The sequence below is a fragment of the Rattus rattus genome, chromosome 5 (assembly GCF_011064425.1).
Source record: "Rattus rattus isolate New Zealand chromosome 5, Rrattus_CSIRO_v1, whole genome shotgun sequence".
NCBI classification, from domain to species: domain Eukaryota; kingdom Metazoa; phylum Chordata; class Mammalia; order Rodentia; family Muridae; genus Rattus; species Rattus rattus.
In genome coordinates, this window is record NC_046158.1 from 100,851,455 (window position 1) to 100,923,543 (window position 72,089).

The following is a 72,089-nucleotide window of genomic DNA, read 5'->3' on the forward strand; positions in this document are numbered from 1 at the left end:
CCAGCCACAGACCTCCAAACACCCTGCAAGGGAACCGCCCTTGAGTCCTTCACAGGACCCAGGGCTTCTCGGAGAAGAAGAATAGTGTGAATTGGTTTGGAAATATGTGTGTGTGGAGTTTTATTTTTGTCAAAAATTTGGGCTACAATTGTTGGCCTTTAGAGGGTGGAAATCAAGGTTATGTTCAGTACCATAAACAGTTAACTGTCCTGAGGCCTGAACGATTCTCCCGGTGCCCCGCCCCTTGTTTCAACTTTCAAGAATGTGAAACATTTTATTGATAAAATAAATTCACTTTTAGGAGAGAGTGTGGCAAACATTAAGGATTTTTTAAAACAATACTCTTAAAACGCTGTTTCCAGCGTTTTTATTTGGTTTTGTTTCCAAGGTTGTTTACCTGTCCCTGCACAAAACCAGAAAGTCACAAGGGAGGCAGGGCTGCAGGTGCAGGTGTCAGCAAGTGCCACCAGGGCTACCATCAAACACATAATTGGTTCTTTTTTTTTTTTTTTTTTTTTTTTCCTTCGGAGCTGGGGACCGAACCCAGGGCCTTGCGCTTCCTAGGCAAGGGCTCTACCACTGAGCTAAATCCCCAACCCCGTCATCAAACACATAATTGTTCTAGCTATGTCACCAAGCGATTTTACCACACATGCTTCAGAGTGAAGGCAGAAGGTTTGAAATTAGAGACTCAGAAACTATTAAAACGCACATATCAAACAAGTGCAAAAGAAACTGTTTTTACACTTAAAAAAAGCATTTGCGTGCTCTCTGAGGTTTTTTTCTTTTAAAGATGAGACCTTAGCAACTTTTAGGGACCGTATTTGCTTTAACGAATGGTGCCGCGGTCCCTGTCTTGTGCCTTCAAAATGTCAGTCCACTTTAGAAGGGGCGGAAGGGTGACTTGACAGGTACCCAAAGAACAACCCCCAAGAGCCAGCAGGTTCCAGGGGAAGGTGGCCCTGTCTTCACCCTAGGCATAAGAAAAGCGTCTAGGCTGCGTCGGGACAGTCGCGGGGCACGGGGACTGCCCCTCGGTGCGTCCCTCGCTCGAGTTCGGTGTTGGGCAGCGCCCGGGGCGGCCTTTCCTGGGCGGGGAGTCGGGGTGGTAGTGGTGGTGGCTGTCCCCGCCCCTGGCCTCTGCTCCTCCGCCCCGGCGGCCAGGCGGGGCTCTGCGAGGCCAGCGCTCCAGCGCCACTGTAGTTTCTGCTGCGCCAGCGCTGGGGCCCACGGTGTCGCTCAGCCGGGTAAGACGCATCCCACAACGTTGTCACCCTTCCACAGCCTCTCGCTGTCACCCGTCCTGTCTCCGCGCTCTCGGCCGCCCCTCTTCCTCTCCAACACATGCAGCTTCGACTGCTTTGGTCTGGGACTCGGTGGACTCTAGAGCTTTCTCTGGAGTGGCCGAGCCTCAGCGATGCCGGGAGGATGGCCCTGGCACCTTCCCCACCCACACAGCTTGGATCTGTGGTCTCGGTGCGTGGGAATTTCAGAAGCGTTAGTTCCACTTGTTGGCTGTCACTCAGCACCTTGCCCTGCCTGCCGGGTGGGTTGAGACTGGCATTGGTCCTAGAGTCTGAGAAGGTGCCCACGGTGCTGGGGGGTGGGGTGGGGGCGGTCAGCGGAGGAGCACTGGCCGGGTTGATTGGCAACTGGTGCAAGGGAGAAAAGGTTTTTTGGTGGAACTTTTTTAACCATTCTTTGGCTTATGTGAGAGCCACCCCAGCTTCTAGGGCTCACAGACTCGGGCTGAGCCATCCAGTTTGCGCGCGGGGTAACCTGTAAAGACAGAGTTCTGACCCATTTTTACCTGCAGATACCTCTGGCAGTTAGTTCTGAGTTTGGGAGAAAAGTAAGGACTCTTTCTCAGGAGATTTTCCTTTCTGCTTTAAACTTTATTATTTTATTTCATGCGTATGGTTATTTCGTTTGCATGAGAGTTAAATGCTTTCATCTGGGTGCCGAGAACTGAACTCTATTCCTCAGGAAGTCCTCTGTAAGAGCTCTTAACCACTGGGCCATCGCTCCAGCCCCTCTCAAAAGACTTTTAAAAGCATAAAATTAAAGGTAGACTATGCTGAAAGCAAACAGCTGCTAAAGTAGTAAGAGAATATGTAATTTTAAAAAGCAAATAACTATTATAATTTTTGAAATACCAGAGAACATAGAATTCAAGATATAGGCATTACCTGTAAACTCATTTCTATAGTCACAAATACTGCTAATACTGCTGTGGCCAGCTGCCTACACAGTACTTGAAGACAGCGTTAAGTTTCAAGTACACACCAGTGGAAGGTGAAGGTTTTCCTTTCATTCAGATGATAGACACCGTGTTAGCAGAACGGGTGTTGCCTTATTTGCTAGGCCACTTAGCTTCTGGGTTTAACACTTCCTTGGGCTACCACTGTGCCCTCTACTCCAACCTTCTTTGGGCATCTACTTCTTCTGAGGAGGAGAAAGAGAAAAGCCCAACACTCCTACACCAAACCGAACAAGCCTAGTACTTTTTTCCCACATGTGAAAAGCATCCGGATTATACTTGATGCAGAGGGATGCAGTAGGTACCCCCCCCCTTCCAATACCTTGTCCAGGACTGGCCATCGCATTCCTAAATCTGGTACATAAAAGGTTTGCTGGATGACCTGGAGGTGGTTGCTTGTGATGGCATCCAGGAGACAGCTGGAAGCTTGGGAAATGACGGTTTAAAACGAATGGCTTCTTTTGAATCTGTCAGAGCCGATCTATAAGCATGCTGGGATATGGGAACGTGAATACTGGTGAGGGCCCTTGGGTCTGTTGTGGGCCTGGTGCCCCACCGTAGCAAAGAACCTGTCTTGAAAGGAAAGTGGGATTCCAGAGGTTTCTTTTGCCTGTGTGTATGCTTGTTAATGAGATGTGTTGTAATGCAGGAAATGTCTTGTACAGAATGGAGACAGAACTCAAGAGGAAGCATTTCTAGATACACATCTCTCTCCCTCTCTCCCTCTCTTTCTCCCTCTTCCTCTCCCTGTCTCTCTCCCCTCCCTCCCTCCCTTCCCCTCCCTCTCCCTCCTCTTTCCTATCCTTCCTCCCTGCCCCTCTGCCATCACACTTTGACTCCAGAGAGTTGATCAATAGGAGAACAGTGGGTAATTTACTAACACCTGCCCAGACTAGGCCTGCAGCCAACAGTGAGAACTTCATGGAAGTGTTGGTCTGTATTAATGTGCATATCCATATGACCAGGGAGCTGGATGAAGCTCAGCCTATTCTTCCCCTGTCTAGTTTGGATGATTACCATGGGACTTTCACCAACTCCTCAGATCTAAGCTTATTCTAAATCATAGAGAGAGAAAGGCCTTTAAGTTCAAGAGAATACCACCTCCCCTTATATTCAAATCAAACTTCTACCTTCAAAGTGACCTCACCATGGTCCTATAGTCTTCATTTTCTTGCTTATGAGAGGGAACCAACAATTCCGTGATTGTCATGAGAAATCACATATAGCACACATTACAATAACTCCCACAAATGACCCCTCCCTGCCATGTTTTCTTATACTTTGGATCATACACTTAAGGAGCTGCTTTCCAGAGAACCGTAGTGCATAATGGTACAGGAAATGGGATATCTGGTTTCTATTCTGATTATGTCGCAGGCCTAAGCATTTGACCTGGCTGTTCTTTGCCACAGATATTCTATCTGAGGAGTCAGTAGGCAAATATCGCTATTGACTGTCTGCTTGAACACCCACCTTTCCTGATCCATCTGGTGGAGTCCTTTTTCCTGCTGTGAAGAAAGAATGGCCCATACTGGTTAAAGATGAGCCCCATTTGGCACGACCTGTAATGAGGACCTGGGTGTGCCTCAGTCAAGGCTTCAGTGCAAATGGGTAACTGTGCCATTAGGTCGGACACAGGAAAGATATGAGTTGTTAGGGGACCTGACATACCTGCTACCTGTGTATATCTCCTCGTGTCCTAACCATCAAAGAACTGAATTCGGCGTCTAGGTTCAAACAAGATATATAGTCTGTAATCGAAGAGTCATTTCTCATTGAGACCTTATGGGCTGCATTCCAGGTAATGGCAAGCCAAAGTAATTGACCAGTTTGTTTACAGTGACCCTCCACCCTTCATAACTTTCTTACATGTACCTTTGAATCCCAGTGTACTTTGGTCTGATGAGTAATTTTATTGTGGCCATTTTAATGATTCAGGAAGCCAGGTGTGGCGGCTCAAACACCTATAATCCTAACATTTGGGAGATGGAAATGGAAGGATTTGGAGTTCAATATTATCTTTACTTATGTGTCAAGTTAGAGACTTTGCTGGACTCCATGACAGCCTGCCTCCTCAATCGTCTGTCTGTCTGTTCACCCAAATCGTCCATCCATCCATCCGTCCACCCATCCATCCTTCCATCCATCCATCCATCCTTCCAAAGAAACAAATACAAGATTCAAGAAATCTTGGCCTAAGCTGACCTTTGCTGTGTGACCCAGTTGATTCACTGGAGACTTCCATTTCCAGGGAGTCTGTAGCTGGGCTGACACAGGTTTGTAGAGACCTTGACAGGAAAGCTGACTAGGAGCCTACTATGCAGGAGGTAGTAGATGGGAGTCTTTTTTGTTGTTGTTGTTTATAGTGTAGTAGGCTGTGAGGAGTCAGGTTCCCCTGGCAATTAGAAAATGTGAGTAAACTTAAAACAAGGCTTGTTTATGTGTGTGTGTGAGAGAGAGAGAGAGAGAGAGAGAGAGAGAGAGAGAGAGAGAGAGAGGAGAGAGAGGAGAGAGAGAGAGGAGAGAGAGAGAGAGAGAGAGAGAGAGAGAGAGAGAGAGAGAGAGAGAGAGCCAAAACCCTTACCTTTCAGTTAAAACAATTCAACTCACTCATGTGCAATATCCTTTATTAAAGGCAAAAATCCTTCCTTAATGTAAATATAACTTTTGTTTTCTGCTTGGTGAAATAATGTTTTATCATTCTAATGCTTGTTTTGATTATAAAAGATTACTAAGTATTTAAGCTTGGAGGGACTGTCTCAGCAGCAAAGGGAGTCACTACTTCTTCTCCACAAAGTCCTCATAATAATTTTTTTCACTTTTTCTATTTATTTTCCAGATTTTAGTTGCATCACATTCCCATTTCCTTTCCTCCCGCAAGCCCTCCTATATACACCTCAGGACCTCTTTTTGTTACATGCATTGTGTGTGTGTGTGTGTGTGTGTGTGTGTGTGTGTGTGTGTGCGTGTGCGCACGCGTGCGTGCATGTGCATGTGTGTGTCTGTATGTTTATGTATATATGTATATACACACACACACATATATGAATTGTTCAGCTCATGTTTAGGCAGTCAGGTTGATGAGTCTTTATGGACATAGCTTCTGACATTAGTATAGTTTTTGACATTACTAGGGGACACTATCTTACAGCAAACTCCCTAATTCTCTAGTTCTTACAATCTTTCCGCCCCTCTTCGGAAATGTTCTCTGAACCTTTGTTTCTCTGAGTGTTTTGTAGCTTTGATTGGCTGTGATTTTTCTGTAGAGGTCTCCTTGTGTTGCAAAGAAAAGACTCTTTGATGAAGAGTGAAGACTACACTTATCTGTGGGTGTAAGGACAGTGTTTAGATTATTAGGGATTATGTCATTTTAGTCAAGTAGTGGTTGTACGTTCTCTTTCTAGATGATGTCACTACCCTAGAATAGTTGGCGAAGTTTCCACTCCCAGGCATGGTATCCATCTTTTGAGTAGGTCTTAAATCCAATTACAGGGCTGATGATGGTCACCAACATGTGTGTGCCACTACTGAAGCCTGAGGGTCCTTATGCCATGTTGGATGCTGTTCTGGTTCATAGGTATCATAACAGGGTAGGACTCTTTGCACCTACTAAAAGATAGTTCTTACAGGGCTCCCTGAAGAAACTAGGGACCCAGTGGGACTGCAGGCCTTAATAAAAAGCTGTATGAATTCATTTCTGCTTCTTGGACAGCTTAGTTTTGGTCTACAACTGGAGTTCTTGCTTCACAGATTAATATTTAAGAAATGTTTGTGTCGATTGGATTTCGAATAGAGAGGCCTATCATGACTTGCAGTCCCGAGTGAAGATTGCTTCATTTCCTTTATTTGTTCACAATATAGTAATCCAGTTCCTGAATATGTGGGCAGGCGGGGCTGGGTGCACATTACTCAAGAGGAGCTGAGCCAAAAGCCAGGGTGAGACCTGTGAGATTCCTTCTGTTTTCAAGGGGCACAGTTTTCTCCTCACACCATACTTTGGACCATTGTTTCTCTCTGAGTAATGTCATAGGGCTGCTTTTGCCTTTATTACAGCAACTGAAGATGTGGATATAATGTCAAGGTTTGATTCGTCCTCCACATCTGTTTTATTCTCACATGTGTCTCATGTTCACGTTAGTTCCTTCCTGCCTGTGTTATGAAGAGCCACTCAATGGATCATCATATTCCTGTCTCCGCTGTGAAGGTAGACGCGTTCTTCTTTTTCATCATTTCTCTGTGCTTAGCACGATGCCTGGCAGAGAGAACACACTGGAAAATGCCCAAGTTAGGCATTCCAATCCATTCTTCTCTGTCTAAATTCCATTCCATTAAGAACTTCATAAGGCTCTAACTTCCATTAGCAGGGCACAGAAGCTGAAATCCAAGCCATGGCACAACAGGTAACTTACATGGCTCGCCCAGGCTGGGTGGGGCAGTGAATTAAAACCGTTTATAGGGTGGAGATGGCCCTGGCTACACAGCTCTACATAGTGTTTCTATGTGTGGGTGTGGGCCTCCTGTGGTAAGACCATAGGATCATTTTTCTAAGGAGATACCTTCAAAATTTTCCACATTGGCAAGTAATCAAAATTTAAGAAGATGCTGTAAGCTAAACAAAACAATCTAGTCTATAAGAGTGGGCTTTGGTTACTGCTTTATGAAACGGGGTGGTTGCCAGTGGTCTGGATTGAGTTTCTATTAGCCAGGGTTCTCTAGAGTAACAGAACTTACAGAATGGATCTATCTATCTATCTATTATCTATCTATCTATCTATCTATCTATCTATCTATCTATCTATCTATCTATCTATCTATCTATTATCTATCTGTATGTATGTATGGTCTTTCACAGAATCACTTACAGGCTAATGTCCAACTAATCCTGCAATGGCTGGCTTTGGATGGAAAGTGTAAGAGTCCAGGAGCTGCCGGTCTGTAAGGGTTGCTCTCTCAGCTGGCCTTTAGTAGATTCTGGAATCCCAAAGAAGTAGGCTCTAAAGGAAGTGAAGGAATGGGCTTGTTAGTAAGGTGAGAGCAAGCAGGCAAAGAGGAAAAGCTTTCTTTTCAGTCTAGCAGAGGGTGTGGCTTAGATTAAAGGTGTGTCTTCTTACCTCAAGATCCAGGCCAAAGGTGTGTGACTTCCTGCCTCAGAGGTCCAGACTAGAAGTGAATTCACTCCAAACCAACCAACCAAACAAAAACCTCTCACAGGTGTTCCCCCTATTTCTGGATTATAGTTCATTCCAGATGTAGTCAGGTTGACAACCAAGAATAGCCACCACAGCTTTTGATCCTCTGTGTCAGAAACATAGGTCTTCTCTCTCTCTCTCTCTCCTCTCTCTCTCCCCCTCTCCCCACTGCACCCCTCCAGGGGTGCCCTCCTTTTCACCTACAGCTAGGTGATTTTCATTCCAAGAGAGTCTTTTGTGACCCTCAACCTCGCTGGTCCAAAACTAGTTTAGGAGGCCTTGATATACTTGATTATAACCTCTCTACTCTAGTTATACAATCATTTCCTCGGCTTCCTTATTTACCTCCAGAGACCATTTCCACTTCTCACCTGCTTACTCCCTCTTTATCTGAGTGTTTATTAGCATTTCAGGTCCTTATCATACACACTCATTAAGTGCAGTAGACTCCTGACAGGTTTACAGTACTGTAGCTGGGTTTATTGTTCCCCCTGATTAATTTGCCTCTTCTTGTCTGGTATAGAGATATAGTTAGTAAAACTACTCACCAATGAACTCATAGATTTTAACAAATACTTCTGAGCTCCTTCATTGTAACAGAGATTGCCAGCTTCTGGAACGAAAGCCATGGGTATAACACATCAGGCCTAACAGAGTTTATGGGAAGCGGAACACAGTATGTGTCAGCTCCCCGCTCTCTCCCTCAAGACTGTCCCACCGTCCTCAACTGCAGTCTTATTACCTCCCCCAGCCTCTTTGGGACTTGCATTTTTTTTGGTTGTTGTTGTTGACATTTTGATGCATCTCATTTCTCCAGAGGGAGTGAATTTTCTTTGTGGGTTCAGATTCCAGCTTTATGTTCCAGTATGTCAGCACCGATATTATGGAGTATCTGGGCTCTTCTTGCCAATCCCTGAGGCACTCTGGATGGTTAGGTAGACAGGCACAGAATCTGTGTTTTCTACTGAGAGAGCAACATCAAGCTTTTCAGTTATGCTTTTAGGAATAGTTGCTAGGAGATGCTGTATCTTTACTTTCAAGTGCACTTCCTCTAGACTGGCGGAAAGAGTATTGAGATTAGGTTTCTAAAGAATCTAGGTTCGCATCCTATCAAAGATTAACTAGGGAGTCATTTGGCTTCTTTCGAAGCCTAGCATCAATATCTGTAAATGGAAATAACAGCACTTACATCGTGTTGATTTGCTGTGGAGACAAGATGATGTATGTATTAGTTTTCTGAAATTGCTGTAACAAACTGCAGACTTTGTGGTTTAATGGTACTGTGATGGCTATTCCTGGTAGTCAACTGGACTACATCTGGAATAAACTATACTCCAGAAATGGCAGGCACACCTGTGGTTTAGATCTTGGGGCTGGAAGACACAAGTTTCTGACCTGGTTCTTGACATGACGATCTTGAGGCTTACTGGCCTTGAAAAGCTTTGACCCATGTAAGGTAGTGCGTGCCTTTAATCCCAGGAGACTGAGACAAGCAGATCTCTGAGTTCAAGGCCATCCTGGCACAAAGCAAGTTTTAAATCCAGGCACGGTGGTACACATCTTTAATCTGGGCCTACTTCTGGAGGCCTACTTAAGGACATTGCAAGAAGGAAGGCTCACTCTTCTTCACCTGCTTGCACTTACTTGCCAGCACCTCTCTTGGAACCTCCTTCTTCAGGATTTCAGCTTCTACAGAAGACCAGCTGAAATACCCAAGCTTGTGGGACTGAGCAACTACTAGATTCTTGGACTTTCCATTCTCAGCTGCCCATAGTTGGGTTGGACTACTGACTAAGTCATTCCAATAAATTCCCTTAATATGTAGAGATATTCCATACATCCTGTGACTCTAGAGAAACCTGACTAACACAGGCACATAACCTCCTCCCTGCTTTGTGGCACTCTGAATGATAGGTAATTGCTGTGCCAATCAGTTATGACCTCAACTCCAGCAACAGAATTTATTATGTTACAATGATCGCCTTCAAAGGTCCAGTGCAGATCTTGATAGGCTAAAATCAAGGTTCTGTTTCCTTGTCTTTCCAGCTGCTTTAAATTGTCTCCATCCTTGGTTCATGATCCCTGCCCTACATCTTCAAAGCCAGGGACCTTTCAACTTTATGACCCCTCCCATAATCTTAGCTCCCTTACTACTGGGAAAGCCTCCCCGTTTTTAAAGGATTTAGGGAGTTAAGTCGTGCAAGTGGGTAGTCTCTTGGTGATGACTTAGATATTTTCTAAGGCAAACTGTGTTCTCTGTCGTTTTCTGAGTCTTCACTAACTGAATTTTCCATTACATTTCTATCATGCTTTGAAGAGTCTTCTAGCCTCTGTCCATTGTCCAGTTTAAAATATGGCCCAGAGAAGGAACAAACCAGGGAAGGAAATCCTATCTCAATTTTGTTTTATTTCCTTTGAGATCCTGTTAACATTCCCCATTAGCCTGATCCAAACAGAAATCAGAGAAGAAGAGAGACCAAGGATAGGGCTTGGAATAGGAGGATAAGAGCTGAATGTTAGAGAGATGGTGTGTGTGTGTGTGTGTGTGTGTGTGTGTGTGTGTGTGTGTGTATAATAACTAGCAAAAGGATAAAAAAAGTAGTAAAATCATTGATATCTTATCTGACTTGTGTCTTTTGATGTTTGTTAAGTAATTTCCATCTTGCTAAGAATGACATAAACATTTGCTTCAATTTTCTTCTAGTATGTTTGTGGGTTTACTTTCAACACTTAAAAATTAAACTATTCAACATTAACAAAAGAATGCCTTTCCCCAGGGTTGGTTCCACCTTCTTCTTGGTCTGTATTATGAGCAGCTGCCTACCTCTAACCTTCTTTTAACACCTGAAGCTGATAAATTTGGTGTGGGGCCAGGACTAGAACAAGCAACCGTTCTGCTGCTCGGCCCAGATCCTCACTAACTCTAACGGGTACTCCAGCAACATTCTTGAGTAGTGGAGTAAGCATGACTGCATATTACACATACATCTCTGTTTCATCAGGATAACCTTATGCATTTAGCCAAATAAAATTTACTTAGTGCATATGCTTTTTATGCAGGGAATGGATTCTGTAAGTTAGAATACTGATTATATCATTTCCAGTCTTTCCTATTTGAAAATTCAGCTACTGCATGATTGAGATGAGTCTAGGATAGGCAAGAGCCGACTTCACCCATCATCTTCCACCTTGCAGAGAGCTGGGTCTTAAACCCCTGTAATGAGCACACCTGGCTGGCGCCACTTAGTTGTCAAGGTTAAATGGATCAAAGAGATGGGAAGAATTTCCTTGGTGGAGGAGACGCCGCTAAGTTACATTCAATAGAGTGGATGCTGGAGTGTGGTGAGGGAAGGCAATGCCAGGTGCACAGTATATTCTTTCAGACTAATTATTGCATTAAAAAGTCAAACTGTATCTTATGTTATGGAGCTGCAAAAATTGGCCCAATCACCCAGGTCATTACAACATTCTTCAGTAGTACGCAATTAAATTGCCTTTTAAATGCCACCTGACAGTTCCACACATATAAGAGGAGAAGAAACCTAACAAAACTTTGTTCAAAGAATAAGCTTTTCATCTGGTGGAGCGGTTGGCACATGCATGTTAATGTAGGTATATGGAAACACACCCAGAATTTGTTTTTTATCAAGTGCAGAAAGCACCACGGATCACGAGGGGACTGTCGAGAAGGAAGGCATTTTTATTCACAGTTCTCAAGAGACCAGCAGCACGGCATCCGTGTCGGATCCTGTGAGAAGCACCTAGGGCCTGTCGGAAGACAGAAATGGGAAGAAAAAGCCTAAGCAAGAGCCTGTGTTGTGAGGCAGGCAGAAACGCTGCCCCGGGGCGGGCCTGAGCAGTGGGGATTCTGTGCACCCTGAGTGCAGAGACTGCTTCTGGTTGTCTGGTGGTTAGCGCCAATGCGATTATACAAGTGTTATAGAATGATTATTATGTGAATTTATGTAATGATTGTATGATTGATTATGTGAATGTAAAAGCCAGGCAGATAAAGTGGCTTATAGGCTTACAAGTGAAAGGTCTGCGGGCAGGCCAGACCTTCACTGTCTGATGTTAGCTGGGCCTGAGACAGACAGTCTGTGTAGGAACTAGCCAGGCCTCAAATGTCAGTTTCTCATAAGCACAGGAAACAAATATGGTAGCTAATACAGTAGGACTCAGAATATCTCCAGGAAGGGGAAGCAGTCTGCTGTCTTGTCCGAACCACGTCTATTGCCACGAATACCTACAGTACCTCAGGAGAAATGGGGCCGTGTGAGGGAAGCAGTGCCGGGCAGCTCCTTAGTGCTCCTGCCTGCAGCGCTGTCCTCCGGGCAGTGGCATTTCCTTCTTGAGGGTGTTGAATTGGTCCTTCTCTGCCATCACATTTGGTGGCAGTCACTTATATTTGTCAGCTTTACTGAGCCATGCCGTGGGTGCCTAGATGTTTGGTCAAACTGTATTCCGCTGCGATCGTGAAGGTATTTATGGATTAAACGAAGGTTAACGTGGTAACTAGACAACTCAGATTGCCTGCCCTTCCTTGTGTGACAGGGGCTCGTCCAAACAAAAGGCTGACCCACCTTTGAGCAGGACGGAATTGCTGTCTGAGTGCTATTCTGTGGGACATTGTTCTGCCTGTGAGGCCCATTTAAAACACGGCCTTTTCTTCCTTCCTGGATGGGTCTTTGAACCAGAACTTTGTCATAGGCCAGAGGTGACTCGGTCTTTGGCTGACTAAAGAGCCTGGGGTGTGTTAGGTCCCCTGTAGTGGGTTGAAGGAGAGCGTCTCCCACAAACTCAGGAATGTGACCCTCAGTTCACAGATGGGGGTGCCACTGTGAGGTCTAGGAAGTGTGGTCTTGATGGAGGACGTGTATCACTGGGGGTGGGCTTGGAGAGGGCATAGCCTTCCCTACTTCCAGTTTACCTTCTCTGACTCATGCTTGAGTTCTTAGCTTCCTGCTTTGACTTCCATACCTGCCTGCTGCTGTGCCTTCTGCCATGTTGGGCTCTTATCCCCCTGGAATTATAAGTCCAGATAAACTCCTTTCCATAAACTTCCTTGGTCATAGCACTTTACAGAGCAACAGAAAAGCAATTAACACAGTCATATGAGCTATTTCCCAGAAGCACACGGCAGGGCATGTGGGACAGTTTTGTGTTGGATTCCTCCCTAGCTTTAAAAATCTCCTCCCTATGAATGTTGGTCTGGCTCTGAATTGGCTGTGTGACCTTGAGGATAGAACTACTTTCCTTCAGCCTCAATTCTGCCAGCTAGAAAATGGTCCTAGCGCCCACCTGAGCATCCAGCAGTGTATCTGGTGTGTAGAAGTTGTGTCTCTGTCAGTAATGAGATAGTTTTATGTTAAGGCTTGTGACCTAGTTTCGGATTGTTCAGGAAAACATGCTATGTATCTACATGCTGATGGAGGGAGTAGGAAGGGCAAAGGTCAGGACAGCTTCAGGGAACCTCTGAGCAGCAGTCGAGTAGAGTGTAGTGGAGGAGACTGTGGTCCCTAGAGACAGCTTTGCTGAGAAGTGAGTGAAATCTCTGCTTCAGAGTCTCCACCCTACACAGGGCAAGCCAGGGTGCGGGAGAGGGAAAGATGGCCTCCAGCCAGGGAGATCTCTACGTATGTATTTCTGAAAAATCACCAAACGAGATCTCCAAAGAAAAAGTGCTGGATTTCCAAGGATCTATCTGTGCATTTGTTAGAATTTATTCCCCCATTCAATGTAAATATTAAACGTTGAGTCTAAATTTATATTCTATGTTTTAGACTCCTAAACTATTTCAGTTTCACACTTGTCTTAGGGTTTTACTGCTGTGAAGAGACACCATGACCAAGGCAACCCTTATAAGGACAACATAATTGGGGCTGGCTTTCAGGTTCAGAGGTTCAGTCCATTATCATCAAGGCAGGAACATGGCAGCATCCAGGCAAGCATTGTGCAGGAGGGACTGAGAGTTCCACATCTTCATCTGAAGGCTGCTAGCAGAATACTGGCGTCCAGGCAGTTAGAATGACGGTCTTAAAGCCCACACACACAGTGACACACCTACTCCAACAGGGCTGCACCCTCTTATAGTGCCACTCCCTGGCCAAGCATATACAGACCATAACAAAGCCCATAAATACATAATCTGCCCTGCATAAAAGCTTGCCTCTGGCCTGGTATGGTGTTGCATGCCTTTAGGCTTAGCACTCTGGAGGCAGAGGTGGGTGGGTTTCTATGAGTTCAAGGCCAGCCTGATCTATTTTGTGAGTTCTAGGCCAGCTAGGGCTACATAAAAGAAACCTTGTCTCAAGAAAACAAGACAAAAATTAAAGGTTTTCTACTTTGTGAGGATATGTGTATGCATATGTGTATCTGGGTATATGTGAGTTTATGAGTGTTGTGTTTATGTGTAATGTGTACACATATATGTGTATGAGTATGTGTGCCTATATGTTTGTTTGGTCTGCATGTATGTGTGTATGAGTGTATGTATGCATGTGTGTGTGTGTGTTGTGAATGTATGTGTGTATAATTGTGTGTGTATGTGTGGTGTGAATGTGTGTGTGTATAATTGCATGTGTGAATATGCCTGTGTATGAATTTAGAATGTGTTACTCTTCTCTGCCAGGGCCTGCAGGGTGTGAGTTCTGAGTTCTGAACCTGGAGAAGTTCCAGTCTGGAATGTTTCTCTTTCTGGGTTGAACTGCTGACTGCTGCAGATACCTGCACTGTTGCTGCAGTGGACATTCAGAAAGAGTCACTCTTCATAAAGGAATCCATTCTAGATCTGGCCCTACCGCTTACACCACGGGACTAGGAAAAAATACTGCCCTCTCTGAGCCTCCACTTCTACACTAGTTCAATGTTTTTGCAACCCCAGCGTTGACTCAGTTGTGGATGTTGTGATGAACGGTTTTAAGTTGTGTTGCCAGGACTCATATCAGTATTCTCTTGCAATAACTTCAAATATGCCCAGAGTTTAACTTTTAGTGATAAAAGCCTGCCACCTCCTTGCACAGTTTTGGACTTGACCTGACTAGATGCCATGAGGGAATGAAGACGTGGCAGACACAGAGAAGCTGGGATTCGATGGGCTTTGCTCATCCTGGTGGAGTTGCAGATCCCCCAATTGACTTCACATTCTTACCTCAAGGGCCTTGCTTTCTCTCCCCTCCCCCATCAAGTCCTATCTACTGCAGTATCTTCAAGGGAATTTCAGGCCATTTCAATCATAATAATTTCAGTACTATTTCTAAGAGTCAGGGATGCTTAAAAGTTATATTAATATTGTTACTACACTTGATCTTAGCCAAAAGGTCAAGAAGCAATTATATTAATACTGTTATTTCACCTTGTTGCAACATCTAAAGCTTAGATTCTTTTTTTTTCAATGCACTTAGTAAGTTAAAATTTCATGTCACAGATCTTCCTTCAGTATTTGGAATACAATCCTGCTGCTTTCTATGAAAATAAAATTCTGCCAGTGGGCATTTTTTTAATCTGAGTTATCAGAAGAGTCAGTTTGGATGGCTCCAAGCTGGGAAGAGCTGGTGGACCTTACATCAAGAATGCTGTAGATACTACTTGCTGGGGCACCAGCTCTGTGTGAGCTCAGCTAGGCATTCTGGCTGCTCTCATCCCCGTGAGAGGTGTGTCAAGTGACATAACTCTGAGGACCTTTGGCCACGGGCAGTCTGTACTGTTTGTTCAGGAAGGGCCAGCTGTGAAAAGGTTGCCAGAAGTGATGGAAGGAAGGACGTCCAGGCAGCTGTTGGCCAACAATGCCTCGGCCAGCAGGCCACATGTCTAGTTCCATCTTTAGAAGGAGGAACTCAGTTGATTTAGGACCAACCGAGGAGGGATGTTTATCTAGCTTAAAAGCATAGTATCATTTAATTGAAAACGATATTGAATGTGCCACTTGCAAATGGAAGTTAAGTGAGTCTTATTTATTGATTTGTTAAAGTGTGTCTCTCACTTTATAAGAATGTAGTGAGTCACTGGCTGCTTCATTCTGTAACATTGATAGTTAAGACATTTAATAACAAGTGCACGGGGTCCAGGCTGTTTTGGGGGACATTGAGAAGCTTGTTAGATTTATGTTGTTCTAACTTGTTGACAGGACTGTCCTTCTCTGCTGACCTCAGGGTTAAGTTTGGCCTTCCTTTTTTTTTTTTTTCCTTTTCGATCTTCTAGTTAAGATCGTGTTGCCGTCACTTCCTGATGTCCTGGTTGTTGCATTTTGTTTGGTTTAGGTCAATGTCAGAACTCCACGTGGGCTCCTCAGTGGTGTTTTCTGACATGGCTTCTAACGACAAATGTCTGTTTTTGCTTAGCAACACCAATCCATTCTTTGATAACAATAGAATATTTCAACAATTCAATAAAATATTTATGTCAACATTAAAAGTTCCAGTCTTGCCCCTCCCCCATGCCATCTTCACTTTAAATTCCCCCCAACAGACGATGTCCCCTCCACTGTTTGGTGGATACAAACATTGGAACTTCCCGTGATGAACCTGCAGGTTTAGTAACTATCTAGAACTTCTCAGAGAACTCAGGAGCCCGCTTGGCTGGCATTTACTGGTTTATTATAAAGGACACAGAGTGCCTGGATGGAAGGTATTGGGAACACAGTGCTTCTGTGCCGTCTTTGGACATGCCAGGGTCCCAGAGCCTCTTTGTCTGTAGCCACGGGGAAGTTCTTGGAAGCTTATTCAGGATTTTCACTAGAACCCACTCTCTGGCCTCACTGCTCCTTCCTTCTTGTGGGTCAGAGGGTGGGGCTCGAAATCTCAACCCTGTAATAGCAATCATGTTTGGCTTTTCTGGTCTCGAGTTGAGTCTAGGGGGTCCTACTGTGAATCACCCCGATGTTGCAAAGTCAGAAAATGTTAAGGTTGGAAGGAGCTTTGAATGTGGAATTAAAGTCACACATGCATGCATGTGCACACATACATGCATTCACACACAGGTGTTCACACATGCTAGTGTGCTACAGTTCTAAGATGGGATATTAAATATCATACTTATGGAAGCCACTGACTTCTTCCTAGCCTTTGACAATGTTCCAGGCTCCTTCATTTACAATGTTGGATGAGGGTTCCGTTTTTTTTTTTTTTAATTTGATGTTATATAACTAGAGTAAAAAGGATGTGGAGACCAAGTATTTTAGGGCATGAGACATTTACCCTAGTGTATTTGTGGTTTTGGAGTTGTGTATTTTAAGGTAGAATGTGACTCTAACAGCTGGAGCACTCTGCTGTTCATTATTGAAGTTGGAAAGAAAAACTAGCTTGGAAGGCATTGTGTTTAGAAACACTGAACCCAGGAATGGGCTATTGGTAAACATTGAAATAAAACAAATGTAACTTTCTTGGCTGAGCAAGGGATACATGTGCAAGTTTCAAAGAATTGAGGTCAAATAACTCATGCTGGAGTGGCTGAAAACCAGAAATGTAGTTCTGCCTTCTTTTGGGTTGCCTTTAAAAAAAAAGCAAACGGAATGAAACAAAACTCTTCCAGTGGATCTGAGCTGCACTGTGGGAGCAATAGAACATGGTTTCCCCTTCTGGGAAGTTGTGGGAAATAATTTTTCCCCATTTAACATTATCAACTAGTTCCATCCCTGTGATGAAAATCTGAGATGATCTAACAGCTCATGCTTCCAGGGGTCTCTATCGGTCGTCACTTGGCCTCACTGCGTTAGGTCTGTGCTGAGGCAGAACATCACTGCTTGATGGAGGACTGTTCACCTCATGGTAGCAGAGAGACAGGGGTATGTGTGGAGGGTATAGGGATCAGCATCCCAAGGTCCTCTTCAGGTGCACACTTTCTTTTACCTAACTTCCTCCAATAAGGTCTCACCTCCTAAACTACCACCAGGTGCCAATAGTGACAACAGATTAAGACCAAGCTTTAGTACTGGGGATTTGGGGACCTTCAGGATCGAACAGGTATGTGCAACATGCACCCCAGAGACATGCATCCCAGGATAGCTATGAATGTGGCCTGACCCATTTGTAGGTGACAAACCACATATCACAATGTGAAAAGCTTGGCTGCTCCTGATAAGCCACGACAGTGCTGATACGTACTTGTCCTGAGGACCACAGATACAGGATAATACAGTGGGTGGAGGAGAAGTCCAGGAGCTAAGCCACTCTGCCACTTTTGGGAGAGTTACAGAAATGTTATTATTATTATTATTATTATTGTTGTTGTTGTTGTTGTTGTTATTTTATCACCTGTCCATTAGGATAGTATAGACCATTCAGAAGTTAAATGCTGACAGAAAAGACATCACCAATGTCACTGAAATGAATACGTTATTCTCAAATAGGTAGTTAGTATAACATCTATAAAATACAGAAAACCAGAAAAAAATCACAATAATTTATTATTCTAAAACCCAGAGAAGTGTTACTTACTTAATGTAACATTTTGACTGTTTTTCTTTTTATAATACATTTTCCCTTACTTTGTTGGGATAACATATATATATATCTAATATGCCATGATGTAATATGTTCGCTTGTATCTAAACCGTAAACATTTGATAGATTCTTTGAATACATTAGAGGATTTCATCAGTCATTGTTGTAAACAGATTTTACCCAAGCTTTCCTTAATATTCAATAATCAGAGCACTCTTTGTCCCCATATAAAACTAAAGTGATCATCATTTAACGTCTGTGGAAACAGTGAAGGGCCAGGACTGCCTCAGCCTGCGTGGAGTCTGATGTTTGTCCTGGGATTATCAGTACTGACCCACAAACTGTTAGCAGAGGGCTAACAGTTGTGAACAAGCATGCTGCAGACATCTTTGTAATACTGTCCTCTTCTTCCACAGTAGAGGTTTCTTCCTCCGAAGTGCAGCGGGAGGGGACGGCAGGGGTGATTCTGTAGAGCAGTCGCATTGCTTTTAGACTGGAGACAGTGATGTGCAGGCCCGCTCTGCTTTCCGTGGCCTTGGATTGGAAAGTTTGAGGTGTGCTCATCTTCACCGAAGCTCTGCAGCTGAGCTAACACTGATTAGACTGGCATCTGCTCCCCCGGTCCACACCGTTTCCTCCTACAAGATCTCCCCTGCTCCCGTTCTCTGTCCTTCTGTCTCTGTCTGTCTGTCTGTTGGACTTTTAGTCTATAAGCTGTCCTTCCAGGCACTCCTGGACCCGGAGGCGTTCTCTCTCTCTCTCTCCCCCCCCTCTCTCTAGTATAATTAAGTCAGTGATGTTACTCAGAAGTTAATGATGTTAGTGGCTAGGAATCTTACTCCTCAGGGAGAGTTTGTATTTTAATAGAGGGTTCTTAGACCCTGGTTAAAGTCACAGGGCTGAAACTGATAGGAATATCTGGGGTACTGTGGTACCCAAAGTCTGGACCTCTATGTCATACAAGTCAGTGATGTCCTTCATGCAAGGCCAGTGCTATGCATGGGGGCACAGGGCAGCTCTTTGTTTTTTATAAGTAGAAAGGTTTATTTGGGCTCATACTTCGGCAATTTCAGTCTGTGATGATGTCATTCCATACTTCTGACCCAATTGTAAGGCTGCTCACCATGGTAAGAATGCGTGACGGAACAACAGTGCTCACTCCATCAGGTAGAAAGTAAAAGCAAAGAGCTAGCCAAGACTGGTGTTTGTCAGCATGTTCCCAGTGCCTTAAAGCACTTTCACTAGATTCCAACTCTAAGTGCTTCTTCCACCAGTCTAAAGTCAGTATATAACTGTTCCCCCATCCTCAGTATATAACTGTTACTGTGGTAATACTTCAAGGAATATTCAAAATCCTAGTCTAGCAATAGTTCATTCTGGAGCATAGTCACTCCCCACTCCCATTTTTATCAAATTGGGTATTTCTTATTTACATTTTAAATGTTATTCCCTTTTCCAGTTTCCTGTCCATCAGTCCCCTAACCCCTCTCTCTCCCCTTCTAGATGGGTGTTCCCCTCCCCATCCACTGCCCATTACTGCCCCCCAACAACCCCCTACATTGGGGGTCCAACCTTGGCAGGACCAAGGGCTTCCACAGGGCAGCTCTCGAGGAGCTCACTGGTCTCTCCTGAGGAGCTGACTGTTCAGAGTGGCTGTTCCCCTTTCTAAGGGAAAAGGACTTCTGGGAGAATCCTAAGGAGGAGTTGTTTGTGACATCAATGCGATACTAGTTGGCAGCGTGACCAGATTCTTTACGTAGAGTACAACTCTAGGATGCCAGGCAGGGATCCCTTCATGGCTCACATTAATTATCTGCTTGAAATTGCTCTATGCACCGAAGGCCTTTGCTTGTATAGCTAATGAGTTTGATTTAACTGTGCTTCCTTGGGTAAACAGAGCAAGGGCTTTACCTGGGAGCTGAGCCACTGATGGCCATCGTCAGAGAGAACTCAGTGGCAGGAAGCAGGGCTTTTATTCAACGGTTGCTCTTTTAGCGAGGTCACAGGTATTCCCTGTGGCAAGAAGCATTACCGGTCTCTAGGTGCAGACCTGTCTATCCACTGTAATCAGATTAAAAGCCAAAGAAGCATTTGGATGGGCCCAAGAGAATGGATGACAGTCGGAGAGAAGCAATCTGTATCCGAGACGAACAAGGATGGGCAGAGATAAATGATTAGTGAGATTCTAAACAGGGAGGAGGGCTGGGGAGATGGCTAAGCACTCTTCCTGCTTTTCTAGAGGACAGAGTTCAGTTCCAAGTGTCCATATAAAAGCTCATAACCACCCATGAAAGACTGTCAAGATGGATCAATAGATAAAGGCACTTGCTACCAAGCCTGAGGACCGGAGTTCATCCCCAGCACCCACATAGTGGAAGGAGAGAACGGAGTTGTTCTCCACAAGTTGTTCTCTACCCCTACATGGGCACACGTAGTACACAAATGAATATAAATAGTTCTTTAAACAGTCCTAGATGGCCTGATAGCAGGTGGAAAGGAAAGGAAAGGAAGGGGAAGATCAGCCATTAGGCAGCCATCAACCTATAACTCTCAGGAAGCTGGCTTCCTGGAAGGAAGTCAGACTTTAGCAAAAGACAGTAGGTACCAAATTGAGCTGATCTGATGCCAGCCTCTCTTTCCTAGGGTCACGGAATGATCTTTCCTTGGCACTTATAGTCTCATCTGCTTCCTTTTAGCCTGATCTACCCTGGTGATGGCCCCACTGGTTGCTGTTGTATCCAGTCCACGTGCCCGGCTCTTTGCTTGTTTCCTTAGGCTGGGCACTCAGCAGGCTGGACCCCTCCAATTACATACGGGAGCCTGCTGCACAACCAAGAACCACTATGAGGTGCTGGTACTCGGTGGGGGAAGTGGTGGGATCACCATGGCCACTCGCATGAAGAGGAGAGTTGGAGCGGAGAATGTGGCCATTGTTGAACCCAGTGACGTAAGTGTCCCTTGGTGTATGTGAGAGCATGTGTGTGCATGTGTTAGGCTATGTGGGCACATGGATTTTATGTCTCGTGTTTAATGCTTCCCATGGGCTTTAAAAAAGAGGAGGTGGCAAGGTTCTGGGAGGAGTTTGGGGAGGGGAAAGAATATGATGAAAATATATTGCATGAAAAATTCCTTAAAAATAATAATTAAAAAGAGTACTGGAGGAGAATGGAGCATCTCAAGAGCTCTAAGCTTTTGTGTCTTGTATTTCTAGCTCATTAGGGACACCACACAAGTCAGTACACCATAGGTGGCTTAAAACAACAAACACATATTCCCTCAGTTTTTTAAGGCTACTGGTTCCAAACTATTGAAGGAATCAAGCTCCTACTGAAGGTCGGGTGCAAAAGAGCATAGGGTTTGCTCTGCCTCCCTCTGAGGCTCCAGCAAAGATTGCTCATGGAAGAATCCTTGTTAACCCAGGTTTGCAACATCATCCACATCCATGGTCCTTGTCTTTGAGTGGTACCCTCTAGGCGTTTCTGTGCTGTGGGAATTTTCACCTTGGGGTGGACTACGGTTAGGGAAAGTTTGCTCCACCCCCATAAAGTCCCAGCAATAAACCGAAGTTTGACTTCAGAAACCAAGGAGTTTAGTAGGGTTACTCACAGAGTGTTGGGGAGGGACTTTGAGCAGGAGCATTGGTAATTCTAAAGCAGCTTCACTGAAAGGTCTGCATTCATCATGGATGAGGATTCCCTGTGTATTACAGAGCCCTCTCTCTAGTCCTTTACACCTGTGTACTCTGACCCCTCCCTGAGATCCCCATGGCCACGTGAAATTAGGGCAGAATTGTGTACCACTAGTTGGGTGGAGTGGCAGATGTTGTATAGTGGTTGACCCACAGTGGGTCTCCCACTGGTGCTTTTCTTTCTCATGTGCATCACTCTTCTGGGAACAGAACAACCATTTCTTTCCTTCAGATACTCATCAGGACGACCGACCCTGCTTAGTTTCCAAGATTAGACAAGATCAGGTGCTTTTTGGATGGTGTGGCTGTAGGCTGGGAAATCTTCTCTGTCCTGCCCTATAAGGAACACTCATGGGACCTTTCTTGAAAGAACTGATCATGTTAAGGCGTTGGATGACTGTTGGGGTTGCCTGATTGCTGGAGCTGATGTTTGTAGACTGAAGAAACTTTTGAGCTGGTGTTTTTGTTCCATTTTCTGTTCAAGATGGACTCAAACTTGATGAGCTCTCAAAGCTGAAGAAGACCTCTGTCCTCCTCCTAAGGGTCATAGTCATTACTGACCCTAGGGAGATGACAGACTATTCTTGTTTTTCCTTTACCATCTTCTGAGTTCTAGGCTGCTCTGGCTAGCCAATCTAACCAAATGCCAGAAACATTTTGGCAATATGGGGAGTTTCGGTTTCTTGGTCCACCCAATGAGTGAATTCTCACAGGCCATTAAATTTAACTACCCTTTGCTCTGAGCCCAGAACAATTAATTACAATTAATATAGATTTGGGCAGCAATCCAGATGTAAAGTGAATAAATAAATAAATTAATGAAAAAAATAGACTATCTGAAGCAAGATCATTGCAGAAAACTTTGAATCTGTGTTTTGTCCTATTGGCTTTGGGGGAAGAACTTCTGAGAAAGAAAGGGCAGATAAACCAGAAGCATCTTCAGTCCTTTGTGGGATCATAGTTTGAAGATAATGAGGTTTTGATAGCCCCTAGAGATACTAGCGAGCTCCCAGACTTTGCATAATCTTCACATTCTTTCAAGGAACCGTGTATTACTTTTAGGCTTAATTTTTCTTACTATCTATATACACAAATTATACACACAAGTCGATATATAAGATCTATCTATTTACATACATGTAACAATGCATAATAAACATTAAGTCAGCTTTCAGCAATAAACAATTGTGGCTAACTCAGTAGTCACTAAAGACAACTTATTATTTTGTTTTGTTGGTCTTGGAATTATTCTTTGTTGGTGACAGTCTTCCAGAGTTAATGTATTAGAAGACCCAAGAGTGAGGATTAACCATCTGCCGACGTTTCTATGTAGTGCTCTAAGGGTCAGGAGGGAATGAGTGAGAGTCTAGTTGAAATAACGTCAACTAAGATGCTTTGGATAAGGCTCAAGTGGAAACAAGCTCCCTTACTATTTTGTTTCTCAGAGGCATTTCTACCAGCCAATCTGGACACTAGTGGGTGCTGGTGCCAAAGAGCTGTCCTCATCGGACCGTTCTACACTGAGTGTGATTCCATCCGGTGTGCAGTGGATTCAAGATAGAGTGGCGGAACTGAACCCAGATCAGAACTGTATCCGCACAGACAATGGCATGGAGGTAACCATTGGGGCTGCTGGGCTTTCTTCTTATCTGGGGGTAGCATAGCCATTTCCAAGCTCACTCCCTTGGGCTGGTACAGAGGCCCGTGTTTGTGTTTACAGCTCTGTATTAAAAGCTGCCCGATATGGAAGCACACAGTATATGGAATAGGCAGGAGGATTGAGAGGTTCTAAATTAATAAACTAAAACAAGTATTTGTTGAGCATTCACTGCCTGAATCAGTGGACCTCGTTGGTTAGTACAGCATCTTGAGACTGAATTTTTCTTGAACAAATGTTATTTCTATGTCTTGAAATAGCAGCTGCGTTTTCCCTTTCCTTTGAAGTAAGCTAGTATTTCTAACTGACATCTGGCTTTCCATAGGAGATGAGAATTAGGAAATATCTACCCTACTCACAGTCCAGGCATTCTTATAGACGGGGGAGTCATGTGACTAAGGCTTGTCCCAGCACTTAGGGAAAGTGATGGTGCCAGAAGTGAGGTTCAGAAATGCTTACTCTAGTTAGAGATTATCTTCTACACTAGACCCACAGGGTTTCAATAACTGTGTCCTCCATATTTGATGGATTGGTTGAGAGTGCAATGGTGAGACCACAGGCCCAGTATCAAGCTGCACTTTCATGTTCTATACCTGCTGCTCAGCCCAGAACTGCCAGTCAGTTCTTCAGGGAACTCACCCTTGCCACAGGCCCCTCCTAGAGCTCCCTTAGCACGGAGCCCATGATGCTTTATGGCAGGGAGCAGGTTGTACAGAAGCCATACCTTTCCTTATGTCACAGGTCACCCCTAAAGGATGAAGGTTCCATTTTCTCCTTGCAGTCAGTCCTAGAACTAGCAAGGACCTCGGCAATGCTTGCTCAATGAATGAATCTACAAACACTTTCAGTTGCTTGTGAAAAATAGAGTTATATCTAAGTAGACAGATAATAAAATCCATCCTGATCTGTACTCTGTGCCATCCAGAGTCCATACCTTGACTGTCTTGGTTCTGTAGGGAAGCCAACCATTGAAGGGCGTGGGAAGTGATAGAAGGCCTGGGATCTGTGGTGATGTCCTAAAGAGAAAACGCAGGCACACTGTAATGGAAAGATACTTTGCTCTACACATACCTTGGTGGTTTTGTCAAAGTGTAATACTGATTATTTGTAAGGACTGGCCACTGACAAGGGAGGTCACTAAGAAAGACTAAAGCTGGTTGGGGATTTAGCTCAGTGGTAGAGCGCTTGCCTAGCAAGCGCAAGGCCCTGGGTTCGGTCCCCAGCTCCCAAAAAAAAAAAAAAAGAATAGAGAAAGAATAAAGCCCAGCTAGAAAGAAAACAACAACAACAACAACAACAACAACAACAACAGCAACAACAAAATCCAACCTCCCCCAAAACAACCAAGCAAAAAAAAAATCCCAAACAACTCAAAGGCTCAAGCCTTTTTCCAAGTCTGCTAAGCCAAACCCCAAGGAACAGCAAAGCTTGTACACTTTTGAGCAGTTCCAGAGAACAACAGAAACCTTGCCAGAAGGCCTAATATGGACAAGTATTCTCATTGCATACACGAGGTGGGGGTGGAGACAGGGATCCTGACGCTGAGAACCTAGTAAATCAGCAGCCAAACCCTTGCAAAACTCCAGGCTCTCCAACCAAATAACTGTCACAGAGTATTTAGAAATAGAAGGGTGACAACAGAAGGTTCAGTGACGACATACCTGCCCTCAGCCAGACCAAGCCGTGCTGGCTCATACTGAACACGCAGTCCATATTTCCCTTTTCAAATGTTCTTTAGAAAACAGTAACAACACTTCCTGAGCTTGTACCTGTGCGAAACAGCACTCTAAGTGCCTTACAGGTTTCCGCTCATTGAGTGCTCAAAGCAGCTCATCAAGGTAGGTACCGTTCCCATTTCACAAATGAAGAAACAGAGACATGGCTTCCTTACAAGTCTTCACTACACACCTTCTCTCTTCTAGATGCTGGTCTGAAGACTGAACTTACAATGAGAGAGTTTATCTCCTCCAGGAACTCAGTCTGATGGGAAAGATAAGGGTTTCAGAGAGTAGCACGAGAGATTACTAAGCCACCTCATGACAAGAACCAATTGGGTTTGTTAGGCCGGGGAAGGCTTGTCTAAAGGAATCCTTTTCTTAGTTAAAGGATGAGTGGGCATTAGTCAGGGTTAGAGGTTAGAGTTACATGCAGATGCCTTGGGGGCACTGGGGAGGAAGCAGAGGCATTGGAGAAAACAAGCCAGTGTGGCTAGAATAGGAGGGATAAGAAGGAAAACATTTAAGTCAGAGAAGAAATAAGGCTTGTGGTCTAGAACAGACTCCCGAGGCAGGGGCATCAGAGACACATTCTATGTCATAGCAGTACCCACAAGTCCACTTTTTATCTGGTGTCTGTGGCAGGGGACCGGAAACTAAGAATAGAAGGGTTTGGGAAATTGAATCATGTTTGCTAAAGAACACTGATTAATTTATGCAGTCTGAAGAAGGCTCTCTAGGGACATGCTACAAAATTAAAACTTGAACTTAAAGGCTCCCATCTGTGGTGAAAATTGCTAAGTGGGTGACAAGAATCATAAATCCAAAAGACTCAGACAGAGTGGGAGGATGAATTAAAGCCAACAAGATACCTCCTGAGAGATGTTGTGTACTGGTTTCTGATACCATCAGCCTGTGTAGTGCTATGCTCAGTGAGGTCCTAGAAGAACCCTACCGAACTCACCAACTTCTCTTCCAACCTCAGAACAACACTCTACAATTTCTCCAAGTTTCTGAACCTTAGAAGTCACAAATGATATGTGGTCAGAACACCTACCAGGGCTCTTATTCTTCAGAGATGTAAAAAAATGTATAATCCTCAAGATAATGAACCCCATTACAGAGACACTGAGGAATTCCTGCCAAAAGGTCCACTCAATGAGGCAGGCCTGGTTGCTGTATTATCAGGGAGAGGCCTGCTGACCTATGAGCAAAAGAATGCCGGGTAAACAAGCCATGATTCTCTGTCTTATGAACAGAGAGTAACGATAAGCAATTTAATCTGGTCTCCTGGAGATATTAAGGAAATGAAGGAGTTCTGAGCTATCAGTAGAGGAACAAAAAAATACACGCCTTTAATTTCTCAGGAAAACATATGCACACATATTTACTCACATGTGCTTGGACATATGCTGTTCTGCTTTCAGACAAGATTGCGGGCAGCTTCATATTCTTCCAGGGAAGCCTGGCTTAGCAGGGGCCATGGAGGAGGGACGGAGAGTGGTGAACTGACCTTGAACTCTACGTGAATTGGCACTGTACTGACATCACTGAAAAGGGCAAACACAGCACCTGACTGTGGGAGAAAACAGTCCTGCTGCTTCTAGGCCATTCTGTTGTGTTCCCATGCCACCTTCTTGGGTATTTTGTTCATAATAGCATTAACAATCCAAATGGCATTCCAGGTAGAGCTAACGCCCAGACTCCTGTCATTCCCCATGCCCTTCAATGGCTGGTTTTCCTATAGAACCAAGGTGTTGACTGTGGACAGACCATAAAGATTTGGGTGGTTCTCCCCCCACTCCCATCCCCCAACCCTGTTAACCTTGATAAACTTTTTTAAAAATACAACTAAAATTCTACCTTCATATATTTATCCGTACAACCAGCATTGTAGGTTCTAGGACTGCAAGAAGACACAACCTTTATCCTCCGGGAGTGTTCTGTGAGGAAGGGCATGGCCTCTGTATAACATGCTCACTGTCAAAGCATCATGGGCACTGTGCTAAGGAAACTCTAGCAAAAGTAAGAGGCACAGGGAAGCCTGAACACGCTGGAGTCCAGTCTCCTTTATGGCAAAGTGGGTCCTCTTCAACAACTTCTCCTGCATAGAGTGGAGCATTTTTAGGTCCTGGAGCCTACTCTGTTCAGCTGGGGTTTGCTCAGCTTGCTGCTGGTTCTTCTTAGTTTAATCCAAGATCAAGGGGATCCCCATCCATATCTCCTTGCGGGTCTCCTGGGCCTTACCTAATTGCTTTCCGTGTTTAGCTTTTTAAAGGGATGTCCTTACACTTCGCTCTTTGTTTCTCCCCCTCTATCTTCCCCTTGATCCAAACCGTGCTCATCACCGTATTTGCGGATACCATTGTCTCGGCATGAACAGTCACAATCCCTATTGAATCATCAAACATAAATAATTGTATAACAGACTTTTCAGTGACCTTCGAAGGAAGTTTCCCGATTGTGATATTGGTTCAGTTCATATCATAGATCAGGTTCATAGAAAATGACATATCAGGAAAACAAACATTCTAAAGATGATTGGCTGCCTTTTGACTAGGAAGTTGTTCTCCGTAGGCTCCAAGACCTAATGAGTTTTGAAACAGTGAAATGTGAGGCAACAGAAAGGGAAAAAGGGTTGTCAACTGTCTGGAGTATTCACTCCTGCTCACCCTGCTCACCCTGCTCACCCTGCCCACCCTGCCCACCCTGCCTACCACCATCCACCCGAAGACGCGTTGACAGATGGAGGCATGGTACTGATTTTTGAGCATTGGTCTAACACTACATATTTTTTGGCGTGTTTTGTAGATCTCCTACAGATATCTTATCATCGCTCTTGGAATCCAGCTGGACTATGAGAAGGTACAGTGTTCAGTTGTTGCTGTGCTATACACTCCAATTTAAGCTAAGACAAAACTAAGATACAGTATTCTCTCCTTGCATTCATTTGCAATTTGGAAATGATAGGGAAATGGTTCTAAGAAACCTACCCATCCCCAAAGTCTAACTTATTTCTCAGATCCTTTTCTTTATGATGCACACACACACACACACACACACACACACACACACACACACACACACACACACAAACCTTCTCTAAGATTCTGTCAATGATAACAATGTGTTTTAGCATTTAAGTTTCAGTACAGTTCTGTATGTCCATACCCTAATCTTATTTCTGGCAGGAACAAGCTCTTTCTGTACTCACAGGAAGCTGGCCTTGTTATGTAGGGCTTAGCTGGCCACATAAAAGAATTTGCTTTCCTTTGCAAACCAGATCTAGCTTGTGAATTCTTAAGCCGACTGTAACAGCAGAACGTAGACACTAGTTCAGCAGACTCGGAAGCGTGCTTAGGTTTTACTGATACTTGAGTGTCTTGAAGTGACCGACGCAGTGTAAATGATACCTAGAAGTTTCTTAGATATGTTTTCAGCAGGCAGAGGAGCTATAAGTTCCCTGAGAACTGTGAGACTCAATTTTCCCCAAACGCTCTAGGGTAATTCATTTGCTTTTGTGATTCCCAGGAGCATGTTGGGGTCTGTAGGCAAATCGTTACAGCACACAGGGACTAGTGCTGACACAGGCTGCAGACATGTGATCCTTCCTCAGCAGAGGTGGCTCAGGGAAGGTCTTTGGGGTGTGTTTATATGTGAAGAATTATGACATGCCCGGGGGAAGGGGAGAAGGTAGTGGAGCTGTGTTGCGATATGTTATATGAAGGTTCTCTGAGGCAAGGAGGGAGGAAAAGTCAGGAGTGAGAGTTTATAGCACCCTCTTGTAGTGAGATAAGAAACAAGTCTTTTTTTTTTTGAATTTATAAATATATTTATTATTATTATTTGGAATAGCAGCAATGATTACATTTGGGAAACTTGATGAATATAGGAAACTGACTCTGTTATATGGTGTATGTAAGTATACAATGATCCCAGTATAGAGCCACTTTATTTTCACGCTCAGTTTCTTTTTTATCTTTATTAACGAGTATTTCTTATTTACATTTCGATTGTTATTCCCCTTTCCGGTTTCCGGGCCAACATCCCCCTAACCCCTCCCCCTCCCCTTCTAAATGGGCTTCCCCTCCCCATTCTCCCCCCATTACCACGCTCTCCCCAACAATCACGTTCACTGGGGGTTCAGTCTTGACAGGACCAAGGGCTTCCCCTTTCACTGGTGCTCTTACTAGGCTATTCATTGCTACCTATGACGTTGGAGCCCAGGGTCAGTCCATGTATAATCTTTGGGTAGTGGCTTAGTCCCTGGAAGCTCTGGTTGGTTGGCATTGTTGTTCATATGGGGTCTCGAGCCCTTTCAAGCTCTTTCAGTCCTTTCTCTGATTCCTTCAATGGGGGTCCCGTTCTCAGTTCAGTGGTTTGCTGCTGGCATTCGCCTATGTATTTGCTGTATTCTGGGTGTGTCTCTCAGGAGAAATCTACATCCGGTTTCTGTCGGCCTGCACTTCTTTGCTTCATCTATCTCATCTAGTTTGGTGGCTGTATATGAATGGGCCACATGTGGGGCAGGCTCTGAATGGGTGTTCCTTCTGCCTCTGTTCTACACTTTGCCTCCCTACTGCCTGCAAAGGATATTCTTGTTCCCCTTTTAAAGAAGGAGTGAAGCATTTGCATTTTGGTCATCCTTCTTCAGTTTCATGTGTTCTGTGCATCTAGGGTAATTGAGCATTTGGGCTAATAGCCACTTATCAATGAATGCATACCTTGTGTGTTTTTCTGTGATTGGGTTACCTCACTCAGGATGATATTTTCCAGTTCCATCCATTTACCTATGAATTTCATAAAGTCATTGTTTTTGATAGCTGAGTAATATTCCATTGTGTAGATGTATCACATTTTCTGTATCCATTCCTCTTTTGAAGGGCATCTGGGTTCTTTCCAGCTTCTGGCTATTATAAATAAGGCTGCTATGGACATAGTGGAGCACGTGTCTTTGTTATATGTTGGGGCATCTTTTGGGTATATGCCCAAGAGAGGTACAGCTGGGTCCTCAGGTAGTTCAATGTCCAATTTTCTGAGGACCCTCCAGACTGATTTTCAGAATGGTTGTACCAGTCTGCAATCCCACCAACAATGGAGGAGTGTTCCTCTTTCTCCACATCCTCGCCAGCATTTGCTGTTACCTGAGTTTTTGGTCTTAGCCATTCTCACTGGTGTGAGGTGAAATCTCAGGGTTGTTTTGATTTGCATTTCCCTTATGACTAAAGATGTTGAACATTTCTTTAGGTGTTTTTCAGCCATTTGGCATTCCTCAGATGTGAATTCTTTGTTCAGTTCTGAACCCCATTTTTTAATAGAGTATTTGTCTCCCTGCGGTCTAACTTCTTGAGTTCTTTGTATATTTTGGATATAAGCCCTCTATCTGTTGTAGGATTGGTAAAGATCTTTTCCCAATCTGTTGGTTGCCGTTTTGTCCTAACAACAATGTCCTTTGCCTTACAGAAGCTTTGCAGTTTTATGAGATCTCATTTGTCGATTCTTGATCTTAGAGCATAGGCCATTGGTGTTTTGTTCAGGAAATTTTCTCCAGTGCCCATGTGTTCAGGATGCTTCCCCACTTTTTCTTCTATTACTTTGAGTGTATCTGGTTTGATGTGGAGGTCCTTGATCCACTTGGACTTAAGCTTTGTACAGGGTGATAAGAATGGATCGATCTGCATTCTTCTACATGTTGACCTCCAGTTGAACCAGCACCATTTGCTGAAAATGCTATCTTTTTTCCATTGGATGGATTTGGCTCCTTTGTCAAAATCAAGTGACCATAGGTGTGTGGGTTCATTTCTGGGTCTTCAATTCTATTCCACTGGTCTATCTGTCTGTCTCTGTACGCTCAGTTTTTAAAGGCAGCCATTACTACGGAATCATCGCTAGATATCAACAGTGATATCTATGCTAATACTCACATGCTTTCTTGTTCTGGACTGCTCCAAATTTACCCTTAACCGTTCATCTATATACTCCCTACTCAGCTTTTATAAACCATGTTTATGAAACCATTGTAGGGAACCTCTACGTTTCTTGCATTTCTCTGGCTGTATTCAAGTCTGAAAAATAAAGGGTATGAAAGTATGTGTAAATACATGGATGAGAAAAAGAAAGACTGAAAGGATTGATCCTTTAGAGCATCTGGTGAGGTATTTTCCTCCGTCTCAGAGATGTAGAAGCGGAGGCTGAGAGAGTCTAACTTAACTGTGGCCTGCACCCTGCTGGTACCCTTCGGTTGAAAAATTCTAGAAAACTCCCCGAGTGAGTGTAAAACAGAAGAGAAGGCAACCATCTGCAGATACGGGATCCCCGTGGAGCCCTAGGCAGGAACGTGGTGGTTTTGGTCATTCTGGATCTCCACTCTGTCTGTTGGATGTATGGGGCTCTCATGCCTGACCCAGACCAGCTGTCCCTGCTCTTTCTCAAGCCAGCTCCACTGAGGCTCTTCTGCGTGGTGTCCTGCTCACTGCCCCGTCTCGAGCAACAGACAGGATAGTCCTCAGCGCCCCAGCACACAGCCTCTCTCTGGACTATCCAAAGACAGTTCCATTTCTTCTCTTCCCCATGCTCACACGTCTCCTCTCTGCTCCCATCTCTCTGCCCCATAGTTTTCTGAAAGCCACACTGATTGATGAGGGAGCATAAGACATGCCTCACCACCACACAGAGCTCCTGGGGAGGAATTTGGCTGCCAGGTTACGACACCCTTTCTCTTAGCAGTGGCTTTTAAGTACCAGGTAACTTACTCAGTTACAACACTGTTGAGTAGGAAAGGTGGGACAGAACCTTAAATATCTTAAATATTCCAAAGTCCATGCCTTCGTTGACGACTTTATTATCTCACCAAGGGTTTGATCTGCACAACAGATCAAAAATTACCAAGAGGGTAATTTCTGCCTTTTGTTCTTGGCATCATGGATGAACAGCTCTTGGTCCTCCCTGCCTCTCCTCAGAAAGGCAACCGGTTCTCCCGAAGGCAGTTCTGGCTGGCATCCTGTCCTCACTGTGGAGATGGGAAGAGTTGTATCCCAACTGCAGCCTCCTGTCCAGGGAGGTTGGGGTTGGGGGTGGGTTCTCCCATTCTCCAGCTTGACAGATGACTTCAGGGGCCACTGCTGTGGTCTGAGCCTCTCATTCACCTGTCTGTCTGGTGTGTGAGTACTGGGGAGCTGGTGTTACTGTCATGTCTGAAGGGCTGTAGAAATGGAAAAGACCAAGGACTCCAAAAAACATTGGTATAGTTTTGCTTTTTTAAATATGTAAATTTGCTTTAATCTCTAATAAATGGTAAATTTATATGTATATCAAAAGTGAGCTTATTTCTTTTTAATTTTGTGAGTTAGCATGCATCAAAATGGTTTTCATAAGGAGATCTTCACGTGTTTTTGATATTCTGACTTACATTAGTAGGCCCTTCCTTTAAATATTACTTCCTTAGGTTTTCATGTCCAGTAGACTCCATTACTTCCCTTTCCTTCCTTTCTCTCTCTTACAACCTCTTCCTTTCCTCTTATGGCTTGTTTTCTACTTCCACACACATACACACACAAGTTTAAATCTATAATATGCATATGAGAAAAATATGTTTTTTGATTATCTGAGTTTGGTGTGTTTCACTTAATACAATGATCTATATTATATTAATTTTCTACAAATGTCATGATTTAATTCTTCATGGCTGAGTAAAATTTTTTTATCTATCTGTCTCATACTTTTTATCTATCTTTTTAAAAATCAAATTTCCTTGTGTTTGGTTGCAGATTAAAGGACTACCTGAAGGTTTTGCTTATCCAAAAATAGGGTCCAATTACTCATTTAAGACAGTGGAGAAAACATGGAAGGCCCTGCAGGACTTCAAGGAAGGCAATGCCCTTTTCACCTTCCCAAACACTCCGGTGAAGTGTGCTGGTGCCCCCCAGAAGATCATGTACCTATCGGAAGCCTACTTCAGGAAGGTGCGGCTCCTCTTCAGGACAGAGTGAACGAGGGCAGGTGCCACTAACTGAGCACCTGCCACAAGTCCACTTTTATCTCTGCCGCGTGATCTTTCTATTTCTCAAAGTTTTGTTCCATTTGAACAGTTACATAGTTGGATGTGGAGACCACTCACCATCACATTCTTTCACAAAGCCATTCTCACAAATTAGAAGAGGTTTTTCTATAGACTTAAAAAAATATGGTGACAATCATGAAGTATTCCATACTATTAAATAGTCCTGTGAAATACTTTAAAACTGTGTACAAGCCCATTGGCAAACTATGTTAGTGATTGTTAAAATCTTTAATATTTTTAGTTAGGCAATTAATTATAATTAAATTTAATTAAATTATAATTAAAATTATAAATTACACCTATATACATATATATAAATTACATATATAAATCACACACACACACACACACACACACACACACACATGCATATCAGGTAGTGGGGGCTGTTTCTGCCCTCCCTATGCTTTACTGAGACATGATATTCTGTTCACTGAAGAATGGTTTGACTGGAGCCATTACAGGACCCAAAGTGCTTGTGCTTTTATAAAAGGACAGGAAGGGAGAAGGGGAGGGAGGATGGCCTGAGGATTGTGGGCTATGTTCTTGGCACTAGGCATTCACTCCCCTGAGCTCTGCAAACTGCAGTGGGTCCTGCAAGGTGTTTTAGTTCTGGTCTGGATGAAAAAAAGACATGAGAAACAAAATGGCGGCTGGAGTAATTGTCAGGCTTTTTCCTCTCTCCTTTTTCTTAGACTGGAAAGCGATCCAAGGCTAATATCATCTTCAACACAGCTCTTGGAACAATTTTTGGAGTTAAGAAGTACGCAGATGCCTTGGAGGAGATCATTCGGGAGAGGAACGTTTCTGTCAACTATAAGCACAATCTTATTGAGGTCCGAGCTGACAAACAGGAGGCTGTTTTTGAGAACCTGGACAAGCCTGGGGAGACACACGTGATTCACGTGAGTAGCAGATGCAGGAGACATGAGGCACCTCTCCCTGAATCACCATTTGCTGGGGAAGGCTGCTGTTGATAGAGTAGGAAAGGGAACTGGAGAGGGCAAGATGGGAAAGACTGTGTCATAGGGAACGAGGAGGGCTGATCTGCAGTGCCACATGATATATTGATATATCAATATTTATGTATCAATATATCATCGATATATTAATATATCTACACACATATACATATATATGTATACATACACACACACACACACACACACACACACACACACACACACACACACACGTCTTTTCTCTCCTCTTTCCCTGATACTCATTGTCTGGAGAGCTTAGGGAGTGCTTCTTCAAATGCCCTGTGACTGTCTAAACCTTTGGTGTGTGAGACATGCCCTAGCTTGTGAACTGGAAGGGAGCTGTAGATTGCTCACAACAGACAGGAGTGTTTGTTTTTCATCTGTGGAAGAAGCAGTCTTTACACATTTTTCACCTGTGCAAACACCCAACCCTTAAATTCCTTCTTAAGGGACTTGGCAGAACCACCACCTTCCTTGGAAAGATTTCAGCCTGTGTTGTGGGCGCTGGGTCTTGGGCATCCACGTCTTTCCTCACAGAGTGAGAATACTATGTTCATGGAACAATTATGAAGACTAAGCACGAGGTGCAATGGTATTGGAGAATATTTTGGTAGGCGCATTCAGCACCGGGAAAGCATGATCTGCTCACGTTGTTCTCCGTATTTAACAGCTATGGGTTCCATAAGAAGGAATTTTGAATGAACAGAAGATTATTTAAGTAAGAACCTTTCCAGCTCAAGCTCTTTCTAAAACTCACTGCACCCATTTTTTTTTTTTTTTTGTTGTTGTTCTTAAACAGAATGTATTAAATATCATTAAAATGTTACTGAAGGCTCAGGGGCATACTTTTTTATTTGAAAATATCCTCAAACTTAGAGAAGTTATAAAAATGAAAATAGCAGAAATAAGATCACACATGCCTTTAGCTAGATTCATGTACAGAATCTTACACCAGTTGCTTTAGCTTTATTATTTGATTTCCCCTCAATCTCAGTTTCTGTTAATTTCCCTAGATACAGGAGATACTCATCAAGCATTGTTCTCCTTATCTCTGGATAAGTTTTCTAGATAAACATCCTAAGGATACTTTCTTATGTAAGCACAATAGTCAAATTGCTAGTTACTATGTGCCTCATAAATTTGGTACATGTATAATATTTTGATCTACTACATGTATGAAATTTTGTTGACCGATTCAACAGCTCTGCAACATTCTTTCATGTCTAGTGCAGTTAGTCTGATGTCTTTTCCGCCTCCTTCAGTCAGGTGCATTTCCACAGTTGTCCTTTCTTTATCTTCCATGACTCTGACATTTTGGAACAACATAGCCTTCCTCTCTGCACTTTCTCAAGTGATGAGTTTTGCTTTATGAGCATTGCATAGGTAACCTGTAGTCTGAGGAGTTCGTTGCAAGCATGCAGGAGGTCTGTTCTGGTCTCTAGTCCAGATAGGGTTTAGCTTCTCCACTGAATTAGCAACCTTTCTTCTTTAGAGAGGCCTTTTCAGATCAAGCATACACTCTATTCTTTAAAGTATCACCCAGACTTAGTTCCCTCTAAGATACTCATCCTCTTTGCTTTCAGTGTGATGATTACAAAATGACTTTTTCTTTTTTTTGGTGACTCCAGAGTTTCATCCACACTTAGCAGGAATCACTTGACATTTTATCAGCAAGTTCCTTTTCTTTGTTTTTATCAATTAATTACTGGTATAAACTCGTGGCTGCTTCTAATATCTTGTCATTCATTAATGCTCTTATTATTTTTGTTGTCAAATTGTCCCAGATTTGGTCAGAAGCTTCAAACTGGATTTGGTGTCCTTGTGACACAGTTTTTTCTTCTTTCCCTAGCCCTTCCATGAGGTTTGCTTATCTGGTTCTGTCTCCCCCCGGATCAGGGTCCTTACTGTGAGCAGCTCTCATACAGCTGTGCCCAAAGGACCCATTGAAGTTCCTGTATAGACACCAGTTAACATTTTACACAACTTGTTGTTAATGCTGGTTTCTGTTTTCCAGCTTTTTAGCCTGTCACAGTTGTGAGGTTTGGAAGGTCCTTCCTTCTCTAGATTTTTAAACCTGCTGTTCCTGAATTTTTTTTTCTTGGAAGACAAGTGAACCAAAATTGTGAATTTTATGCTAAGTAGAAGCGAATGGGCGGTGAGTGGCTGACTGTCCAAGACAAAGTTCTCTGAGAAGAGGAACTTAATTTTGTGATGTTTTTAAAATGTGGTTTCCGGCTGAGCTCTGGGGAGTCGAGGCTGCATGAGGATAGAGAACTGGATGAATGAGAGGATATTTTTCTTTACCAAGTTTGTCAAGGAAGAAGGCATTTTGTGTCACCTTTGAGTGATAACGATTTCAGCTCAGATATTTCAGTTGAGCTCTTAAACTATGGATACCAAAAAGTCCACTGAAGACTTTCAAGTAACTGCTACCAGTGCTAGAATCACCTAGGGAGCTTTTAAAATGTGCTGATTCCTGGGTATACATAACACACATTTTGATTAATTGGCCTGGAGTGTGGACTGAGAAAGACTGAATTTCGAAAATTACCCTAATAACTCTGTCCAACTGAGAGTGGGAATGGCCATGTAAGGATTATATATACCCCAAAGCCTAGTGGTCTTGGATACTTTATTACAGGGAGTATGTAAACTGGTCCAGGCTTCTCCATGCTCATGAAAAAGCAGACCTGCTGTCAGGGACTCATGCTCTCAAAAGACCCCTCAAAGGGTATAATGTTCAAGAGCACTGAGCATTTGCAACCCCTTCCTGAGGTCAAATGCATCTATGACTGAGAGTCTGAATAAATGCAATTCAGCATTGATTTCTGGCTCCTCAGTGGTTGCTGAGTCCTACGGGACACTAGAGGCTGTTGACATCCTTTACACAAGGTTGAGATGGCCTTAACAGATAAACACTTTGACCCTAATGAAACATGAATAATTGAGTAAATGGGCCCTGAAGTAGACCTGACAAGACATTGAAGTTGCTACATGGGATTGTAAAAGAAAACAAATAAAAGGCATGACCTATAAAATGTAGAAGAAACTCATACAGATAAAACATTGAACAAATGGATGAGGCCTCAGCACGGGATCATCTGGGATAGCCTTTATTCATGTGTTTGGGAAAAGGAAACCCATCTCTGCATTCAACACTACACAGTACATTGAATGCTAGACAAGATTGCTCTTTACTTCTCCAGGATATTAGGGAATTTTATCCCTCAGTCCATCCTCTCATACCAGTGACTTGGAACTTTTTTAGTGCATTTTTAGAGTTGAGCCCTTTTGAGGAGTGATGTTCACACCAGCATTTAACATGACCTTTACAAGTTTCAGAGACTGAGCATCTCCTTTCAGAATACAACTGAAGCAACCAACCCAGAGAGCACTAAGCTGACAGTTGAGGGTCAGAGAAAGTTATAAACAATATATGCCGCTTCTTCACTTTTAGCAAGGATGGGAACATCGATGGAGTATTTCAGGACATTAGTGAATTCTACTTCAAAATACTGGGCTCCCCACCTTCCCTATTGAAGGTTTTTGGGCTGAGTATCAGATCATAGCAACCAGAGAGGACAGCTGTTTGGTTTCTCATTATCCTCCACTGTAGTCCTTAAAGTCTTGGAGAGCATATGGATGGATGCATTCGCTAATGCATAATGGTCCCCATGGCCATTATGATGTACAGAACGAGCAAGACAGAGAGAGGCTCGCGGGCCGTAGACACACTGAAGAGATGCAAATGTGGATGCCCTTGTTTTGTGTAGTATGAAATGTAGTAGTATGCAATGTGTAGTATGAAATGTGTAGTATGCAAATGTGGATGCCCTTGTTTTGTGTAGTATGAAATGCTTCACGTCACGCCACCCATGAGCTCACCAGATGTCCTCAAGAGGAGTCCTGTGGCCGATTCTGCTGGCTGGGTGGACGTGGATAAGGAGACTCTGCAGCATAAGAAATACCCGAATGTGTTTGGCATCGGGGACTGCACCAACCTCCCAACTTCGAAGACGGCTGCTGCAGTAGGTGAGGTACCAGCTCTTGCTCTCCTCAGAGTACCGGAAGAACCAGAAAAACACAAGTTTACCACAGGCTTTCAGAATTCAATGATTTTAATAATCTATTTATAACGGGTAAAAACTTTTGTGATCTAAAATTGGCTTTGGCTTCCCCCAAGGCAGAATCAAGCCCTCAATGAACCTGGTGTTGTATGGAGAAGAAAGTAGCTTTTAAGGGCTTTGCCAAAATACCAAAAGAGTGTGTCCTTACCTGTCACAGAGATTGTTTTCAGGGCAATAAAGAGGTGGCCTCTCCCAGCTCTCTAAGGAGTAAGTAGTTTTGTGATTGCCATGCTTACGACTCTGGTACTCTTGGTCCTTGATACCAGGCAGCTTGGCTATTTTTCTTCTGCCTAAAGCACTGTAGAGCTAGGGAGGCATTTGTTTCTCTAGGAAACACATGCAAGTCAATGAAAGCTTGCAGACCAGAAAATTGTTCTGTATAGACAAGCACAGTGGAGCGTGCCCTGATTGGTACACGATTAAGGCCTCAGCCTGGAAAACTAAATTCTTTACCTAGATGTTCTGCACTAGCAGTGATGGGGAGAATTGCCTTTTAGATTCTGTCCTCTACAGACAGGAGCTGTCTTCTGTGGATGCCATAAAACACAGCCCTCTCTGCTGATGGCCAGAAAACGTTTTATGTGAATTGGATACCTTTCTATGAGACCTATCAAGTGTCTTTTCCATTATCGATGACATTTATCTCCCATCTCTTTCATTTAAAAAAATCTCAACCAATGAAAAATTTGAAAAAAAATTCATATTTGATTTACTACTCTTTATATTTTTAGATGTTTTTTAATGAGTTATTTGGAAGTAGTTGAGGCAAAACAGGAGATTGTAATAGTAGGAGTGAACACAGCTAGGGTCCGGCCACACCCACACACTCTTTCCACCTTGCTGTTGGGCATGGCTACAGAGAGGCCTGGTCTCTCTGCAGTGGCACCTAGAGCCAGCTTTTCTCCTCTGACATTGACCCCCTGTGCCAGGGGCTTCCTCATGTATTCTCAGTGCAGTTTCCAAACTCTCTGTGCTCCCAATGATATCTAATTCCCCAAAGCAGGGCAGGATCTTTGCAGATAATGCTTTGTCACCAGTGAGGACAGCCACCCAATAGTTTCATTCAATTGTCCCATTCACTTTTACAGCCAACAAAATCATCTTTTTTATTTGAGTGCCAGTAACCTATAGTTTATTATTTTTGAAGAAAATAGTTAAGAATGGCTTCTGAATGGGAAATATTTGTTCAGTTTAATGGTAGTTCCACTCAATCCCCAAAGTATTCCATTGTTATACTAATGAGAATGAGTAGACCCACATCCTTAAATTGCAAAGGATTTTTTTGTAGAATGTCTTTTCCTCTATTCTTGCCATATATTCATGCATAGATACATCGATAAAGACTATCTATCTATGTATCTATGTATCTATGTATCTATGTATCTATGTATCTATGTATCTATATCTATCTATCTATCTATCTATCTATCTATCTATCTATCTATCTATCTATCTATCTATCTATCTAGTCTGGCCTCAACCAGACAATACTGTAGAGAGGAAAGCCCAGTAATTTGCCTTAGTAGGTGTGATTGGCTCTCTAGGCAGTCTCTGAGTGGGGATACAAGATACAATGCAACATGGCACCCAGACCAAACCTGGAGTGGGAGGAATGGGATTTGGGTAAGGCTACTCTTATCATCCTGTGGGAGAGAGCTGGGTCCTTAATTTCAAACTGTAAGTGGCAGCTGTGTGGTATTTGGTGAATTGAGGTCTCCTTCTGAGAGTCAGAACATCAAGTGAAAGGAAGAGTCATGATCTACTCACAGTCTAGAGGGGTGTGGATGGGACTCACCATTATCTTGTTTATATTAATGTTATATGCAAATTAGTTTTCTTAGGAAATCTGATGCTCAAACTTTCTGTTCTCTTTTAGCTGCCCAATCTGGAATCCTTGATAGAACAATTTGTCTGATTATGAAGAATCAAACACCCACAAAAAAGGTTTGTATACCTATAGGAGTTACTGCCCCATTACCTACCCTTCTGTATGAAGGTAGTGCTCTTTCATAGTTCTGGCACTTTTTTTATTAGTTTATACCAGATGAAGAATTTAATTTGTCTATAGTGTTATTACATAATTTTTAATTTTCACAGTCCAGAAAGCTAGAAACTAAGACACACAACGCCCCAATTTCAGTCACTCAGCAAATAATAAATTATGAAGTTTCATGACAGAAAGTACATTCTTGCTCATTCTTACAATTTCAGTATGATGGCTATACCTCGTGCCCACTGGTGACTGGTTACAACCGTGTGATTCTTGCTGAGTTTGACTACACAGCTCAGCCCCTGGAAACCTTCCCCTTTGATCAGAGTAAAGAACGAATTTCCATGTACCTCATGAAGGCTGACATGATGCCGTTCCTGTATTGGAATATGATGCTAAGGTGGGTATCTCATCTAATGCCTGTGCAGAGGGCACCAATTTGTTAGTGGGTGGGCTGTTTCAGAGGGTCCTTCTGGCTTCCACTCAAAGTCGGACTTGCTAATGAGACCTACTCTACTGTGCCATTTCTCAAGAATTAATGGTAGCCTTTAAAGAACTCTGGAGTCTCAGACATTCTTGGGAAAGAGGGCTGCCCTAGGTAAGGGGAAGGTTTGCAAATTCTTGTAGCGGGGTGCCCATTGTTCTTTCTATTCTTGGGAGAAACCGAGTCTTCTGTTTTCCATTCTCTATTTCTTTTTTGCTCCCAGATGAGTTGGATAAATAATAATGCTAACAATAATACTATAATTTCTTTTTATATACCAAGAGCTTTCTCATCTGCTGCTTTCTTTTGGTTTTACTATGTTTCAGAAACATTAAAAGTAATTAAGAGAACAGAGATAGACTCTAGTTCTGACCTAATTTTGAATACTGTTTTTACCATCGACTAGCTGAGCAACTTGCTTAGACTACGTTTAGTTTATTATCCAAAAATTGAAAATAACATTAAGGAGATAATACAGAGTCAAACAATGGTAGGTATTCAATAAACAGAGTACCACAAATTAATAACTCTATGCTTAAAAAGAAAGTACTATTTGACTTTTCCAGACACATATGAGATTGATAAGTTAGGCTATCCACACCAGTGATCCTCAGTCCAGGATGATTTGGGAGACATTTGGCGATATTTGGAGACATTTTTGGCTGTCATCACTGGAAGGTTGCTGTTGACATCTAGTAAGCAGAGCTGTGGGATATTGCAATGCACAGGGCATCCTTACGATAAGGAACTGCTGGATCCTAACTGTCAGTAAGGTTGAGAGATTCTGCTCTCCACTGAAGCCCTGAGGTGAAGGTAGCAGGCAGCACTATGCACGTAACAGTAGCTTTGTGGGTGTGTGCTGAGTTTGGTCAGTGTGCTGGGCTCACCCAGCAAGTTCATTGTCAAAGCCAAGACTCATTGAAGGCTGTTCCAGTCAGAAGATCCTTTCCACGTCAGTAGACACGCCTTGCCTTATGTGCTGTAGGCATCCCTAGGGACTTCTTATAGCACGTCACCTCATCTTCTCTGACTCCATGGCCTCTCTGTGTTATTTCTTACAGAGGCTACTGGGGAGGTCCAGCCTTCTTGCGAAAGCTGTTTCATCTGGGCCTGAGTTAAAGATGGCTCAGAACTTGCTCTTTTTGGATGATGTCTGGACCAAAATCACAGTTACTGATTGACATGACAGATACAAAGGACTCAATCTTACCCTTTAAGGAGTTTCTTACTGGACATGATGACCTTTCTAGACCTCTGAATAGTTATCATGTGGACAACCCAGAATGAGTCTTTGGAATCATCCAAAATAAAATTCTATTTTCTAAATAAACCTTTGTCATTGATTAACTTATTTGGGAAAATATCTTGACTAACGGGGATGGGAAGTTGTAGCACTTGGGAGAAGAAGCTGTTGTTAGGCAATGGCTTTTTTGTTGTTCACCTGGTATGTTCAACTTAGAGCTGGCACTGCTTTCTAGAGACTGAATCACTGAACAGAACAGTCCAATGACATTGCTTCAAGGCTGTGTCACAGCCCTATACATGGCTGCTTAGAACTCCTGCTGCAGGAGACAGCATGGAGCTTCTAGAGCCCAGATGACTTGACACTGAGCTGAGCCTGTGCTTTTCCTGACAGTGACAGGCACTATGGCTTCCCAATCTCTTCCAGTTCCAGGTCTTCTGCTGAGCCCTACAAACTTGGCGGAACCTAAGGTTTTCCTTTGCTCTGTATTCCATCAGGGATACCACTGGTGTCACAGTGTGAAGTCCAGTCCTCCCCCTTTCACCTTTAGTCTCCTCTCTCCCGCAGGGTGTTTCTTCCACTAAATTTCTTGTTAACCTAATTCTATCATGCCACTCGAGTTTCCCAGAAAACTTACACAAACACAGTGATGTTGGAGCTGAAGAATTTCAGTAGCTAAGGTAAGTGTTGCCTTAAGTCATCCCCCGTTTGGCCCATAAAGAGTGAGTTTGGACTGGAAACGGCTCCAGTTTGTTTGAAGTTCAGTAGCAGTAATCCCAGTCAGTTGATTACAGAAGTTTGGTTTCAGTCTAGAAGTTTAAAGGCATGTATATTTCATATTCATAAATGACTTTGATTTTATAACATTTTAGAATTCAAACCCTTTAATGTGTTACCAAGTCTCTCCGGGTTCCTGGAATTCTCCTTATAACTCTAGAAACCCTATTCAGACATAAATTCACTCAACAACTATTTGCCAGACACCTACTAACTGCTACTTTCAGCCTGGGAGATACGGTGAGGAGCCAGAATAAGGACTCCGTTCTTGTGGGTTTTTTTTTTTTTTTTTTGGTGGCCTTTGTGCTAGCTTCTTTCCTGGGGTGCTAGGGGGCTTGCTGACTAAGACACGACTTGATTTGGGAGGACGCTTTCTTTTCAGCTCTGGGAGAAAGTTGAGCACCGTCCTAGCAGGAGGCCCCAATGCTGAGGGACACGGAATACTTCAGCTGATCATGCATCCGGGACTCACTTGCTAACACCTGCTCTTGCCCCGGTATCAGTGATAGTCCTTTTGGTCTCCAGGATGCCTGTTTGGACAGTAGCCTGTGACTACTCCCTCATCCTGCTCCCAGGATGGCAAAGCCATGGCCACGCATGGTGTTCAGATTGGGCTGGCCACTTGCTTTAGGTGGTACACACAAAACAGTCAGCTGAAGTCCGAGAAGCCCTATGTCTTCCTGGAATCCCTGCAGTCTGCCTCTGCACTCCTGCAGGATTGGGAGTTCACTCCATGTGTCCCTTTTCTCCAGCTCCAGGAAGACCTGGGACTAATCCAGAAGGGATTGGCTCCCTGGCTGTGGAAAGACATGCTAGTAAGAATGGGGTATGATTTCTGGTAACAACTGAGCCTCTTGGTGGAGGAAAATTGAAACCCTTTGCAGACTTAACACAGCCTCCTGGGTCTGCTTATGCTAATGCATTCTGAATGAAACCTCCAAGCAGGCAACTGCTTCAGAGATCATGTATAGGCACGTAACTTATTGCCAAGGCCGTGGGAGCCGTGACCCTACTAGTCTGCGCATTGGTCTCCAGATTTCATTTTCTCTAGCTGGAGAAGATAACAAGTGTGCTCAATTCTAGAAATGCTTAGCCTTTGAAACCTTATCAGTTTCTTCATTAGTATGGGGCTGGTCAAAGGAGAGAGCAGTTTTGGAGTTGTCTTTGAATCAGGAGTACGGTGCAGGAAGAGGAGCATGAGGCATGGTGTGGGTCAGGGGTGCAGAAAGAAGACTGAAGCTTGGCATGGGACTGGGTGCAGGTTTCTCTCAGGGAATGTCTTTGGGCAGGACTGAGTCACAGGCTACACTGGTAGACATATGTCTCAGACACGCTCCCTCAGAATCCAGAGTGACAGGCTGGGCCTGCTGAACTGGAGAGTCCTCTGTGCCTGCAGCTGCTTTTACCTTCAGAGGTTCTTCCTTCCAACTTCCTAGAACAGGAGTTTCAGATGGTTATGAGCCACAGCGTGTGTGGAAACGGGGAGAGAACCTGGAACCTACCCGTTCTTCTATTTAAATTTTGTAGAAAATGTAGGGAGCAGAGACAAAAGTGATCACCTAACATCCAGATGTAATGACAGCGAACAGCAGGTAGGGCAGGTAGGTGTCTCTCTTTCAGCTTAATATTACAAATAATGTTCATACTGAACAGGTTATATTTAGGTATATCTATCTATCTATCTATCTATCTATCTATCTATCTATCTATATCTATATATCTGTGCATGCAATAGCAATTAGTGGAAAAAGAGGCCATGAATTTGAAGGAGAGCAAGCAGGAACTGGTATATGGGAGGCTTTGGAGGGAGCAAAGGGAAGGGGGAAATGATGTAATTAAATAATAATCTCAAAATAAATTTCAAAACAAATTATTCCTCTTTTTGACGAAAGTGGCTTTTGTAATGCAATATGTAAAAGCAGTTCACATTATTAAAAATGTATTGGAGAGCTCTGATCTGATTTAATTATTTTTTTTTCCCTGTAGTTCTGGGAATTGAAACCAGGGCCTTGTGCATGTCAAGTAAACACTCCACCACAGTGAGCTACATCCCCAGCTCCCTGATCTGATTTTCTCCTTCATGCCTTAAGACCATAGGGCTTTCATCCAATATAGACTTACTTTGATTATCTCAGGGATGGAAGAAACAAGAAAAATGTTTGGGTAAGATGAGGCATTCTGATTAGGTTAATAAAAATTAGCTCTGTCTTGTTTGCTTAACTCCCAAGTAGCTAAGGAAGGTGCTTGCCCCCATGCCGGGAGAATTTAAGGTCAGTATCATGTAGTAGAAATATCCCATGAGGTTGAGAAAAGAGGAGAGGGAGGCAGTTTTCTATCCCAATATTGATTATTTTTTTTACATGTATTAACATGTTCCTGTGTGTGGGTATGAGTGGCATAAAACACACATGGAGCAGAGGACAACTTACAGGAACCAATTTCTCTTTATGCCACGTGGGGCCTGCAGAACACACTCAGGTGGGCAAGCTTGGCAGAAAGCACCTTTACCCACTGAGCCGTCCTACCAGTGTATTCACTAAACTGTTCTTCTGACCTGTACACGCATGCTATGGCACACGTGCACATGCTATGGCACACATGCACATGCTATGGCACACATGAACACATGTGCACATGCACACATGCTTGCTCCCCTGTGAGTTCTCTCTTCCCACCCTCTGCCCCAGGAACCCATCAAGTGTGATCTGTATCAATGGTCTCTTCCGGTGCCTATTTTCTGGTTGGGATTGACTGCCGGGTGATGGTGAGAGAAGACAGTGGGAGGAGGGAAGACAGGGAGTCAGTTGGCTCTTCGTTCCTCTGATTCTGCCCTTGTCTGGACCCCACAATGAGGTTATAAACAATAATTCGGACTATAAATTCATGACTTTTTATATCAATTTTATAAAGATTTTCACCTGTTGAATCCAATGGTTTAAAGAAATTGAGCTTGCAAATCTCAATTTTCTAATCAACTTATTGTGTTTGATAAGAAGGTCTAGTTTAAGAAGAAAGTGAACAGAAAACCCACAAACCTGATCTTTCAGCATCCATTGTTGGCCAAGGCTTGCTGTGGGTCCTGGTACCTGCTCTCCATCTTCTGATGGCCTGGGTGCCAGAAACAATGCATCACTGCAAACCCTGAGTGACAGCATGACCTTGAGCCCATGCCTAGGTCTCCTCTCCATCTGGCTTCTGCCATGGCGCGTCGGCCATCTTGAATTGTTCCAGTTAGACTCCTTGTCTGTCCCTTATTGGGACACAACTGTTACTAGGAAAACCTAAAGCAAGGCAGTGATGCTGAGACAAAAGTGTGGAGCGGTGACCAGAGATTGTTGAAACCACAATGAGTGTGCACTAGAGGGAAGTTGAGATGAAGACAGAGAGACAGAGAAAGACAGAGAAAGAGAGGATTAAGATGGATGGAGAGAGAGAAAAAGAGAAAAAGACACACACACACACAGAGAGAGAGAGAGAGAGAGAGAGAGAGAGAGAGAGAGAGAGAGAGAGAGAGAGAGAGAGAGAGAGAAGAACAAGGGCCAACTAACTTCAAGATGCCTAGGACTTGAGCTAAGGTCATGTCACCAGCCAAGCAGGGCTGTTCACGGCTCACACATACGTGGGCTAGGTGTCATATCGGGAGAACTGCAGCAAGCATAAACAGAAAACCAAAATACTGTGGCAGGTGTGGAGTTATATAACTTGTGAGACACACACAGCCAATTACCTACTTTTTAAAGTAAATAAAAATTTCTTGCAGTGTGGTTTTAGGTGATGATTACAGGTGTACTTACACTGTAAAGGCTTAGCTGGGTAGTGATGAGAGAGAGCCCACGTGTGCAAATCCTGCAAATCCTGAAGTATTTATAGTCTAGCTCTGGAGAAGAAGTTTGAGGACTCCTGGCTCGTGGAGAGCAAGTGATCAAGAAGTCTGGAAACAAGAACCTGGAAAAGACTGTTTTCAGAAGGTTGTGTGGCTACCGAAATCACCAGGATTCTGGCCCCTGTGGCCCTGGCTGTTGACCATATCAAAATAGGCAATGGCAAGGCCTGGGAGATGAGCTAACCCTTATAGTTTCTAGGCTGGTATGGATGCCTTCACAAACATTCTGAATGAATCTAGGTGTGTGTGTGTGTGTGTGTGTGTGTGTGTGTGTGTGTGTGTGTGTGTGACTTCAGGTGAGGAGATGGCTGGGGAAAGTCTTTTTCTTTCTTTTCTGTTGGTCACTTCCTCCTGCAGGTCCTCTTCCTGTGCTGATCATAATGGGCTGTAGCTTTCATGTTGTGCCCCGTTTATCCCTTTCCCGAATTGGTTATGGATCCATTCTTGGGGAGGGTTCTGAGTTGGCCTTGAGTGGGGCTGTAAGACCTGAGGACGGGGCTCATCGTCAGTGAGAGACGGGTTCCAGGATAGGAAGCTGCTGCTGACCTGTGTGCCCAGTGAGCGGTGCTTGCTTCTCCCATTGCTGCAGAGTTATGAACTGTATGGATCTTGGTTGGCTGCTGGAGGGTCTTAGGTGAATAAGATGAGAACCAGCCTTGGAGGAAGTGGGTTAGGGGGAATCCAGCTTCTCAGGGAAGGAGCCTGTGAGCCTCATCTGGCATCCTCCTGGGCAGGCAGGGAGGTTGGGAGTCTGCCTGCAGGCATCTTGCTTCCAGGTAGCACCTGTTTATAATGCATGAGCTCTTGGTGGGCTTTCTGCCCAAACCAGCGTGCAATGGTCTACAGAGGAGGAAAGGCCAATACCCTCTCGCTTATTTCTGTTACCTGGCGGTGGTACTCCCTGCTAGAAACTGCAGGCAGGGCCTGTCAGAAATCTGTTTGGTCATTATTCTTCCTGCTCCACTTTCCTGAGCTCTGCTTAGCCGTGCCTGACTGGATGGATATACGCCACGCCAAGCTGCTCCTCTCACCCGCTTTTCCTGGTTCTCTTGAAGTTCTATGAGTGCTGCAAAGTGCCTGGTCACCAGACACCCCAGCCCATCTCCCCAAGTTTCCCTCCCCACAATGCACGAGGACCTGTGTCTCCAGGTGTGCAGCATGCTTTCGTTTCTTCACCTTCCAGCTGTCAAGATGTCTGATCCATTCTATGTGGCAAGATCCCACTTATTGTTTAAGACTCTTTCCAAGACATAATTATAGGCAAGAAAGACGCCCTTATCTACATCCCCAGGGCATTGTCCTTAAAGCCCTTATCTTGATTCCAGTCATGAGAGCTCGGGCTTTGCTTCTCTATAGCTACTCCTTACACAAAGGGGTATGTAAGAAAGGGGTGTGTGAGTGAGAGGAAGTAAGGGGCAGCGAACACCAACACACAAAAGGTGGTGTTCAAGACTGCCTTGTTCACCAAAGCCTCATAGTTACAGATAGGGCATTTGTAGTAACCTGACTAGCTCAGATGCCTTACGTTTTCTTCTGTTATGAGACAATGGTGTTTGGGAGATGAAAGGCTAAGGCTGTAAGCTAGAATTGTACACAGGACAGTAGTGGGAGCAAATCTAACTCGTTAAGTGGGACTGCTCTGATTAAGTCCTGTTGGTGCTGTAAGGAGAGCAATGTGGTTTCTTGCGAGGCTGAGCTTGCTTAGTCCTGACCACAGTGAGTCATCCAGACGGATGGGAGGGCACTTTGAAGCATACGGCTGGTCAGGAGCTTTGCGTACAATGTCTTATCTCATCCCCAGGATCTCAGTCAGGGAAAGCCTGTGTATTAGAGAGGATCCCTGGCTGAAAGGAAGCAATTTGCCAGGATCACGTGACTACAAAGGGACAAGGGCAGTCAGAGCTGTGCAAACCTCCTCTTCATTGGGCTGAAGGCTTTGCCTTTTTCCACTAAGGTACCTTTGATGAGTAAGAATGACACATCTCTCTCCTCCTTCCTCCTCAGCTTGTTTAAGTCAGAGGACTCGCAGCATTGAGAGCTGGATGGGGCACTTCTAGAACTGGAAATTATGCCACTTCCTGTCTAACAGGGAACAAAGCATTTCCATTGAAGAGTCTTGAAAGCTGGGCTAGTCATACTAAACAGAATGCAGCTAATGCTTAGTAAGCTGTGGTTGGCAGGTCACATGGTGTGTGTGTGTGTGTGTGTGTGTGTGTGTGTGTGTGTGTGTGTGTATACGTATGTATGTACAAGCCTACACAGTTACCTAGAACACACTCCAGGCCTATTCTGGGTTCTCCCAGAATAGGAGATTGGGATTGATAAAGTTTGGTCCCAAGCCTCATTCTTCTCCATTTGTGTGCTCCCTGTGTGAGTGTCCCCAGTACTGTGTCCACCTTCATCCCTTCTCCACAGGGTATTGGCTTTGGCTGATTCTGTCTATGACTAGCCACTGTCCACTCTGATGAGCAGTTCATTAAAAGTGATGGCTTTCAAATTTGCTTTCTTTTTTTGTTTGTTTTTTATTTAATTTATTCTTCTTTCCTGTATAATAGATCTTGATATTCTTTCTCCTCCCCCAACTCCTCCCACCCAACTTCATTATTTCTCTTTAAAACAAAACAAAACAAAAGCAAAGATGAAAAGTCAAACAAAAGACCAACAAGACAAAAGGATGTCAAAATAAAATAAAATAAAACAAAACTTGGAATCCATTTTGTGTTTCATTAAGGCACTTTATTTTTTTCCCCATCTTTATTAACGTGGGTATTTCTTATTTACATTTCAAATGTTATTACCTTTCCTGGTTTCCAGGCCAACATCCCCCTAACCCTTCCCCCTCCCCTTCTTTATGGTTGTTCCCATCCCCATCCTCCCCACATTGCCACCCTCCCCCCAACAATCACATTCACTGGGGGTTCAGTCTTAGCAGGACCCAGGGCTTCCCCTTCCACTGGTGATCTTACTAGGATATTCATTGGTACCTATGCAGTTGGAGCCCAGGGTCAGTCCATGTGCAGTCTTTGGGTAGTGTTATTAAGCCACTTTAAATACATTGACTGTCCCATCATATTTTAGGCATTTGGAGGACAAAACCCTGGTCTCCCTTCAGAGCAGAAGCCTTTGCTGTGCCTGGGATGGATGACTCCTTATTTAGGCTTCTAAAGGTGTAGCACCTCCCAACAAGCTTGATGTGATCAGACCTGTGTAGTATAAGCCAGTGGCTGCCATCCACATGCGTCTAACCTGTGTGATGTGAGCCTGTCCACACGTGTCTAACCTTTCTCTGCGCGGAAGCCTCACTCCATGCTCATATTATGACTTCCAGGGCAGGGGAGGGGCACCTTTGACACTGGGATGAAAGCTTGGGTCTGTCAGCAGGGCCAGCCCCGCCTTGCTTTAGAAGGATGACAATGAGGAAATTCACCCTTGTGGGGAGAGCTGTGGGAAGCTATGAGCCAGATCTTTCCATGTCCCTTCGGTATGCAGGAGGTGGGGCTGGAGGATCTGGGAGCTCTTCCAGTGAGGTGAGTTGGTGCTCTCCTAGGCTTGAAAGCCACTTGGGGTGGAAGGAGGTGCAACAGGAAGCAGAAGGAGACATGAGTGGGCCACAGCAAATCACCACAGAGCCAGGAGTGAGTCCTGGGGGCACAGCATCCTGTCCCAGGCAGGAGTGGATCCTGGGGCCACAGCATCCTGTCCTGGGGCCACAGCATCCTGTCCCAGGCAGGAGTGGATCCTGGGGCCACAGCATCCTGTCCCAGGCAGGAGTGGATCCTGGGGCCACAGCATCCTGTCCCAGGCAGGAGTGGGTCCTGGGTCCACAGCATCCTGTCACAGGCAGGAGTGGTTCCTGGGGCCACAGCATCCTGTCCCAGGCAGGAGTGGATCCTGGGGCCACAGCATCCTGTCACAGGCAGGAGTGGGTCCTGGGGCCACAGCATCCTGTCACAGGCAGGAGCGAGGCTATTCACTACTGACTCACTTTTACTATTTTCTCATTCATAAACTTGAGGTCAAGGTATCAAATGAGATACAAGTATGAACCATTATGGAATGTGTTAATATATGTAGGGCATGTAAAGTAGTGTCTGAATTTCATGAGAGCATTGTAGTAAAACCTTAGCCATGTTTATGCAAATGATATTGTCATTGTTAACAGTGTTACAAAACATCAAGGAGATCAAAGGAGGCATCTGCTTTTTTTGTATTTATTGGCTCTTACAGTCCCTTATTGGAGACATGACTCCTCCCCTCCCCTTGCTCCTCCTCCTCTTCCTCTTCCTCCTCCTCCCGGCATCTGAAAATTATAATAAACTATAAACACGATATAGCATGAAGAGCAGCTTCACTCAGACTTTACTCAGATTTACCTCTTGGAACATTTCACTCAATGCCCTTACCTGCTGGTTCATTTGACTGACCCAATAGTGACATCTTTGAAGGGTATGTGATTTCCCTTATTCCTAACTTGTTGTCATAAAGCATTATTTTATTTTGTATTGTTTTTAGACAGAATGTCTCTAGTCATCCTGAGCTGGCTTCAGACTTGAGTCCTCACGCCTCAGAATCTGGAGCGTTGTAATTACAGGCATATGATACCATGTCTGGTGGTCCCCCTAATTTTTAAATAGGTATTTGGTCTTTGTGAACGGTTCCAACCGTGCTCTTGGCCACTGCACACTGTAGTGTGGGGTCTTTTTTGGGCAGGGATGTCATTTCCTGATCAGACATAATGATGGATCTACAGCTGCTGTTGGTCCTTCTCTGGCCTGACACCAGAGAAGTCAGGGAAGCCGAGTGGGAACAAAGCTACAACCATCAGGAAATCTTGAATCCTGGCTTGTGTAAACCGTAGAATGGCACAAGTGGAAACAGATGAGAAATCAGGTCACCAAAACCAATCTGATCAATGCCATCCCAGGGTTAAAACCAGCAGCGAACTTCTGATGTTAAACAATGACATTCACAGGCAATAAAATAGATGGGGCTGGTGTCTACATATTCCAGCCCAGAATTTCTATCTTTATGTGCATTTTTAAACGAGAGAATAAGATTGGAGGGGCAGAGAATTTTGAGTAAGGCCCCATAGTAATCACCAGAGCTGGAGTCAGAGTCCAAGCCTGTCTGAATGCCTGGGGTGGAGGCACAATTCTTCATATAGAAAATTCAACTGTTAGTTTGAGGAAAAGGGCCTGTATCTACATCAGTGAAGTCCTGGATACACACCAACTGTCCAGAGTTACTAATCCCTTGCCTCTTTTAACCCCCACTCCTGCGAGCCACTGTGAAATGCCTTGGGGTCAGAGACTTGTTCCTCTCAGAAGAACTGTTTAAACTAACTTCAAGGTCCACATTGTGCTCTCATGAGACCTTTCCGGTTGCCAGAACTATATTTGCTCATCCCAGCTCAAGAACTTGTCCTTGGGCAACCATACTATATTGGAAGAAGGTTCCAGAAAGAGGATGCCATGGGTGAAAATGCAGGGGTGGAACTAGATGATTGGCCTCTGTACTGAAGATCATATAGCTTACTTCTTGGACTATGGAAGTCAAGAGGACCTGTTCCAAACCTGAGATGTACAAAATTCCAGAATTTTCCTCTGGGCATGAGAGAGGCCTCTGTGGTCCAGAGAATATTGGAGTGTGTGGTTTGTATGTATACAAAGACTAGTTTGTTTCTCTGTCTGCAAAGGTGAAGCATCATTTTAATTATTATTTATTTAGCACTACTCTGAGGTCCCAGCACTGCCATTTCATCAAGATAACAACCATAACAACAATATACAAATACCAGCAATAATAATTTATTCGCTCATTTCATTGGAGTGCTATGGGGTAAATGATAGATTATGGCTCCCAAAGTGCTGTGGCATTTGGAAAGAACTATTGTTGTACATTCACGTTGCTAAGTATCTGTTGTAAATACTATTAACCAGACACGGGCTGGGTCATCAAGAGAGCTTCACCCTGTAATGATGGAAAGAGAAGCAGACTTCTGCCTCCTTAGCATTTTCTCCCTCTCTTTGGAAGAGATAACTAACTGGTAGTGTGGATTGGCCATGTGCAAGGTGACTTCACACACTGTCTTCTGCAATGAAAATAAACTTCGTTATTATATATAGTCGTTATTACTATTATTGCTCCTTTGAAATGAGGTACGTTAGGGCGAACTTCAGACATGTCTATTTAAATATGACAGGTAGGCATTCCTGAGAAGTCAAATTTTCTGAGTAACTACCATACAGTCCTTCAAATAAAACAATAAACAACACTGGTATGTTTCCGTCTGTTGTGCGATACCATTCTTGGGGAGACATGAACAAATGTCTACTTACTCCGGATAGGAACCAAAGACAGACCAAAGTAAGGATGCCTCCGAGGTCTAACCAGTGAGCTTTATCCAGGTTGCTCACAGGAATATAGATGGGGGGTTACTTACAGGAGCAGGAATGACCCAGCTACATCATCAAAAGGACATCCCAGGATGGGTGACAGGCGGCATGAAAGCCTGAAACCTGGAGTTCATTGTACAATCTGTAGACAGCCCCACAGGTGGGAGAGCGTCCTCTTGGAAGCTCCACAGTTCTCTGCTTCTTCCGGGCTTGGAGAGGGAGGACCCCAGCACATCTGTCAGTACCACGGACTCCCTGAGGCTTTTGCATTGTTTACTTCCGTCAACAAGCAGGACAGAGTGTTTTACCTTGTTTTAGAACACTCCACATCTTAATAATCTCTGCTCCCAGACTATCTACAACCATCTGGTCTTCAGATTCGTAGGCACAACAATGTCATGTTTGCACCCTGGTATAAGATCTAGCACCACTTCCCTTGGTTAGTTGTCACGTCTCCTTAGTTTCCTGCAGCCTGGACTGTCCCCTCAGCGTTTCTTCATGGTCTAGGAAAGCGTAGAGTTCTGGCCTTTCGTTCTGAAGGCCAACCTGGGCCTGCCAAGCACACACCTCTGGTTAGTGTTGGCTGTGTGTTCTTCGGAGTCACAGAAACGACGCTGTGCTCACCCTGGGAGGCACCTGATGCCGACCCCTCCCTTGGTTTTCGCCGTGGCACTGTGTCAAATTGGATTCTGTCCCCTTTCTTTGTGTAGTCACTATCTTTCACTGGGATTTCTAGTCTGTGGTGCTCCTTACTCTCCAGCCGTATCGATTATTGGCAACTTCCTTCATGACGGCTTCAGAGGGTGGTTTCCTCTGCCCATCACGCCATCTAATTTGTTAGTTGGCACTCACTGGGAAGAACAGCTTTCCACTCGCATCTCTCGATTAGCCTGTTTCTTCAATGTCTTATGGATTTTTACTTTATGCAGTGGGCAAACCATCACTATCATTGTTTTCAACTTTAACATTTCAAAGTTTGGCTACTGGTACCCCTTTCAAGTGGGTTTTGGGTCCCTTTGACAGGTGTTCATTGATTTGTGAGCACTTCCATACTTCCAGACACAGGGCATTCTAGACTTATGCTCATTAACTTGTTCATATCTTTAAGACCTCAGAGCTACATTTTATTGGAGGGTATGATCTGTCACTATCAGTAGGTGACATAGAGTAATTGTTTCTTTCACATCCAGTCATCTTCCCCTCATAATCCATCCCACACAATTCAGCTTTGACGGCCTATGCATAGCCACCGTTATTGTATTTTGAGCAGCTTGGAGGAAACAGAAATTATCCCAGTCTTCTTGTCCTGAGTTAGAGATTCTCCCATCCTTCTAGGCCATCTAGTTGTATGACTCGAGTTTCTGGGAGGATGTTTAAGCCCCTTGTGTCCTTCCACTTTCCAGCTCCCTTCCTTCCATATTTATCTAGAAATTATAATGTACCATCCCCTGAGCTGGCCACTGAGAAGAGCAGTGAGCAGAGGAGTAGCAGTGCGATCCTGCTACTGTGTAGCTTGTCTTGGGGAGGGAGAAAGTGAACGCGCAGACACATGCAAATCAGGTGATGGTAAATGTTGTGTGAAGGACGTACTAGGAGAACAGAGCAGAGCAGTGTGTGATCACACCTGTGCCTGCCTCTGACTGGTGCTGGTGCTGGTGTGTGTGTGTGCGTGCATGCGTGCGTGTGTGTGTGTGTGCACCGTTTTACATAGCACACAGCCACTACTCCTCGACCTTCGTGACTTTGCTTACATCATCCCTTCTATTGGATGCCTGATTATTCTCCATCGACATTTGAGCTTGAACCTGAAGTCAGACTTCCCACTCATTGTGAAGTCTTCTTTGACTGATTCAGATCTTTCCTCTCTGAGCAAGTAAAAGTTGATAGAAAACAGGGGTCTGTGCATTACAGTTTGATTCTAGTGAAGTGACAGGGTAAAGCAGTACAAGTCCTGAAAGGCAGGGCTTCCTCTTTGTGTTCCTTTCCTTTGATCTTCTCTCTCCCTCTGGGCTTAATAGTAGGAGCTTGATCAGTCTGACAACACACACCAACAAACACCAAAACACACACACACACACACACACACACACACACACACACACACACACCATACACTCACATACCAGCACACACCACACACACACACAACATACACTCACACACACTACACACACACACACACACACCTCCCTCACCACCAGGCACACACACACACCACACACAGACACACACACCATACACTCACATACCAGCACACACCACACACACACACAACATACACTCACACACCAACACTCACACACACACCTAAAACACCCCCAACACACACACACACTAACACACACATACACACATACACACATATACACACACACACACACACACACACACACACACACACACACACACACACACACACACACACACACACATACCTAAAACACCCCCACACACAGTCTAACACAACACACTCACATACCAATACCCCCCAAACACCTCCAACACACACTCAACACACACAAACACACACACACACCAACACACACACAACACTCACACCCAACACACACACACACACACACACACACATACACACACACACCACACACACACACACACACCAACACACACCCCCCCAAACATCCCCAACACACACTCACATTCAACACACACACACACACACCTAAAACACCCCAACACACACTCACACACACACACACACCTAAAACACCCCAACACACACACACACACTCCACACACACACAACACACACACACACACACACACACAAACCACCAAAGACACACACACACACACACACACAAACACACCAACACACACACACACACACACACACACACACACACATTCATACACCAACACCCCCAAACACCTCCAACACACACACACACACACACACACACACACACACACACACACACACACACACACACACACACACACACACACACACACACACACACACCCCAGTGAGGGTAGTGTTCAGGCAGAGGAGGAAGTGGTGGGAAGGCAACTGCAGAGTCCTGTTCAGAACTCTCGGCTGTGACCACACCCAACTCCACCTTCTGCAATGTTGAGGATTCTATGCCTCAGGGCTTCTTTGGTAATTTCAGCGAAGGGAGATGAACGACTGCTTGTTACACATCATATTTCAATGTCAAATGCTCTTGACAATCATGTCGGATTGATTGTATATCTTGGTGACTTCTTGAAACAGGTCTTGGAGGAAAAAAAAAACACCATTTTTTAGAAGCTGTTAACAAACCTCCCAAACTATATAATCAATCAGGCCTATAACCAATCAGCGACGAAGCTTCCTTCTTGCTATATTCTCCATCCTCATGCATCCCCAAATAAACATAATACCTGCTAACCTTAAATAAGAGGCTCTCTGCTCTCCAGGGCAGCCTTTCAACAGGGCAGTGATGAGTTGCGCCTAGAGAGCGGTAGGTGGCGCTGTGAGCTCGGCGCATGGTCTTCCCAGCGTCTTTTAAGATTTCCAGGGGAAAGACATGGCGTCTGGCATCTTTTCAGTTAAATTTCATCATATCTGCTCAGCTTCTGAAAAGCAAGTCTGAGAAACAGATTAGCCGATTTCTGACCCTAAACGGAAGGTCAGCCGTTCTGTGCTCAAATGTAGCATTTCACCGCAGGCTGGATCTTGTCCTGGACTGGGCTTTGGAATTCTGCCCATAAGCTATGAAAATGACCCCAAGGTGTTTCTTAGAGCATTTCTTTGCCTGGGAGGCCTTTCTTAGTTTTGTACCTGGAAGCAGAAACCACATTAGCATCCCGTTTTGGGCCTGTGTATGTGGTGGTGTGGGTAGGGGTGGGGGTGAGGGATTGTTTTGTCGGCTTCAAGGCTGCTTGCTATTTTCGACCACTTTCTGAATCCAGTCTGTGGTTAAAAGTGGATCCCTGCTTGAATGTGACCTTTATTACCCCCGCCTGGCCCCCAACCCAAGTCTCTGGGACTTGTTCTTTGTTGCCAAGCTCTGTGGCTGTAGTGCCGATCCACTTAATAGCAGAAAATTGGGCGCTAACTGTATCATTTGTCAGCCGCGCTGTGGGATTTCGGATTCCTTAATTAAACCTGAGTGTTTCAGATTTCATAAAGTGAATCTGTGTTTTATGTTCATAGGATGTGAACGTGTAGAATGGAGAGAATGGGACCTTAATGACCTCCTAGACCGATACAATTCAAATTCCCTAACCACATTTACTAAAGGCCTGGCTGACTTTCGATGTCCTAGTGGTGAAGGGAATGAGGCGACACTTCCCATCACATTTCTATAATGAAGTTATTAGGGTTGAATTTATTTTTGTTTTCCCCCATATTCAGTTTTCAGATGAACACTTATGTTTGTTTCCTTACTGATGACCAGTAGATGGCTCTGTGGCATTTCTAGAGTTGACACATGTTCGTTTGGTGCCTCTTAATATATGAGAGTAATTTACTTTCCCTCTGGCCTGTGGGGAAATCTTGAGCTGTTCCATTCAGTCCCACGGATGAGGAGAACGGCTGATGAAGGTTCTTTTTCTCCCTGAGTTGTTAGGAAATTGTGTGTGTGTGTGTGTGTGTGTGTGTGTGTGTGTGTGTGTGTGTGTGTATGCCATACTAGAGTAGCCAGACACAAGACCTTTGGGATGGGCAGTGTGAAATATGGTGGCCACTGCTGGCTAAAGATCCTACCCAGATGCCAGAAGGAAACAGTATCTAAACATGGCTCCCAAACACCAGCTGTTGGGTCTCCTACTCCCGTGGGAAGGGATGTGTACTTTCATAGCTGACTCAGTTTCCATTTCTGTTTGTCTTCAAGGAGCTGGGGATCATTGCCCAAAGACAGGTAAAGCAGGTGGGCACAGTCCTGGATGCTATCTCCCGTCTCTCAGTCTGCATGGTACCTCCAAATGAGTGCCGTTTACCAGTTTCTCCCAGTGTTTTCTGTTCTGCCTTCCTAATTACTCACTGTAGGATGGGTGTTGTGGGGACTGTGGGTGCCCAATTCCAAGGTATTTGTTATTCTCCGTCTTTTCCTGCCTTCTGAGGCTGGAGTGATTGCTCATGCCTCGTTCTTCTCTCCTTCCAGGTACACATGGAGCTGAAGGGTTTTAGAACCTCTTAGGTGTCTTCTAGTCGGTGAAATTTAAATAGGACCCTAGGATGTTATGAACTGAATTGTCTCCTCCTTGCTGAAGTTGGACTCTTAGCACCCAATGGGACTGTATTTGGAGAGGAAGCCTTTGAGGAGAAATGAAGGTTGAAAGAAGTTGTAACAGTGGGGTCCAATATGCCCGATGCCATTGGAAGAGGGAGAAACACTAGGGGTACATACACACAGAGAAGGGACCAGTGAAGACAGAGAAAGGACAGCCATCTGCAAGCCAAAGAGAGAGGCCTTAGCAGGAACTGAATCTGCTAACACCTTGATCTTGAACTCCTGGCTTCCAGACCCCTGTGCAATAAATTTCCATTGTCGAGTCTTTAGTAGTTTGCTATGGCAGGTGTAACAGGCTGATATATACGCTGAGCATTTAAAAGTGTAAGTTCTCCATTTTCTCTTCTGCCTGTTGACCTTCACCGGTATGTTCCCGAGGATGTTGCTAAAAGATGGAGAGGCTGATCCCAAATAATTTATCTTAAGCCAAGCCACTGGATGGTTTTGATTCAATTTTGCTGCAGTATGTATGGTCTGGCATTAATCAGGCAGACCAATCCAACCTGAACTTTGCCTCTTGAAGGCAAAAGCTGAGCCTCCGACCATTTGGTTTTGCATTCGTGTGGGATGAATCCTCTTGTAGGGGATGGATGCCTCATGTCTAGATAAGGCAATGGAGCTGGTTTTTAAGATAACCGGGACCAGGGAGCTGAATAAGGTTGGTTAATTGATCCCAATATTATACTGTTGTAACTACATAAGGCTCCATGGATAGCAGAGGTTTCTGCTTGGTTTTAGACTGAGCCCTCTCGGTTTCAGAGAGCAGCTGAGATGGTTCAGGTGGGAGTGGGAAGGAAGGAGAACCTCTGGCACGTTCTCTCTTTAGTGAGAGTACCTGTGTTTTTACATGTGTAGGGTTTTGTGTGTACTTTAATCAGATGAATGACTGTGTTGCTAAAAGATTTAAACTCACATTTATGATTTCGCAGTAAACTAAATACAAGATTAAAAAATAATTATGTGTGTGTGTGTGTGTGTGAATTTTTTCACGAATGTATGTATAAAGTTCTTGGAGCTTGAAGTTTAGTCTGATTCAGCCAAATTTTTTTAATTGATGGATTCATGGTTATAAGCCTTGCTTCAAATCAGTTTCTTTACTTACTAGCTGATCTGCAAAACATCTGTGGGGGCTAGAGAGATGGCTTAGTAGACAAAGCAAAACACAACAAAACTTGTTATTCTCACTAAGGGCTCAGGCTTGAATCCCAGCACACACATGGTAGTTCACAGTCACCTGTAACTCCAGCTCCAGCACCCCTCTGACTTCCATGTGCAGCAGGCACACATGCGGCACAAAAATGCAGACAAAACACTCAGACGCTTAAAATAAAAAAAAAATTAAAAATAAAGGAAACATGAAGTTCATGGAAATAGATTTGCACAAAGTTCAAGGGTTGTAGGTGTTCAGATGTTAATTTATATTTAAAGAAAATTATAGAAAACATTGATGGCGTACAATTTTGTAACAGTAAATCAGAAACCATGGATTGAAGCTGCACATACATGTTTTCAGTGCCTGTCAGGAGTGTCTTAACTCCTGTCCTATGCAGACATTGGTAATTAATTACATAATTAATTTCCATAGAGCTTAGATATCTTCATTTAACTTTTGGAGTTAGTGCATACAGGGAGATGCACTTTATCATCTTTATGTATAATCACTACCCATTTGGGATTCAATTATCTAAACCTCTGAGCATCCTTTAGACTTCTAGTGAGTTTGGTGACTGAGTTCCTGGGTGCCAGTGAACCAAATGGCAGAGCGACTGAACAGGTGCTTTTTCAAGATGGTTTCTTTCTGTCTTTGGGACATTTTGTTTTTCCTTCTGCACATGGCTTCTCATTTCTCATTTAGATCACTTAGGGTGCTTATCTCAAGGGAGTAGCACATTCAAATGGTGGCTGGCTCCTCACAGGCAGGGAGTAGAAGTTCCCAGGAAGGTTGAAAGCTATATCTGAAGTGCACAGAATCTTGCCACATCTTACTGATCAAGAAGTCACAGGGATTGCTTGTGTCCAGGCAGACGTCTGGGCTCTGTCTCTTGGTGGTACCGTAGTAGCTCACCCTGGAGAAGAGCAGGAGGGAAGGAAGGGACCGTTGGCCCTAACTTTGCTCACACTCTCCGTACATTCTCCCAGCCTTCGCTTCACTTAGGAGATGGTTTTGGTTCTTTCACAGAGTCTCCTATTTGAATGTAATTTCAATGCTTGCCTTGTGTGACCCACACCGTGCTAAGGACTGGAATGGAGGATACCCTCATTCCTCAGATAGACAAGAGCACCTCCATGTCCACAGTGAGGAAGACAAAGTAGCAAGAGGGCAGTCGACGGTTGGCAACACTTTGCCAGAGGGACTCGTGATCGCTGAAACCATACAAGGCACCACACAGTCGTGTAAAATTAGCAGATAAGAAGAGTGCTGTTGTGAGACATTGAGGATACAATGAAGAGAGAGGGTAGGTGAGTGGTGCCTGCTGTCAAGTCTGGCCCAGGGAACTTGCTTGGGATTTGGCTACCGGTTTCCCTTTGAGATCTCGAAAGCTGGTGTAGTCTGGTGATATGAGCAGGAGGGGGAAGGATTTGTACTTCCTCCTGTTCCTGACGGCTAACTCAGAAAAGTGTGTCTTTCATGGTCTTGAAAAAATTTCATATCCTTATACTACTTGCTGTTTCATTTCATTGGGATAAAAACAAAACAAAACAAACAAACAAAAACAACAACAATAATAAAAACCACTTCAATGTTGACTGAAGCTTGGGGACATCCACAAAGCCAAAATAGGTCCCCAAAGGTGAATTTAAAAACATTTCCATGGGCTAACATGAGATGTCTTGAAGCAATGTCCTCCACCAAACTTAGCGTTGTCTCAACATCCCATGAGCATCACTCAGAGGGTGCCCGTTTGGAGATGGAGATCCGGTAAGTCTGTTGGGAAGGCAGAGTCCACAAGGTACAGGGTTGGAGGTCATAGAAATTGTATCTTACTCGGTCTGGGGGAAATGGGAGTTTTTCTGTGCTTCCTGCTAGCAAATTCTAAGACTAATAATAATAAATAAAGATGTATGAGAAGAAAGGAAGGAAATTAAACTTAAGTAAAATAAGAAAATCAATAAAGGTTAAGACAATGTTAAAGATAAAACATTGAGATGTGATTAAAAATTAAAATGTAAAGAGCAGAACAGAAAAGAGTAAAGGCCCAGTTCAGAAAATTGTAAAAGAATGGAGACAGATAAATAACACTCAGAGGGAAGGGATTAGATAAAGAGCGTGAGGTTTGTTAAAGAAAGTGGGGGGATGGAAAGGCTACAACTAAAATCAGTGAAAACGAAGCCAGGAAGCTGTCAATAAAATTTAAGATAAAAATAAGAACCAGGAATTACAAGTCATGATAACATAACAAGCAAGACTTAAGATCAAGTACTAAAAATGAAAACTAACGAAGGAAAAGGTTACCTACATCAAAGTGAAAGAGATAACAGATTAAGAGGCCAGCGGACTAAAGCCCACAGGGAAAACAGTGAGAAGACACAGAAGATGGGTTGAAGCAGACATGAAAGATTAAGGCATTAGGAATGTTCTTTTTGAGTGTTAATACTTTGGAAAGAGGATTACAAAAAATACTTTCAAAAGAAAATAAGAGAAGTTTGAATGCATAGGAATAGATCATTTAAAAAAAGAACAAACAAAAGAGAAGTTAAAATTGGCACAAACCAAGACAATAAAAATTCTCTGTAATAACAGAAACAAAAATTAAAATTCTAGGTAGAAATCCCTGACTGTTTCCCTGGTAAACAAATACTCAATTAAAAAACAAGATAAAACCACACAACACCTATCTATCTGATACAAGCTCAAGTGTCTCCTGGGTCCCTCAGCTGGAGAATCCTGTTATAGCCCCGTGGAATGGCTTTCTCAACCATCGTCAGAAGCTCTCTGCTGCAGAGAATGGGGACTGGGGAGCAAAGGAAGGGAAGGGGAGGGAGGGGGGGGAGAGGGGGGGAGGGAGAGAGAGAGAGAGAGAGAGAGAGAGAGAGAGAGAGAGAGAGAGACACACACACACACACCTTGGAACACACAGCTCTAAACAAGATGTCTTCATCAAATCCCTTCCTTAGAATGCAAGGAACCCTGTGGAAGGAGAGTTGGGGAGACAGAGGGGACAGAGGATATCAGGAGAGCGAGGTCCAAGCAAGAGTCACATTTGAATTCACATATGAATTCACAGAGCCTGAGGCAGCATGCACAGGGGCTACACAGGTCTGCACCAGGTCCTCTGCATACATGTTATAGCTTTCAGTTGAGTGTATTTATGGGACTCCTGAACTTGTGAATGTGCAGGTCTCTGATTCTTGGGCCTGCTCTTGGGGTTCTTTTATTTTATTGTACAACTCTGATGCAATGGTTTTTGTTTCAGCTTATATTTCTTCATGTTTGGTTGTTATCTCCTAGAAGGCTTTTCTAATGAGAGACAGAAAGGAAGTGAATCTGGGTGGATAGGGGGTGGGGAAGAATGGGAGTGCGGGGGGGAGGGGAAAGGGCATTCAGATTATATTGTATGAGAGAAAAAACCGTATAAATAACAGGGGAAAACAAGTAGAGGCAGTGAGCCTGACGGAGGACGTCAGTTCACCTGGATCTTTTCATCTGAATCCTGGAATGGCGGGAAGAGGCAGCAAGGTGAGGAAGGAAAGTGGCTGACCATAAAGGAGACACAGTAGGAGAGCAGGTGAGGTTGGGAGAGGGCAGGTAGACAAGGTGGGATAGAGGGGCAGGGGCAGACAAGGCCGGGAGGCAGGCTGAATGTTTCCCTTATGATGAGTGTGCTGTCAGAGAAGGTCTTCTTCAGCCTGGGTAGATGGAAGTCTAGTGTGGAACTGGGCTAAAGGAAGCTTGAAAGGAGAATATGTCAACATATCTAAACCTAAGACAGTATGTGGGTCAACATATCTAAACCTAAGACAGTATGTGGGTCAACATATCTAAACCTAAGACAGTATGTGGGTCAACATATCTAAACCTAAGACAGTATGTGGGTCAGGGAGAGGCCCAGGCAGACTCTGAGGGTATTGGGAGAGGGATAGACATGTAGGCAGGATTGGTGGGGTTTGCTAATTTGCAATTTGTGGGGAAACACAATCCTCAAATCCCATGAAGATAAAGCCACCAAAACGTCACCTGAACACTTGTGCCAATCACTGATGGGGACTTAACTAGGTTAGAAAACCCAGGTACTTCCTGGTCACCTCCTTTTGCCCAGTCCAGCCCTATTCTCTTGCTTCTAGGTACGCTGGGCTTTGTGTCCTGTCCCTCTGACACACTTCTTTTGTGGCCAAGCTTCTAATTATTCCTGATTGGCTCACCTGTCTCTCTGGCTCACCTGCCTTGGGCAGTCAGTTCTCATGTCTTAGCTATTTTAAGAAATATTATTGGACAACCTAACGTATCTCATTCCAAGGTTTTGGTTTAGACATGGAGAAGTTTTCATATTTCTTGGTTACTGAGGACAGAGATTTTATATTTGTGTTGTGGTCTTTTTTTTTTTTAGGGGTGCATGTGTGCTGTAGGTAGAGGCTGGGAGGGTAAGTCATTCAACACTCACTCTGGTTCTGCCTGTGACTTACAGATACCCATGAAAATGAATGGTAAAAATTTAGGACAGAAGGGTAATTAGAAAGAGTACAGATTTGAGGCTCAGAATGCCCCATAGTATTAGAGAGAGTTGAATTCCAAACAGCACTGCCAAACGCACACAATGAACTGGCATATTAGACAATAGATATAAAATACTCCGACGTGTCTGAAAAACCATTGTGAGGCAATAGCTGCTGGCAACTCTTCTGCAGGTAATTGCAACACCAGTCCCCACACATCTGCTTAGTGGATGGCTATCAGTGATGCTTAACGATGACGATTTGTTTCTGGTTGGATGTGTTCGATAGTCAGTTATCACACATTCTATGTGTGAGACTGCCAGGAGAGATGTGATTGCAAGGGCTTTCTGAGAGCACGTCCTCCTCAGGAGCAGCTCAACGCCCTGTGCATGATCTAGCATCCATTTCAGCGAGGCAGAGAGAATGGAGACCATCACTTTGAATACCAATTAAATGGCTTAAAATGCCCCATAAATGCATTGATCCTATACAATCTGGCTCCTGAAGGCAAGAAGAAAGTCTTTGATTACTATGAGAACTTAAATGCCAGGATAGATGACTGGCTGAGGAGGGTGTCTGGGTGATTTGCAGTTATTAGGAAGAAGGGTAAATGACCTCTTTTGACCTTAGGTTCCTAAGGGACCAATTGTGAGAAGCTTTTCTTTTTAGGAAAAATCTAGGGTGGGTCTTTCAGAGAGAGAGAGAGGGAGGGTTAGACTAGATAAAAAAAACCAATCTAAGTAATAGAACAAGAGTCATATAATTAGTCCTTGCTTTAGGCAACATTTGGATGTTTAGAGCTTTCTTGTCTTTCCTTCTTTCCTTCCTTTTCTTTCTTTCTTTCTTTCTTTCTTTCTTTCTTTCTTTCTTTCTTTCTTTCCTTCCTTCCTTCTCCCTCCTTCTTTTTCTCTTTCTTTCTTTCCTTTGAAACAGGCTCGCCTCAAGATTATCCTGTATTCTATAGGCTGACGTTGAACTTGAGACCCTCCTGTCTCTACCGCAGTGCTGAGATCGTAGGCTTGTGCCCCATGCAGAGCTTGAGTGTAATTTTATTCATCACCACTGGAGACTGAACCCAGGGCTCTGCCTATGTATATTCTGGGCAAATGTTCTGCCATTGCACTACAACCTCAACCCCTTTTAATTTTTTCTTCCAAGAAAGTGTCTCTCTATGTTGCTCAGCCTGGCCTCCTGTTTCATCTCTTGAATAGATGAGATTATAGACATGTGTGTATGTATGTATGTATGTATGTATGTATGTATGTATGTATGTATGTAGTGTGCTACCAGGCCTGCCTTCTTAATGACATTTAAAATGTTTTCCTTTTCTACCCCTCCCCCCAACCTCTTCTTGCTTTTGAGAGATTATTTTTTTCAGGAATATTGTCTAGTCAGTATTTAAAAGAATTGGAATAAAACCCCTTACGTTTTCTTTCTTGTTTCTGCCTTGCCTTGCCTGTGTGTGTGTGTGTGTGTGTGTGTGTGTGTGTGTGTGTGTGTGTACTCACATGACCATGGCTTCCTTTCTTACTTGCTTTCTTGTTCTTTTATTCCAAGGAAAACAAGTTGTTTTTGTGAGATGCCTACTTGGAAAATATCTGAGGGAGGCCTTGGTTCATAGTTGGTGAGTGTGGTGGTTTGAATGAGAGATGTCCCCAGTGACTCATGTGTTTGAATACTTGGTACCTATTTTCAGTGCTGTTTGGGGAGGTGGAGAAGAAATAACACCAAGATAATGCCTACTTGGAGAATAGCTAAGGGAGGCCTTGGTTTATAGTTGGTGAGTGTGGTGGTTTGAATGAGAGATGTCCCCCATTGGCTCATGTGTTTGAAAAACCGGTACCTAATTTGAAGTACTGTTGGGGGAGGTGGAGAAGAAATAACATCAAGACGGAATAAAGGGAAGGAAATAAATAAACCTAGGACTCAAATAAATGGAATAGAATCAACCAACCAACCAAAAAGACAATAGAAAGAATGAATGAGATACATGATGGTTCTTTGAAAAAAGTTAACAAAATTTGCAAACATTTAGCCAAATTAATCAAAAGAAAAAGAGAGAGGATCCACATTAATAAAATTAGATCTGAGAAGGGAAACATTACAACAGAGAGCATGAAAATTCAGAGAATAATAAGGACATATTTTTAAAATATCTATATTCCACTAAGGTAGAAAACCTAAAAGAAATGGATAAATTTCTTAATCTATATATTTCCTACTAAAGTTAAACCTAGATAAAATAAACAATATAAACAGACTAATAACCAGTAGTGAAATAGAAGCAGCAATTAAAAACTGCCCAACTGAAAAGAACCCAGGACCAAATGGATTCAGAGCAGAATTCTACTATATGTTCATAAAAGAACTAAAGCCAACACTCCTCAAGTTATTTTTCAAAATAGAAACTGAAGAGACATTTCTAAATTCTTTTCCCAAAGCCACTATTACTCTGATCAATATATCTTATGGACATAGATGTAAAAGTTCTCAATAAAATACTTGCAAACCAAATTCAAGTACACCATGATAAAATTGGCGTCATCCCAGAGATGCAGGGATGGTTCAATAAATCTATAAGTTTAATCTATCATGTGAAATGCTAAAAGACAAAAATCTCGTGAACATTTCACTAGATACAGAAACTTTTGCATTTGACAAGATCCAACATCCCTTCATGATAAAAGTCCTGGAGAGGCAAGGCATATGAGGGAAACATCTCAGCATAATAAAGGCAATTTATAGCTGACTCACAGACAACATCATTCTAAATAGAGAGAAACTCAGACTTTCTACTAAAATCAGGAAAAAGACAATGATGTCCAGTCTCTCCATACATATTTGACGTAGTACTTAGCTTAAGTGATAAGACAACTGAAGGGGATTAAAGGAGTTCATATAAAAGTACTTTTATTTGGAGATGATATGATTGTATACATAAAAAACCCTAAATATTCCACCAGAGAACTTCTACAGTTGCTAAACACATTCAATAAAGTAGCAGGATATAATATTAACACACAAAAGTCAGTAGCTTTCCTGTGAATGACAAACATACCGAGGGATGAAAGCCATGGAAGCTGTAGCCTTCACAATAGCCTCCGAAGACTCTCTTGGGATAACTGTAACCAAGCACACGGAAGACTTGTCTAATGAGAACTTTAAGACATTAAAGAAAGACACTGAAGAAGACACAGGGAGATGGAAAAACTTCCTATGCTTATGGATAGGGAGGATTAATAGTGTGAAAATGACCATCCAACCAAAAGATTAAAGAACACTTAAGATGGGGAGCTTTGCTAGAAAAAGTAATTAGGGATGGGTTTTTGAAATTTATAATCTGCCCCACTTCCTGTTCACTATCTGTTTCTTGTATGTAGATAAAAACAATGACTTTATGAAATTCATAGGCAAATGGATGGAACTGGAAAATATCATCCTCAGTGTGGTAACCCAATCACAGAAAAACACATATGGTATGCACTCATTGATAAGTGGATATTAGCCCAAATGCTCGAATTACCCTAGATGCACAGAACACATGAAACTCAAGAAGGATGACCAAAATGCGGATGCTTCACTCCTTCTTTAAAAGGGGAACAAGAATACCCTTGGGAGCAGATAGGGAGGCAAAGTTTAGAACAGAGACTGAAGGAACACCCATTCAGAGCCTGCCCCACATGTGGCCCATACATATACAGACACCAAACTAGATGAGATGGATGAAGCAAAGAAGTGCAGGCTGACAAGAACCGGATGTAGATTTCTCCTGAGAGACACAGCCAGAATACGGCAAATACATAGGCGAATGCCAGCAGCAAACCACTGAACTGAGAACGGGACACCCGTTGAAGGAATCAGAGTAAGAACTGGAAGAGCTCGAAGGGGCTCGAGACCTCATATGAACAACAATGCCAACCAACCAGAGCTTCCAGGGACTAAGCCACTACCCAAAGACTATACATGGACTGACCCTGGGCTCCAACCTCATAGGTAGCAATGAATAGCCTAGTAAGAGCACAGTGGAAGGGAAAGCCCTTGGTCCTGCCAAGACTGAACCCCCAGTGAACGTGATTGTTGGGGGAAGAGTGGTAAGGGGAAGAGTATGGGGAGGGGAACACTCATATAGAAGGGGAGGGGGAGGGGTTAGGGGGATGTTGGCCTGGAAATCGAGAAAGGGAATAACAATTGTAATGTAAATAAGAAATATTCAATTTAATAAAGATGGAGGAAAAAATTCTAAAACGAATGTGAACTTTCTGTTTCTTGCTTCCATGACTTCCCCACTATTATTGATTCTACCTCTTTTAAGTCATAAGCCAAAATAAATTTTTTCTTAACTTGCCTTTTGTTAGGGATTTAATCACAGCCACAGAAAAGTAACTAATACAGTGAGGAACTGAGTTCCTTAGTCCAGCAACCCTCAAGGAACAAGATCCAAGAGACTAGGGTGTGAGCTCGGGAGTGGATCCTCCTCAGCCAAGATAATGGTTGCCATTTAAGAGATTCTAAGCAAGAGAAGTCAGATAGCCTATTCTTGGGTTCTTGACTCACAGAAACTGTGAGATAATAAATGTGTGAGCTTTTCACACTGCTAAAATTTTGATTAATTTGTTGTGTGGCACTAAGTAACTAATACATAGTCTTATTTGCTCATCTTTCTTGTTGGAAGGCTTCAGTAGAATTTGGGGGCCTGGGCTTCCTCCACAAGTTAGTGTTTTTGGAACTATAAGCTACTGCCTACTGTAACATTTTTATATGGGTGTGAATTCATCATTGGACAGTTTTACATTTTAATATTTGGCCATTGTGTGACTTTGATAGCTCAACAACATTCATGGCCTCATCCATGGTCCCGTGTCCCTTGAGTTCCGAGGTGATAAAATGTTTACAGAGAAGCATATGACTGCATACTGGGAATAATGAATTTTATCCAAAGCTGCTGGTATTAATAGATCACCTTTACTGTCAACATAGCTTGCTAATTTTGCAACTCACAGAATTTTGAGCACATGTAAGTTTGATGTGACATCTCATTACTTTGCATGTGGTCCTGGGCACATTAGGACACTCATAATCCCCGTTGATTTGCCATCTCTCCACTTAGACACTCAGAAGCGAGCCATCCCAGATGCTGCTTTGTTCAGTTACGTGAAGAGCAGACTCAGAAGGATGTTCTGGGGCATTCTGCTTGGTGTCAGCACTACCGTGGTATCCACGTAGAAGAGCTGTTACTGAAATTGGTTCTTAGACCGCAGACAAGCTGGAACCAGAACTTGATAATCACCTACAAGAATGGGATTGTGCAAAAAAAAAAAAAAAAAAAAAAGAGATTTCTATGGTTTTAACTTCTCTGAGTCAATGGAATATGCAAACACAAGACATTATGGAATAGGGAAATGGAAAAGGGAAGCCTTGCTGTGTCTATGCATTAGTACTAAAATTTTGGTGTTGTCATTTGCTTGCATGGGATCTGAGTATGTCTACAGTGATAGACAAATAGGATAGAAGTTTGAGATGTCCTTACTTATAGATGACATAATTCTATACATAAGAAACTCTAATGACACCACTAGAAAGCTCTAAGTTGATAAACACTTTCAGCAAAACAACAGGATAAAAATTAACATACAAACATCAGTAGCCATCCTGTATAAAAATAACTAACACTCTGGGAAGCAAATTGTAGAAACAATCTCATTCATGATCTTTTCAAACAAATACTTAGAATAAGTTCAACCAAGGAAGTGAAACTTCTACAATGAAAACTCTGAGATGTACACACACACACACACACACACACACACACACACACACAAAATTGAAGAAGACACAAGAAAATAGAAAGACCTTTCATGCTAATGGATTAGAAGAATCAATATTCTGAAGAGCTGTGCTTCTGAAAGCAATCTAAGGATTCAATTGTCTTTACCAAAATTGCAATCCACTCTTCACAGAAATAAAAAGATAAATTCAGATACATGAAAGTACAAAAGGTGGGCAATCCTGTCCAAAAGAGATACTTAAAGTGTGCATCCTCATACCCGATTTCAAGTTCTACTGAGGTGTCATAATGACAAAACAGCATGGTAATGACACGAAGCAGACACAGATCAATGGAGTAAAGTAGACTTAGATATAAAGCCACACAACTAGAGCCATTTGTGTTTTTCACAGAGATGTCAAAAACATACTGTGAACTAAAGACAACTGGGAAAACTGGGTGTCTGAAATTAGATCTCTATCTGCTAATGTATCCAACTGCGAATGTATCAAAGATCTTAATGCGAGATCTGAAACTCTGAAAATGTAACAGAAGAGCGGGGACAATACTTCCTGCATACAGCGGGGACAGTATTTAACCCAAATCTAACAAATCTATCCTGATTTGTTTAAGTTGATAAGCATATATAAAATGAGTGTCACTTCATAAAGAGGAACACTTCCTGTGAATCACTGCTTTTAGGTCTGTCATAGTGCTTAATGAAGTTGTCTCTCACTCTTTAGTTAGTAATAAGCTCACAAGGGAATGGATGAAAGTCATGACCCTTCAGGTATTCCTTGAGAGGATGTGTTGCATTTTTGGCTTAGGTTTTATGGTAGCTCTGAGCTCTTCCCAGTACCACATGGGTGGGGCTCAGTATACAGCAGGATCAGTGTCAACCTCAGCCCTTTGCACATTGTGATGATGACGCTGGTTTTGGGTGTACTTCAAGCTTCTCCAATAGGTCAGACGTGAGGCTAGCATGACATTCATTTCCTGAAGGACAGTGGCTGCCCACAGGTGCTTCCCAGAAGTTCCAGATGAAGACAAATAGGATTGCATTATTATGCTATCAGAGGGGGAAATGATGATGGTTTTCTTTGGTGATGCTCCTGGATGGAGTCTGGGCAAAGCAAAGACTAATGGTTACAGAGGAAAGGAGAAAGGACTATGACCTTTTGGTGTCAAGGATGATGGTACATCAAGAGCAATATCTGATTGTCAGCTTATAATCATGTGTGCCCCACAGTGCCCCTCCAGATCTTTAGGAGAAACCTTCGATGCTGGATATGGGTTGAGGAAAGCAAGGAGAAGGGACTTGGGCTTAGGGGCACAAGGAAGATTTTGAACCAAGAGAACGGAGTGCCTGCATTGACGTTTTACTGGTGATCTAGAGGGATACCTTGGAGGAGAAGAGAGTGAAGACAGACGCCAGTTGGGAAGGTGTTTCAAGGCTCGAGGTTTGAAAAATGGCTGATAAATTTTAATTTAAGAAATAATAATGATAATGTAGGGGATGGATGGATTGCTCAGTGGTTAAGAACACTTGTTGTTTTGGAAGAGACCTGGATTTGATTCCTAACATCCACATAGAAGCTCATATTTAACTCCAGTTTCAGGGGCATCTGATGCCTCCTCTGACCTCCTCAGGCACCAGGCACACACATGTGTACCTACATGCATGTAGGAAAAACACTCTTACGAATAACTTACTAACTAACTAACTAACTAACTAACTAACTAACTAACTAAATTTAAAAGAATACATTAAAAAGGATAATAATGAACAATTATTTAAATAATTAAATACTTTCGGATGTGTATAAATGTTGCAACAATCATACAAAGCACTATGTGTACTTCATCCGGAATTAACGATTTGTATTTTGCCATCTGAATCCCCTGCTCTCTCAATGTACCCTTTTGGCATCTTTGGTACAGGAAAGCAGTACCAAAGAAATGCAAAGACCAACCAATCTACAAAACCTTTACCCTGTAGTGGCATCCTGCCTGAGATATATAAGCTTGTGTGAGTAACCAACCAATAGCTTACTTGACGTGAGGGCCTCACCATGAGAAGTAACCCATACCTGAGACTGGATATCCCAGGGATCTAGGGTAAAACAAAATTCTACTGCTTTAAAAAAATATATAGCAATAAAATTACTCCTAATGACATTCTGTTTTGTTCATAAATCAGTGCCTTATTCAGCCATTGTCAGAAGTTTCCACCTGTAGCAGATGGGACCAAATGCAGACCTACAGCCACACACACAGTGAGAGACCTCTGAACATTCAGCCTTAGATGGAACGCCTCCATCAAATCTATCTTATGGCTCAGGGACCCCTGCAGAAGAGGAGGCAGTAAGAGTGCAAGAGCCAAAGTGCATGGAGGACACCAGGGCCATGAATCAACTGATAAAAGTTCCTATGACCTCACAGAGACTAGGGCATCATGCACACGGCCTGTGCAGGTCTGCACAAGGTCCTTTGTGTGTAATTATGGCTTCCAACTTAGTGCTTTTATGGGATTTCTGATTGCAA

At 43.5% G+C, this 72,089-nt stretch overlaps 1 protein-coding gene across 1 annotated transcript; it reads left to right on the plus strand.

The window, feature by feature from the left end:
* Positions 1–1,142: 1,142 nt before the first annotated feature.
* Sqor (sulfide quinone oxidoreductase) lies at positions 1,143–41,921 on the plus strand. Its single transcript, XM_032904106.1, has 10 exons — positions 1,143–1,247; positions 20,585–20,835; positions 23,022–23,192; positions 27,760–27,813; positions 32,715–32,909; positions 33,703–33,912; positions 37,839–38,022; positions 39,994–40,061; positions 40,329–40,507; positions 41,653–41,921. Exons 2-10 carry the CDS (start codon positions 20,602–20,604, stop codon positions 41,708–41,710), a joined length of 1,353 nt encoding a protein of 450 aa, XP_032759997.1. The 5' UTR covers positions 1,143–1,247; positions 20,585–20,601; the 3' UTR covers positions 41,711–41,921.
* Positions 41,922–72,089: the final 30,168 nt, after the last annotated feature.

Bases quoted from the DNA above. Each gene is read 5' to 3' on its own strand.
- Sqor (XM_032904106.1), top strand. From the start codon at position 20,602: ATGGCCCCACTGGTTGCTGTTGTATCCAGTCCACGTGCCCGGCTCTTT. The intron at 32,910-33,702 runs GTGCGGCTCCTC...CCTTTTTCTTAG, and splicing joins CGGAAGCCTACTTCAGGAAG to ACTGGAAAGCGATCCAAGGC. The intron at 33,913-37,838 runs GTGAGTAGCAGA...TGTTTTGTGTAG, and splicing joins GGGAGACACACGTGATTCAC to TATGAAATGCTTCACGTCAC.